The sequence below is a fragment of the Lissotriton helveticus genome, chromosome 3_1, assembly GCF_964261635.1.
Source record: "Lissotriton helveticus chromosome 3_1, aLisHel1.1, whole genome shotgun sequence".
Lineage (NCBI taxonomy): Eukaryota > Metazoa > Chordata > Amphibia > Caudata > Salamandridae > Lissotriton > Lissotriton helveticus.
This window is the reverse complement of record NC_136061.1, coordinates 676,767,585-676,839,673: the sequence shown is the minus strand read 5'-3', so window position 1 is coordinate 676,839,673 and position 72,089 is coordinate 676,767,585.

Sequence of the window (72,089 nt, the reverse complement as noted above, 5' to 3'; positions counted from 1 at the left end):
CGTTGAAAACTCAGCTTGATAATTTTGTGTTGCCTTCTGGTGCTACTCTTATACAGTATGTTGATGATCTGCTGGTCGCTGCTGATGATGAAGAGATTTGTAAAGAAACTACTCTTTCTTTGTTACGACATTTGTCCGACCTTCATCATAAAGTGTCACCTTCAAAGTTACAGTATTGCCGACAAGAAGTAACCTTTTTAGGTCATCTCTTGTCGAAGGAGGGAAGAAGGTTGACCCCAGAACGAATTCAAGTGATTGCCCAAATAACTGTACCATCCACACAGAGAGAAGTGCGTGCTTTCTTGGGTATCACCTCGTATTGTAGGCAGTGGATCCCCAACTTTTCCTTGCTAGCAAAACCTTTGTTGGCACTGACTCTTAAAGATACTCTGTATCCTCTTCCATGGTCTGATAATTGTCAGAAAAGTTTTTCTGAATTACGTGATGCATTGTGTTCTGCTCCGGTATTGGGTACCCCGGACTACAGTAAACCTTTTACATTGTATGTACACGAGAGAGAAGGTTGTGCATTGTCAGTGTTGACACAACAATTTGGAGACAAGCAGCGTCCATGTGCGTATTTTTCAGCGACGTTAGATCCAGTAGCTAGAGCGTTGCCGAGTTGTCTGAGAGCTACAGCGGCAGCGGCTGTTTCTATCCGACAGTCTGCTGGTTTGGTATTGGATAATACGTTGATTGTAATGGTCCCACATGCAGTGGATACTTTATTGAACAGAACAAAGACACAGAACCTTACTAGTGCGCGTTTGTCAGGTTAAGAGTAGACACTTTTGGCTAGCCATGTGCACATCAAAAGGTGCAATGTGTTGAATCCAGCTACGTTGTTACCGATTTCTGTAGAGACAGATGTTCAGGAAAGGCATGATTGTGTTCTCCGGACAGAGGAGGAAACAAAGGCTAGAGTGGATTTAAAAGATACTCCTCTTACGAATGTTGATGGTACCCTATGGGTAGATGGTTCATGTTTTAAGCTTTCGAATGGAGAGTCGAATGCAGCATATGCTGTCACAACTTTACATAAAACAGCACGTATAGCACAGAATTCAGCGCAAGCAGCAGAGTTAATAGCATTGACTATAGCATGTGTGTTGTCAGAAGGAAAGCGAGTGAATGTTTATACTGATAGCCAGTATGCGTTTGGTGTTGCCCATAGTTTTGGCCGTTTGTGGAGAGAAAGAGGATTTCTTACTTCTCATGGTACGAAAATTCAGCATGGGCAATTAGTGAATGAACTTCTTGAATCACTTACTCTGCCAAAACAGATTGCAATTGTGAAGTGTAGTGCGCATAAGAAAGTTGTGGATGATGTGGGCCGAGGAAATGCGTTTGCGGATGAAGTTGCGAAAGAAACGACAAAAAGACATGATGAGTCGAATGTATGTTGCGGGCACTGCTAACTGGGTTTTGGCAGGTGGAATGTGTGAAGACACAATAGAAAGTGTGAAGTTGATTCAGGCTGAAGCTACGGAAAAAGAAGTGAGTGTGTGGAGAGAAACTACGGGTATGTTGGATTCGACAGGTTGTTGGGTTGAGTTGTCGGAGCACCAGCGATGGTTGTTGCCTGATGCGTATGTGCTCCCAGTGGTTACTATGGCTCATGGAATGGCTTACATTAGTTCGAAAGGAATATGCAAGTTGTTGGCTCCAGTATGGCAGGATGCTGGAATTCCTAAATGTGCTGAGAATGTGGTGAAGCATTGTATGATTTGTCTGATGTATAATCCTGGAAAGGGAACTCCAACTCCAGCTGGTCATTTTGCTTCTCCAACTTATCCGTTTGAAGTGCTACAGCTAGATGACATTCACATGGAGAGATGCAATAACTTGAAGTATGTCCTTGTGTTTATCTGTGCCTTTTCCTGATGGATAGAGGCCTACCCCCTAAAGAATAATACTGCCTTGTCCACAGCTAAGATTTTGCTCAAAGAGTATTTCCCTAGGTATGGTTTGCCGAGAATTGTATGGAGCGAAAATGGGAGTGAATTTGTGGGTCAGATCATGAAGAAAGTGTGTGCGGGTTGGGGTATTAATCAGAAATTCCATGCTGCGAATCACCCCCAGTCCGCTGGACTTGTCGAGTGCCATAATGGCACTCTGAAATTGAAATTAGCTAAAATACAAGCGAGCACTGGTCTTACATGGCCAGAAGCCTTGCCATTGGCCTTTCTGTCAACAAGGACGACAGTACATTCTCGTGTGGGACTTAGCCCATATGAAATTGTTTTGGGTCGTCCAGCCAATGTTTGGGGTGTGTCAAGGCCTAAGAAGTATAGCGACATTGAGTACCCTATGTTGGTGGATCACTTACATGACTTGACTGCTAAATTACGTGTTCTCCACCAACAAGTCTATGACAGCTTACCGACAGCGACTGCGGATCCAGGCCACACAATTCAACCTGGTGACTTTGTTCTTACGAAGAATATCCAACGAACTAAGAACTTGGAGCCAAGGTGGACTGGACCGTATTTAGTTCTATTGTCAACTCGGACTGCAGTTAGAGTAGCTGGTAAAAAGAATTGGGTACATGGTACCCATTGTAAGAAGATTCCATTGCCCTTACCTTATGACAAGTGGGTGCGGGGAGGTGTAGCATATTCTGAATGTGAAAGAATTCCTAGATTTGTACCTTATAGCGACGCACATTTGGAATGGACTCAGTCAGAACGTGCGGACGATGATATTCTTCAAGCTTCTGTGCCTCCACATCTAAGACTGGACACAACGGATCCGGAAACACTTTTTCAAGAGCAAACTGTGCCTGGCAGAGAGCATTACAATCTGAGACCGAGAAAGGACAAACAAATGGACAAATAAAACTGGAATTTTTTTGTTGTGAGTTGCAACCTTTTTCAGACAAGAGACTATTTTTCTTTTTCGAGTCACCATCCGGACTTAGCTGCAGGGTCGCGGTACAGCCTTAAGGGGTGAGCCGCGAATTGACGAAAGGTCTGTGGTTCTTGGTCGTTAGTACGATCTTGACGCACACTTAAGTGAAGAAGGTAATAGCCGCGAGCAGCATGTTAGAGGATGGAGTCTTTTGTATCTGAGAAAAGTGTTAAGAGAATTGATTTTAAAATGAAAATGTGTACATTGGCTCGTAACAAATGTTTTTTAATTTTGTGTTTCTTGATGCTTTTGAATATTACATTGGCTTGTGTGGGTTGGATTGTCTATGTTGCACAACAGACGCCTGTACCTACGTCCCAACCTACTCTTTCTTTTCCTACTGTTCCTTCGTATGAGTTTCATACTTTGCCTGTACATGAGCAGACACGAAGATCAGAATTTGTTAACAATTCATTTATACAGTTGTTGCATCAGCATCAGCTAGTAGTAAATACCACGAACTGCTGGGTATGTGGTCTAATGCCACATACGACAGATAAGGGATTGCCATATTTGGTTTTGCCTTTTTCGCCTAATGGGTCAGTATGGGCACTCCAAGCAATGTTTATTTATGCGAATGAAGCATCTCCTTTACGTTCCGTCAAAGATAATGCGAGTAATAATGCCTTGATACAGGGAATAGTAGATATGATCAGAGATATCGATGCGTATAATGCTATCCCTAAGGATGAAGTACGAGCATATACTGGTTGGAACAAGACTGGATATAGCATTAGTCTGACAGAGAAGGAGAGACAAAAAAGGTCTCCCCCTATTTGGATTGTACCCCACCAAGGTCATTTTTGTCTGCAAGGTAATGGTCAGAATCCGAGAGCTCAGCTTGGTAAGAGTGTGTGTTAACACCTATGTCTATGCATCCCAGAGTTCTCCACCGTTTGTGCCAGCTAAAGGCACATATTTTGTTTGTCACGACAGAGCCTATACATGGTTGTTCTACACATGAGAGGGGAGAGGGCCAAAATAGTTTAAACTCCGATACCCCAGGCCCCCTAAGGTAAACCAAATGATCACACACAAGGGGTATATAGAGTACACAACTACAACAAAGGAAAATTCTCCAATTTGGAAAAACTGCCCTCACTCACATACCGAAGTATGTGACACGCTTCATCATAGGGCCTGCTACAAACGCCCTGGTATAGCCACACCCAGGGCGGAGCATTAGGGAAGGGGAAAAAATAATAAATTCCACATTACAAGACGTACAGCACAATCAGTCAATACGTACAACAAATAACATACATGAGTGATAGAACGTGTAAGTGAACACCTCGTGGATCTGCTGTTAGTGCGACAAAAAAGTGCAGAAAGGATGTGTTTAAAACTGATTAAGGGTGCCAGTAGAAAGAATTACTTTATTAAACCCAATTTTGATACCCTTATCAGGATTAAAAGAAATGAAAGAGGATGGGAAAATGTCTTATTGAGAAAATGAGGTTCCCCAAGACTTCCCTCCTACCACTGCTAAAGTCAACATGTTTCGACCGGTTCAGTTGTGCCCCAAGAGGTCACTTCGGTCTTCTTCAGGACTGTCGCAGTCAAATCCACTTGTTTCCCATGCCGTGTTTCGGTCACTAGGTTTCCTGAGTAGAGTAGGTCTCATGAATCCGTACTCTTCCGGGTCTTCCAATCATTCAGTGGCGAAAGAGACCCCAAAGTTAAGGGGAAAACATTCACGAGTTTATGAACTACACAAACTCGAACTGGTGTCCGTCAGGGGGGTCTGCCAGTGAACACAATCGATCAGTTAGGCTAGCCCTGCCCAAAAAAATCCTGTACCTTTAGGCACCTATACATGGTTGCCACCTGATTTTTCAGGCACATGTTATGTGGCATTTTTGCTTCGCCCTACATACACTGCTGTTTTCAATTACCATAAGACAAGATATGGTAGAGGTGTCATCGATGCGAAAGATACTGTCGCACAAGAAGCTGGAGACTTCTTTAAGGGTTTCGTGCCCTTTTGGGGTCCTAATGCTAATAGTAGGAATATTCGTCAGCTTACGAGAGTGGTTGAGGGCACTATAAATGAAACTGCTGGTGCCCTTAGCAATATTACAGCTGAGCTTCAAGCGGATCGTCTTATGACGTTACAAAACCGTATAGTTTTAGATATTATACTTGCAGATAGAGGTGGGGTATGTAAATTGATCGGGTCCAGTTGCTGTGTTTTCATTCCACATAATGCCCCGACAGTGTACCAAAGCCATCATGAAGTTATATAAGTCCGCTGAGTCTATACATGTAGACGAAGGGAACTGGTCATTGATAGGATGGTTTTGGGGACTGTTGTCCAGATGGGGATGGAAGATTCTGATGTTCCTTGGTATGGCTTTAGCTATCCTTTTCTCGTGTTGTTTGTACATCCAGTATGGTCCCGCCATTTGTAGTCTTTGTGCTACGATCTGTGTGAGAAGACCTGTCCCGAGAAAAGTGAAGGATAATAAAATGATGCTACAGCAACACCTTGATAACCTGATGAGAATAGACATAGACCTGGATTCAGATTGACATGAGTTTAGGTTATTGCCTACGTAATGGCAAAAGGAGGGTGCTGAGGTTCTGTGATTCTCGAACCGGACTCCATTTTGTTTGAGTTGTTCGTGACGCCATTTTGTGTTGCCCTCATGTAGGCCGTGGAGGTAACCGAACGAACAAAGTTGCATGGGCTTCGTTCTTCATGTACATATTAACTAGGCCTTTTCTAACTTGTGAGTGAACTGCAAAGACGCTGACCCCGTCACCTGAAACTGACCCTTTGTGAAGCCAATTTCTCTAGCTGATCGTTGTCTGAAATTGCCAATCAATGTTCATGAGATCGTTAACTTTAGTTTCCTTGCACATATCTTATCCTATTCAGCATCTGAACTGTTCCTTTTCTTATGAATTTTCATTACATGGGTAGTGCTTTCAATTATGGGTTTGTCCGGCTTGTGGAAATTGAATTTGGGACATTCCTAATAATAATTCTCCTTCAGGGGAGTCGACATACAATTAAACAGTATCTGAAAAGATATTATATATTTGCGTCATAGATTCAACATTCCCTACTATATTTGGCCATTTTAAGGCACGGCGATTATTACTCACTATGTTAGCATCAATAGTATAAAACAAAAAATAAAAGAATCTGGTGTTATTGACAAATGCAGGGGACGATGATCACTATCGGACCTATCATCTACTTTCATATCTAGTATGTCTGATCATAGATCAAGCGATACTAATATATAATCAATACTGCTCCTTTAATTACCTCTGCAAAAGGTTGGATTATTTGGCTTTCTAACTTGTGAGTGAACTGCAAAGACGCTGACCCCGTCACCTGAAACTGACCCTTTGTGAAGCCAATTTCTCTAGCTGATCGTTGTCTGAAATTGCCAATCAATGTTCATGAGATCGTTAACTTTAGTTTCCTTGCACATATCTTATCCTATTCAGCATCTGAACTGTTCCTTTTCTTATGAATTTTCATTACATGGGTAGTGCTTTCAATTATGGGTTTGTCCGGCTTGTGGAAATTGAATTTGGGACATTCCTAATAATAATTCTCCTTCAGGGGAGTCGACATACAATTAAACAGTATCTGAAAAGATATTATATATTTGCGTCATAGATTCAACATTCCCTACTATATTTGGCCATTTTAAGGCACGGCGATTATTACTCACTATGTTAGCATCAATAGTATAAAACAAAAAATAAAAGAATCTGGTGTTATTGACAAATGCAGGGGACGATGATCACTATCGGACCTATCATCTACTTTCATATCTAGTATGTCTGATCATAGATCAAGCGATACTAATATATAATCAATACTGCTCCTTTAATTACCTCTGCAAAAGGTTGGATTATTTGGCTTTCTAACTTGTGAGTGAACTGCAAAGACGCTGACCCCGTCACCTGAAACTGACCCTTTGTGAAGCCAATTTCTCTAGCTGATCGTTGTCTGAAATTGCCAATCAATGTTCAGGAGATCGTTAACTTTAGTTTCCTTGCACATATCTTATCCTATTCAGCATCGGAAATCTTCCTTTTCTTATGACTTTTCATTACATGGGCAGTGCTTTCAATTATGGGTTTGTCCGGCTTGTGGAAATTGAATTTGGGACATTCCTAATAATTAACTTGTGGGTTGGTACGATGTAAATTGAGCTTTTTGGAATGTGATAATGTGTGGGAAAATGTATTTCATTCGTCAGTACTTATCGCAGTGGGTGTGCATTTGTAATGAGTAAATTATGGATAAAAAGGGATGTCTTGCTCTACGAAAATTGAGCAATTTCCTGATTTGTACACCATGTTGTATTGCTGGGATTACTGTTACTGGCTGCAGCTAATAAATTTGATCTTTGACGCCATCCAGAAGTATTCCGTGTCTCTGTATACCAAGACAGGTGAACCCGAAGACTTTGGGCGTGCCCCTGGCACCGCTGGGTTCTAAAACCCGGTTCTTCAGCGTCAGGAGCTCAACAGGGACGCCTTGATGTTTCAATGCTTCCCAAAGTAAATTTCGGGGTACAAGGTGAAAAGCGGCCTTTACATCTACAAAAGCAATATACAAATGACCCTTTTTTATATTTACATATTTCCAGCATAAACACAAAGATCTAAAAAGCAGGTCGATTGTGCTTGCTTTTATTCTAAATCCCGCCTGGAATTTCGAAATCACTTTGTTTTCTTCAAGCCAATCGTTCAGTCTCATTAAAATATGCCTAGAGTATATTTTTTGTAAAATATCAATTAAACTGACTGGTCGGTAATTTACAGGATCATTACGATCAGCTTTTTAAAAAATTGTGACAATTTCCGCCCATTTCCATGTGTCCGTTATTGGCGAGCCAGCAGCAATTGCATTCCATAAGTGGTTAATATAAGGGCCCCAAACACTAATATCATGCTTCAATAAATCACCTGGTATTTTGTCGGGGCCAGGGGCTTTCCCTGGTTTGACAGCTTTTATTACCAATAAAGTTTCTTCTAAGGTGAAATGAAGATTATTGATAGTTGGATTGGGGGCCACTGATGCAAAACAAAGTGTCTCTACCACATTAACATCTGCATAAAGTTTATAAAAGTGATCCTCCCAGGTTTTTGCATCCAGAAAGAGGTCCTTAACATCACCACATTTCTTTCTACCTTTAGCTATTATGCGCCAAAAGCCTTCATGGTCTTTGGATTTAGCCGCTTCAATTAGGTCTGACCAAGTGTTATCCTCCCATATTTCTTTTGCATGGGCAAGTGTTTGCTTATATTTGGTTCTTTTCTCCCTTCTGACTGTTGCATTATTCTTTTTTATTGAGAGCATAAGGTCAGCCTTTGCCTCCCGACATTCCCTATTATACCATGGGTTGGCTCCTGGTTTTTCAGCTGTTCCTATTCTATTGTGTTCCCGTCGTAATCAACTCAGTACTGGTGCCAATGCATCCTGCAATGATTGATGTACAGTCGTTATTGATAATTCTTCTTCAGGGGAGTCTACATACAATTAAACAGTATCTGAAAAGATATTATATATTTGCGTCATAGATTCAACATTCCCTACTATATTTGGCCATTTTAAGGCACGGCGATTATTACTCACTATGTTAGCATCAATAGTATAAAACAAAAAATAAAAGAATCTGGTGTTATTGACAAATGCAGGGGACGATGATCACTAGCGGACCTATCATCTACTTTCATATCTAGTATGTCTGATCATAGATCAAGCGATACTAATATATAATCAATACTGCTCCTATAATTACCTCTGCAAAAGGTTGGATTATTTGGCTTATCCGACGGTAACCAGCCATTACAGGCTCTGAGCCCATGTCCTGTTGTTAATTTCATAATCTGTGCTACTGCTAAAGAGCAGGGCACTGTCGGACTACTTTCTAGGGCAGGAATGTTATTCATGATGTCCTCGTCTTCAAAATGATTATCAAACCCCACCACCGGTTCTAACTTACAATTAAGGTCACCCCCAATAATTATCATTGCACCTTTATCTATTGAGTTCAAAAATAAGTTGAGTTGATTTATTATGTCAGATTCCTTTGTTGTTGGACTTGGCCTATTATAGATATTAATTAGGTATAGTATTTTTTTATCCTGTATTTCTATTTTTACACCAGACAAATCCTCGGATGGTATATACAGTGCAATAGATTCTATTTCAAGGGTTATTCTATTCCATATAACAAGACCCCCCGAAGGCCTGCCTCTCGTTGATGGTGTAGCATTTACACTAAAGGTCGTATACCCTACCCTATGGGAGGATTCCAAAGCCCAAGTCTCTTGTAAAAATAGAATATCGCTTTGTTCTGTATATGCCACCCATTCCATGTCTCTAAGGTTCCTAATTAATCCTGCAATATTCCAGGATGTAAATCCTATTCCTTTCCCACTATTTGCTCCTGGACTTATTATCTTTGGCCTAATCATGACACTAACTGTATCAGGGGATGCATTTACTGTATCAGGAGTATTTGTGGGCATGAACAATGGCCTCTGTTGCACCTCTTCCCTAACGGTTATGTGTTGCTTGTATGGATTATAATGGAATGGCTCCCCGTGTCCCTCCTCTTGGTGGTATACATTTATTGGACGTATTTGTTCTCTGCTACTATTTATTGCATTTTTTACTAGAGGGGGTATTTCACCAGCTCTGAAAGTTGGTTGTCATTCAACGGCATCCAGAGCAGATAGTGCCTGGAACATATTTGTAATTAATGTTGGAGCGTTATCAATAACTAGCATCCTAGGATGTGGTTTTTAGAAATACCCCAATGTGAGAGCACTGATGCAAGTATTCTTGGTGAAGGTTTCCTCTCTAGCATTTAATAGCGATCGAACCATCTGCGGGCGGCGGAAGTTTACTATTATGCAATCACCCTCTAAATTCTTGGGGGACTCACCAACCCACCCTACTCTGCAGACCATCAGAATTTCATTAGCATTTCGTGGTCTAAAGTTTTTTGAGCTTTGTCAGCCAATCGACTGTTTTGTTTCGCAGTGTCGCCCATGATTCGCTCTGCCCATTTTTTAATGCTGGGACTCCTGTTAAAATTAGTACATAGGGGCATGAGGCAGGTGGTAGGCCCAAGATTTCAGAGCTTGGGTACGAAGATGTATCTTGTAAACGTATTGTTCTGTCCGCGCCTAGTCTTTTTTTGGATGGACTTGAGGTTTCAATATTATTGTACAGACCATGTGTTCCCCTCATTGTATCATCCCTATTCTGCGGTTTCTCCCGTAAGCCCCTTTCGCTGCTATCTCTTCGAGTTGTTTAGTTGGCCATAGTAGTATGTTCTACCCTACTGCTCATGCCAATGAGGCTCAGTGGCCGTGACTCCTCTAAATTCCTTAGATCGCCTCTCCTTTCTATGGTGCCCGAAATGATTCCCTCTATTTTGTCTTTCAAACCACCTACAACAATATTGAACTGGTCGATCTTTTGGTTCATGATACTAATTTTTTTATCTATCCGACCTCCAATCTGGGTTAGCATGGATCCAAAAGCTATTTCCAATATCCCACCAATTACACGCTCAAGAGCCTCGGGTGTTCCTTTTCTACCTCAGTAGTGGAATCAACAACTGTTTCTGTCTGTGTACTGCATGTTTTTTTCATTACTGCACTTTGTTCCTCTATTTGTTGATTTATCTGGGCATTAGAACTTGGGCCCCTTGTTTTCTTAGGTTCTAATACCCCCGTAGCGCGGTTCTGTTTTGTTCTAGGGGCTTTCCCTTTAACTTTTTCTATTTGTTTTGAGGCTTGGGATCTGGTACTTATGCTTGGACTACTATCTTCATCTATTGCTGAATTTGGGGATATCGAAATTGAATTTGGCAGGACGGGTGTTACAGGATCACTTTGAACTATTATTCTGGGTGTTAGCGGCGTGTTTGCTTCTCCATACAACGGGAACTGTATGGGATCAAGAGACAATCGCCTTTCTGTCAGTTGTATCTTGTGTGTCAGCAGCGATTCTGCTCTGATTAGGAAGGCATCTAGGGTGCCTGCTGCACCTTTACGTCTATCCATGTTCCAGGTCTATATAATTATATATGATGCAGTGGTTCTTTTAGGAAAGATGTTAAAAGCAGTGCTACGAAGTAGAGGAGAAAAAGAAAAAACTCTCAGATAGAACAAAAAAGACCAACAGCTTATTATAGCAACCAAATCCCCACCTGCACTTGTTTTTCCACCAATAAAATATTGCCTGATAATGCCTACTACATACGGGGGGGTCCAATAGCACTAGACTTTAACCTATTTTTCGCCACCCTGATATTGCTCCTGCCTTAATGTACCCCCCCACCCCTCCAATGTCTATTTAATATAGATAGCAATACAGTACAATCCAAAGTCCACAGTTCCTTTTGTCTCACGGGTCCAAGATTATGATACCTGTAATGAACCAGAGGAAAAAGAAAAAACACAGAAAGGCCCGGGGGAAGGCAATCAATGCGGAGGTTTTCAAAATGTTGGACTTGAAAGTAATAAAACCCTTCACCAGCAACTGGAATTTGTCAATTGTTTTGAGACCAAAATTTAATGGATCAATTCAATTTTGAATAGGTTTTAGAATGTCAACCAAACTTCCCAATTCAGTATGTTACCCCTCCCTAGGATGCCATGGAAGCATCCTAGGGAGCGGGTTTGTATGAGAATTTTACTGATTTCTGCAATTATTTATCTTACAATATAGTATTTAAAAGACAACACAGTGCATTTCTTATGTGAGTGCACTTGTGGCAAAAGGCTCCCACACCTAACAACAATAAATAAATAGGACTGACCACCTTGCATTGTTACACACCCTTTTCACGTTTCCTGATAAGTTGATGGAGTTGTCTGGGTCATAGCTTCCTCATTCCTTCAGCCCAGAATTAATAAGTTGGTGCGTGCCCTTACTTGTCAAAGAGCCACAAGTGATCAAATGGTTTCTGTATATATAATGCTTGGAAAAAGTGTAACAGTAAGCCCACCCCATGCCTTGCCTTGAGCATTGACACTTATACCATGTGTGTAGGCTTTCTGCGGTGTTTACCTGGTCACACATAAAAGTTATGTATACCAATTGTGTGTGTGTCAATTTAGCAACATGTTTTAGAGGTAGAACATATACAGTGAGTGGTTGGTTAGCCCCATCTACCTACCCAGAAGTCCATATATGCCACCCATCAGTCGCTTGGAACAACCAAGAAACGCACAGCCCAATAGTCAAAGGAAACTAGCTATGAAGTATGTCACAGGCTAATCCAACCTTTATCATTGATGCTTTTTTTTAATGCTTTTTATTTTTGAACTAGGTGAGGTAAGAACATCAAGTTTTGGGGGGATTTTTTAAATGCATTTGCTTTCACACACACGAGAAATCATTTCCTAATATTATTTTCTAATGTAACCTTTTTTTAGGTCTTCATAACAACACATAGAGCTGAGCCCCTACAGAGTGTAGCACAGGCTTATCTATTCCCCATCATGCTTTGTCATCCTAGGACCACAAGGGAAAAAACTGTCTAACTGGGCATCCTTAGTAGGATTTGGTAGGTTGTCTAAGACTATAAGTTGACATGTCCCCACTAGTATACATCTTCCTTACTCTCCAAACATGTCCTCTCGCTCTTAGCTCCACCAGTCCTGTCAGTTTCAAGAGGTTCTGATTTAACAGGGGCGTTGTAAAGACGCCACTTCCCTGCTAGACATTAAAAGAACCACCTCACAAGAAATTGTGATTCTTTGCCTCAGCTTCTGGTTTACTTGAGGGACCTCTTAAATCCCTGAAGCTGGAACAAAGATAATATATCTATGTAATGGGTATTATTTGGGTTTTTCATAAACGCTTCTCTTTTTCCTGATAAGAACAGCTACCTCGTGTTTGTAAGTGCATGGTCTCTGGTTTTGATATACATTCGAGGTTATTTCTTACACTGAACATATAAACAACATTCATCAGGGTTATCTAGTTAACACTGGTACCAATGAATTGCTTTCTTAAGAACATACCATAGCCTTAACTATAAACATATGCATCATGAAATATCAACATTCCTTTTAAGGGTCTTTTTGGTTCCTCGCCTAGCTTAGAAATATAACGTTTATACTCATTCAAGGTTATCTCTGAGATGATAGTATAAGCTATTCAAGTTTGTTTCCAAAATGCAACTTAATTCCATAGGACACTTTTCTGTATTCGGATCATGCTGTCAAAAAGAAAAAACAATCTCCAAGAATTTCACGAAGTATGGTAACAACGTCTGGCTGCAAGTGGACCAAGTGGAAACTTGTACTCAATGTCCTTAAGATGGTCTCTGACATTTCCATACATCATAAGAGCGTAGTCTGCCCTCCAGAGGTCTGAACAGTCGTGGCTCGCAATACTCACGGTTGGAGGGTAAGGGGGTTGCTCAGGGGTTACCGTGGGGGGGGGGTTGGGGTGTTAAAATAAAAAGAAAACTTACCTGACCAGGTCCCGCGCCGCCTCTGGAAAATAGTGGGTGAACGCTGTCCACCCGTGCCGTGTGTACCCCCCGCCTTGTGTCCTGGTTTCCGAGTATTCCTTGGTAGCTCAGGTCAGTGTTATCCAGATGGCTTGGCACCACCCTGTCCACGCTGGTGGTATACTTTCCTAGGAGATCAAACTCATTGGTCTTCATCCCGGATGCCTTCCAGCGTCTTTTGTGATTTTTTGTTCCTGCTTTCTGTTTTTTCACTCCGGTTCTAGTGTGCCTGCAGGTATCTATATATACTCTCCATTTTTGAGACCTCCATTGATATTGTTCCTCTGATGGGGAGAATCTCTTGATCCCCAAGACTTCTGAGTGATCCTGGCCCAGTTCCGATACCTACCGGATCTTTTTAGAGCTGACGTGCCTGCGTCATCTGTCCTCTTCAAGGCGGTTTGTATTTTCATCTGTCTGGCGTATCTCAAGGAATGCCCTTTTCCCCTGACCTTCGGGTCTAGCTCTCTTATGCTGGGCTGGGTCCCACGTTTTCCTGCTCCTGAAAAGAAACAGGAACAAGCATGCTCCCTCCCCTCCTGTAAGCCAATCACAACACTGCAATGGTAGCATTGTGATTGGTGCGGAGTCCCCGATAGCGCCCAGCCAGGCACCTGTAGGGAGGCCATTTTCTTTATGTAGGCTGAGAAAATGTAGTGGTTGCATGACTGCTTTGGTCGGCCCTAGGGCCGACCAAACAGTCAGGGTACTCAGAGTGGTGCTAACCACTCCTCCCCAACCCACCCATACCCACCCAGGCATACCCTCCCGCCCACCCCAACCAGGCATACCCCTGCTTTCTGCTTTCTCACAGCGCTAGAAGCAGAAACATAAAATGGGATTTAAAATACCATTTTATGTTTCTGCTTCTCGCACTGCGAGAAAGCAGTGGTGCGGCGCTTCTCCGCCCTAATGGAGGAACCACCCCTGGGTCTGAAGCATTTTGACAAGTGGCACCAATGCTCAGACTGCATCTCCAGTCCTTCTTTCTTATGAGTTCAGAATATTACGCTTGTTGGGCACACAAATGTCAGAAAGTGAGCTTTTAACACAATTCATGACAGGGATTCTTCACACCTCCCTCCCTAAAAGACCACTTTCTCTACAGTGGAGCTGCTGTTTTTCCTGGTTTTTTTGGTGATTAAATTCTTGTAACGAACTTAGAATATAAAGATTGAAAGCCAGCTCCAAAGATTGCTCTTCAAGGCAGAACCTCTTCCAATCTGCCAGATATTTAGGTGGTTTTCCAACAATCATCTCAAATCTCAAGCGTTTCATATTCTTTTTCAATATTGTCATGAATTAGCTCAGTATTTGGAACAAGACTTGTTTGTGCAGAACAGAGTTTCAACAAAGATACATGGAATACTGGATGGATTCTTATGGACTAGGAGCATTTTAGGCATACAGTAGCTGGATTCAGACTCTGTTTCTTGTTTCACGTTTTTGCGCCTATGCATAGCGCTTCCTCCAGATATGCAAAGACTTTTACCAAGCAGTGACAACATTCCAAGTGCGCCTTCCCTTGAAAGAACACAACACGTGTTAGGTTAGGGTATTATACCCTGCAAGAGTGCGAGCACGGGAAAGTGAGTATCCACCTCATATCATGGCATTGCACTGTATCACAAATAATTTGTAACTTTATGTTCGTGATACAATTGGGGCTATCAAATGTGGTTATAAAACTATTTGGCATGATGGGAGAGTGCAGAGTAGCAAATGACCCAAAAGATTATAATGAATTTTCCAGGAGAGAAAAATCAAAATGGATGAAATTAAATCTGATTGCCCAAATGTATTGTGTAAAATCAGTCTGACTTAGGCCCTCTTCCTCTAGGCTGCAAGTTGTCCTCGTTATTCATATTAAGAGGGTCTTATTTGATAAGATAAATGCATCTAGATTCCACATTCCAAAGTCTCTCACTGGATACATACTGAGAGATACTCGAATAACAGAATTGAGTAACATGCCCATTGAGATACATTTAAATTGGCCTATAATGGACAGTGGAGAGTTCTCAATTTGTTTTAATAACTTCTCTATTTCAGACTGCTTGCTTAATTTAATTAAAGCATATATTCCATCTTATCTGTCATGATCACATGCAGTTATCATTTCATTTTTGATTGTATATATCTATCTATTTGGTTTTAATTCCATGTTCCAGTTAATAATTGCAGCCTTTGTATTTTTCAGTTTTTTTAGCCACAAAAAAGCTCCATAAACCTTTCTGGGTAATGTGATGAAAGTATGATGAGGAAGAGACAGTCCAAATCAGAAGATCATCAATAAATGACTTAACTTGATGAAATAAGGGTACAAACTGAACCCACAGATCGTGGGTTTAGATTTGTCACCAAAGGCTGAATAATTAGATCAAATATTATTGGGGAAAGCGAGCAGCCCTGCAGGTACCACACTTTATTTGGAAGGGAGCACTTAACTGGTCACTGATTATTACAGAGGCATTTGAGGTATTATAGGACACTGTAATAGTGCTGATTACATGTGATAAAACAACAAGCTTCTCAAGAACATACCACAGGTAATCCCACCTGTTTAAGTGTGATGAAAAAAAAAGAATCCAGGGTCGTCGGGTCTTTGTTTACACCATGTAACATATAGACCTACATTTCTGTATTAAACGTTGTACGCCCTCAATATTTTAGGTTTCAACAGTGCACACCATTCTGTACATCTGCCTAGTGGGATGATGGCAGGGGTCCAATCCCCTCCTATGACCATGACTGGAGACATATCTGCAAATTATACCATACATCACAGTTTGGACTACACTAGCTATAGCAGATATTTGAAATCAGACTGCTAAAGTCATGGCCATCCATCTCCCCTGAGTATCAGAGCGCTTGCCTTTACTATTAGGAGGGAGGAATTCCTTGGCCAGCAAAGCTGTTCCCCAAGTAGTGGTTTTTTGTGATGTGATAGACACCACTCTTTCCTCAACATTATCTAGAAAATGGCTTTGATTTATAGGGATGAATGGCTCCTGTAACTCAAAGATATCCTCTTTGAAATCTTCGACAGCCTGAAAAACTGCTATCTTTTTTCTTGAATTATGTCAATGGTTTTAACTTTGCAACATGATATACGTAAATTACCTATGATAGCCTTATGATGAAGAGGGTGCCCTGGTGCTAGCGATGAAGGTACGAGCCACTCAAAAACCGGTGATGAATTACACTAGAAGGAAATTAGTTTTAAAACATTTACGAAACCTACCTAGGCAAAGACCAAGAAGAAGGGAATTACTGGATATGGCAGTGAAAATCGAAAAAAGTACTCGACCTCCGATCCGAGATTTTCTAAATTTCAACAATTGTAAAAGAAAAGCAGAACTGGAAGGAAGAGCTCTGGGTGGAGCATGACGAGCCCAGAGTGAACGGATTTAATACTTTTATGAAGAATGAGGAAATGTATGACAATAGCATTGGAACATTAAGAGGCAGCATTTTTGCGCAGAAAGCCAGTAAAGGTAACTGAAATGAGACAAGATTTTGGTACATTTATTTAGACGTAAGCCTGCTGAGAAGCTCAATTTTTTAATACAGAGAAGCCTAGCCATGAGGTAAGCAGGGAAAGCAGCATCAGAGAATTGCAGTAATTAAACCTTAAAATAATTCTGCTGCTGTCCATCGCCATGGCTAAAATAGTGGTGTTCCTAAAAAAATGTATTAACTCATCAATTTTCCACTCCTCCTCAAGGCCCATTCCCGCAAGTACCTCTGGTCTAATCTGCTTGCCCCGTCGTTGGAGGGGAGACAGCCCTAGGTTGCCTGAGAGGTATTGGGCCTCCCCTTTGAGCAGTGTGGTTTATGTGCCTCAGACATGGATCTTTACTACTAACGTACGCAGGCACAGTTTACATACTTCAGGCGACATTCTAATTTGGTTCAGCCTCACACAGCTCCTGAGCACGATCACAGAGCCCCCTTGGACCTTGAGCACTGCCCTTTATCTGCCCTCTGAGTGACTTCATACTGATATGATTAGCAACCACAGGGGCTGTCCAAAAAACCCCGAACCCGGGACAAGCAATCAATACACCTAACAATAGGTTCAGGGAGAAGAAACACTGAAATTAAAATACTTCCAACAATTCAAAGGAAGAGACAAATAAACAAAAAAGAAGGAGATGAAAGAAGTGGTTAAAGAGGCCCTTTAGAACAAAGTACTAGTATCAAAAATCACATATTTATTTTGTCATATATCAACATTTTTTTAAAAACAATTAGTTAAAGTACAAATGTGCTCAAGACAAAAAATGCTGGTATACAAAAAAGGGGAAACATACAAACCAGACAGGTGGCATACATAAACATTACATATCGGGATAAAGGAACAACATAAACATAGGTATTGTGTCCTTAATTCAAATTGAGCCACAAAGAAGCTTCGACAGCGTTTCGACCGATATATTATTGTACGGTCATCATCAGGACTTGGAATTATTCTTGAGCAATATTTATCTTCTGCTTAAAACAGAGGAAGACCAATCTTTAATTGAGGTCATCCAAGGATACTTTTAGTGGCACATATAGCGGATACAGACACCCTTCATTGAACTGACGTCACAATGTCAAGCTTGTAGCCACAAAATTTCACCCAACCGGTTGGGGCGGCATTTCTTGCTGTTGTTACGAACGCTGAACGAACCCTGGGCTGCCTGAATTGCGAGGATTGCCAAACAATGAGGCGAGCAGTTGGACTTGGACACTGATTGGGGCTTTATCCCGCAGTGTGGCCTAAAGTCGGGTATTCTATCTGCACAGGAATGGGTCATCTATTATAATTTCCAAGGCATCAAAAGTTGGGGGGCTTCTGGGAAGTTGGCGTGCATAGCCGGGAAAGGGGTTTTCAGCTGGTGATAAGTGAGCAAATTTAAAGATGTGTGTTGCGGGTCATCTAGCAGTCGTTGTGGGTCTAGGACGCAGCCTTCTGGGTACACGCCACTGAAGGTGTTGAGGGGTTGAATAGGGCAATTATCCATTCGAATTTCCAGTTTTCCTATCTGCCTTGAGGAAGAGGATTGAGTTGGTCATGAGCCTTCTTCCAGGAGGAAACATTTAGGTTTACTGTTAATATATATTGATTCTCATTTCAGGGAACCTTGCTGTGTACTTTCTACTCAGATTTGGGCTGAGGGGGGCGCTTATCAGATGGTCCTCCTTTGATTGGTTTCCCTGTTAATTCCACAAAACTGTCACCATGGAATCAGTTCGGGAACCATGGAAGAGTCCGTTGGTTGCCATGCAGGTGCATCTGTTCCACTCTCCCTGACTTGTTTCCATCAGTTCTTGCTAAGTAATTTCCCCTAGATGAGTTTATCTTCTCCATCTGAGGAAAATTGAATTCTGCCCTGTCATGTGTCCCTACGTATTCCCCATCGTATGTTATATGTGCATGATCGATATGCATATATTCACCCCCTTGACTGAATAAAAGACGCAATTATAGTTGTGTCCAACGTTAGTATGCCAGTTTCCAGTTCTCGTGAAAGCAACGAGTATTAGGCCTATGTTGCCAACGTTTTACATTGTGCACGTTAAATTCATCGAGTTGTCCCCGTTTCTAGGCCTCAAAGGGCCCGGACACTAGATTCAAGCTCCAGTCTCCTGAACTCACTCCGAGGAGCGATGAAGCCCCTCCCGCATCCCTGACCCTTCACTTACTCTCTTCCAAGCAGCGCGGTGACCGGCATGGCCTGCCTGCCTGTCTGCCAAGAATATGTTATGCCTCTAGTTATCAGTTCAGCTCCCCGGCTTCACATTCCTAAGCTAACGAACCGCATAAACATCTTCATCTATAGTCTAGTCTTCCTGTCTCCAGGCAAGAGAATTACTGAATTAATATCCATAGAAGATTCATAGCACACGCAGTACATGTAGAATATATGCATGCACCAGCCTTAGTGACAAGTAGCCTTTGCCCTGATGACATTTAGATTCAAGCAACATGTACTCCAAACACAAGATATTAGATATGCTATAGGCACATGTCGTCCTGACATCCCAGACTTTAGTCTCCTCTTCTAGTGTAGAAATCAGAGCCCCCAGCTCTCCCTAGTTACACGTCATGGCCTGTTTGCGCGCACCAGTAGGTTAAAGGTTCCAGCTGCCCAGGTAGCTCCCTCCATGTATCCACCCATTTATGACACTTCTGTGACGTTTTCATCACATGTCTTTGTGCACGCCCTGTGCACGCCTTCTTTGTACGCCCATATGTTCTTATCTTACGTTTGTCACTTGTTACGCCTACTGTATGCAATACAATTGTACTGTTTTACTATATATACTATGTAATGTTAATGAGACGTTGCAGCTGCCATTCCATTCCATTGCATGCCACTTCATGGTCTTTAGGCTCGAGCCATCAGATTAAAGCCATTTCTGACTCAGATACAACGGATCCTGCCTCTTATTTATTGAGCTATCTGTTTTAGTTAATGTATAGAAAAATAGTACCGGTAATTAATTATTTATTTACCACATAAAATGGCGCCCGAACAGGCACGAGCCCCTTCCCCACGCGCCGGCGATGTAACGCAGGCCCCCTGACCCTTCTACAGCCGCGACGGATCTCTACTGCGCACCTGCAGATATTTCTGCTCAAGTCTCCCTCAGGCCCACGGAGGAGACGGAGACTGCGGTCCGGCATCCAGACGAGGCGGTGAGGAAGGCGGGTCGTTCCGACCAGAGCCCAAGCCGAGAGAGCAAGGTCTGAGGTATCCGGAGGCCCACCTGTAACCGAAGCCCGAAGCCCGAAGCGCATGCGTAGTGCGTAGCAGTTACCAGACGTCGTAGCAGTCCAGTCCAGTCCGAGGCCTTCAGTTTGCTTCCCGGTGAGTACCGTTGCTGGGGGTATCTAGACGGGTGTTCATTAATTTGTGCCCGGTCCTACGGGTTTGGGTACACAGATCCGGTCCGACGTGTTCACCTAGGTGGATACGGTATGACGTGTCTCCTTAGGAGACCGGTATGTTCTGTACTGTTTTAGCAGTGCATCCAGTAATTCTAGTAAGTCCGTTCTCGAGAAATTCTAGTATTATGTTTTCAATGTATTAGGTAGTATCTGTTGGAACTGTTATTAATGTGTTCTTGATGTCGTGGTATGAATGATTGTTTTGCTATTCATTATTGTGTTCATTGTGTATTGTGTTCAAGTTCAAGTACGGTTCAAATATGCCACTGTTTCCGAAATTACGTCAGATAAAAACCAGAAAAGGGTTACTCGAAGAATCAGTTCCTGTCCCTCCACGGGACAGTCCTGGTCATTTCATGTATCACAAGCATGGCTTAGATGCCATACTGTATCTAGATTTATGGGTTGATTACACCAAGCATCTCGAAGAGAAATATAGATGGCCTGTTTCAGGTACATGGGATGCCGAGTGCATCATGAGAGTAGAAGAAGCATTATGGAAAAAGAAAGCCAGACAGTCTCAGAAAGATGCCATAGAGTTGTGGCGTAAAGAATCTCATAAAAGAACCGAGAAAGAATTCAGAAAAGCAGAATTAAGTAGGGAATCTTCCGAAAAAGCCCAAGAAAGGGAATTGCTAGAAGAAGGTGAACGAGTTAGAGCAGAACAATCAGACAGACAGAGAAATGCCCTTATTAAAGGTATGTATCCTCTTCTCGCCGAGGGTTTGCCTAAAGCAACCCCGGAAGCACTCCATAATTTACCGCCACCTTTGGTCCCGACTAAGCTACGTCATAAACCGACCGCGGCTGAAATTTTCCTTTCTTCCTATTTAGACGACACTGTCCCAGAATATGCTAATATGAATCCTACTCCGCCAGTTCAGGTCCAACACCCTGTTAATAATGTAATTACTGTACCTCCAGCCGTTGGTCCCGGGAATCCTGTCCATGTGCCTGCACCCCAGGACCAACCCACATTACGTACCCCTACTTTGCCAGTTACGTTACCAGTAGCCGCACATTCAGTATTAATTGACGATTCCAGTTCAGGAGGAGCAGGGGGAGGTATTCCTATCACCCCGCCTCAAACAAAGCGACTGACGCTGAGAGATGCAGCGTTACAACGTACGCCGAAAGTGACTACGTACGAAGCCCTCAGAAAGTATTTCAATGAGTGCGGATCTGATTGTAGATATGATCCAGTACCAGGTGAAGATAGTATGATAATATATTCCATACGCTTACGACGAGTTGCAAGCTTCTTGGTTACCATATCAAATATGAAAGAACATCTAGACAGAATATATCATTTTATCCGAACAGGGGAGAAACCAGAAAGTATTCACGAAGCTATGGTACACAGAAAAGTCGAGATTCAAGGCATGATTTTGCAATTTTTAATAAATTGTTTAATAAGAGAACAGGATCATCCTGATAAAAATCCAGAAGAGATGAGAGTCCTGACCAGATGGAGTGACAATATAGCAGAAGGAAAACACAAAACACAGAATAGTATAGAAACTATGTACAGAAAGATCCGTAAAGAAATTATAAGTATACACCAAAAGGAGGAAGCAATGAGAGTAGCCGAGAAAGAGAATGACTCCTCAGACGAAGAGGTAGACAACGAGAATCCCTCCAGAATAGCGTATGTAGGTAGAACGAGACTTTCAGATAAACATTCACGCCTAGACTACAAGAAAGCTTTTCCTCCTCCCGTGCCGGAACAGTGTTCTCTTGAACAATTATTCCAGGCTACCGATAAAGTTCTGAAACTACGAATAGGTTACAGTGAACTCGGTACCATGCATGAACAAGAATTAGCCCGATCAGCAGTCCGATGGATTAGTGATTCTGCCACGTTTCCAGACGAAGTAGTGGCTCAAATGTTTCTGAAACTGCCCCCAGCCGAGCAGCGACTGGTGGGTATGTACATGATCCAGCACCTCATTACACTGTACGAGAGTCAGCATTCTGATCCAGGTCCCTTATATACTGTATTGAACGAATTACTACTAAACAGATGGAAAGGTCTAGGTACCGATTTAATTAACGTCATTCTAGAACAGCGCCACAAATACAGAACGTTCCTGACTCCGCATTTTGTTCCTGTTTCACCTCCGTTCTACATAGACAGACAGAATCCGTTACGAGAAGTGCATCCTGTTAAGGGAACGGGGGGTAATCTCGAACGAGTATTTGTTTACATCCCTATAACGAAAATAGAACTACTAGAAATGAAAAAGTTAGTGCCCTGTCACGATAAAGATCCAGCAGGGTTCCACCGAGAATTAAAAGACATGCTCCGTATGGGAGAATACACGTATCCTGATATCATCAAAATGTTAAAGGTCCTGTTGCCTGCGGGCATATATGAAAAACTGAAAGAAAAAGAATGGGAGGTGGGAGAGAAAAAGATTGACTGGACCGCGTTAGAGACCGAAGATAACACACGAGTCCCAGGTACTGGTCTTGGGGATAAAGCCAAAGAGTTGCCCGAACTGCTAATACAAGTCTTGCCAAGATTACTAGCCACGAAAAAGGAAGACTGGGATGCCATCTCAGCCTGTAAACAGAAACAAGACGAAGACACTAGTGATTTTTATTCCAGATTCGAGAAATGTTTCATTATTAATAGCGGTCTGAAAACAAGTAGTGAGTCGTATCCACATCTTTTTGTTACTAAATTTGTTGAGAATTCCTTACCGCAAGTTAAAAATCGAGTATTGAAAGTCGAGAGTACTTGGCAAGCTAATACCCCATCTCAAATGCTCCAGATGCTACAGTATCACCAGAATAGAATCAGGGAAGAGCAAGAACACGAAAGGAGACGTATGAAAGACACGAAAATGAAAGTACTAGTTGCACAGTCCGTTCCACAAGATAGTCAGAAGAGGGGTCCGAATCAGACTAGTCATTCTGCAGCTCCTGTTAAAGGGACATGCAATTACTGTAAACAGCCAGGTCATTATATAAACGAATGTGCAGTTCTGAAACACAACATTGCTACAGGTAAGACGAAAGAGAGACCACGTCCTCCTAGACAAGAACAAGTTCCGCAGAATTCCCAGCCACCGCAGAACGCACAGCAGACCGTTACAGTACCACAGCCTATAGCTGCCACACAACACGTTACACAACAGATGTACCAGTACGCACAGTCAGATTATCCAGAATATCAGCAGTATTCATGAAACAGCCTAGAGAGGGAGGTTGGCTTGCCTCTCATCGAGATTCCTGTAGATCAAGAGGGTCCCTATGTACACAGTCAAGTATTAGGGAAAGACATAAAGTTTCTGATTGATACAGGGGCAAGTAGGACTACCATCAGTCATGACGAGGTTCCAGGGGCTCCACTCTCAGGCTCAAGAAATGTTTCCCTGGGATTTTCAGGAAAGCCTATTGTTAATGAAATATCGAAACCAGTTTCCCTAGAAGTTGGTCCATTGTCCCGAACTACAGACTTGTTACTTACGAAATCCTGTCCCGAAAATTTACTAGGTATCAAAACATTGAAAGAATTAGGAGCGGTTATATGTTGTTCCCCAGAAGGTGTGAGATTGTTTTTACGTGATTTTAAAGGTCATTACGTGTTACGTGATTTTGATCCAAGATTACTGAATGTACCACAGCATTTATGGGCGCAAGGTCCAACTGATGTAGGTTGTATGCATATTACACCATATCGTGTCACTCTGAAACAAGGTGTTGTACTACCACGAATCCAACAGTACAAGTTACCCCCTGAGGCTGTAGCAGCCTTATCGAAAATTATTGACGAGCTCATCGCTCAAGGAGTAGTTGTAGAAACTGACTCCAATGTATGTAATTCTCCTATCATTCCGATTCTTAAACGTACTGATCCAAATGCACCTCCAGTTTACCGATTAGTGATTGACCTTCGAGAACTTAATAAATGTATCATACCCCAGTACCCTGTGGTTCCAGATATCTCCTCCCTATTAACTGCCATTGATTCTGCAGCTACGTTCTTTACAGTTATTGATCTCAAGAACGCATTCTTTAGTGTCCCCATTCATCCAGACAGCCAGTTCCTTTTCGGATTCTGTTTAAATGGAAGAAGCTATAAATTCACACGTGCACCTCAAGGTTTCACAGAAAGTCCTAGTATTTACAGTCAAGCGCTTAAACGACAACTAGACAGTATACACATGCCAACTGACACTGCCCTGCTCCAGTATGTCGATGATCTATTGATCACAGCCCGTACAGAACGTGACTGTGAACGTGCGTCACTGACAGTCTTGTATTTTCTGGCAGAGATGGGGCACAAGGTGTCCCCTTCGAAACTGCAATTCTGTGTCCAGCAAGTGGTATACCTTGGACACTTACTGTCCAAGAGGGGTAGACAGTTGACACCTGACCGTATCCAGTTAATAGCACATCTTCCACAGCCCAAGACACAGAAGGAGGTACGAGCTTTTATCGTCCTCACTTCCTACTGCAGACAATGGATTCCTCAGTATGCATATCTAGCTAAATCACTGATACAGTTAACGACACAGGAGGCAGCGACATCGACTGTCCTCCCTTGGACCCAGGGACATACACTTGTTTTTAATGAGTTGAAGAAAGCTTTATGTAATGCACCTGTGTTAGCGACACCAAACTACAGTAAGCCTTTTACACTTTTTGTTACTGAACGTGATGGTACAGCATTGTCTGTTCTCACGCAAGATCAAGCAGGACAACACAAGCCCTGTGCTTATTTTTCTAGCACATTAGATCCAGTAGCCCAGGCTCTGCCTGCGTGCCTCAAGTCGGTTGCAGCCACAGCTTTAGCTATCAGACAAAGTGATTCCATAGTGTTAGGACACTCCCTGACAGTACAAGTTCCACACTCCGTGGAAGTTCTTTTAAACCGAACACAGACTCAGCACTTGACAATTGCACGATTAACAGGTTATGAACTGACACTGTTTCAGCCACACATAGAAATCAGACGCTGCAATATTTTAAATCCGGCTACACTGTTACCCTCGACTGTTCCAAACCCTGCCACACATGACTGTGTGGAAGTTATCAACACCATGACAAAGCCAAGACAAGACTTGACGGACATTGCATTACCTGATCCAGACCTGACACTTTACGTGGATGGTTCATGTATGAGAACAAGTACAGGAGAACTAGTAGCCGCGTATGCAGTGACTACTGGAACTGAAGTTATAGAAACACATCGTATTGACACCTTGTCTGCTCAAGCAGCAGAGCTCATCGCTCTGACCCAAGCCTGCATACGAGCTAAGAACCTGAAAGTAAACATATATACAGATTCACGTTATGCATTCGGAGTCGTTCACGACTTTGGAGTCCTTTGGCAAGAAAGAGGTTTCATGACCTCTCATGGAGCCAAGATTCAGCATGGCCCCCTCATTCGAGCTCTGTTAGAAGCAATACATTTACCGACAGCTATTGCCATTATGAAGTGCAAAGCACATACGAAAGCTACTGACACCATTTCCCAGGGTAACGATCTAGCAGATCGAACAGCCAAGCTTACAGCTCAGACTCCAGACACTCCAGTTAGCACGACAAAGACAGATGTCCCAGATCAGACGACTTGTATGACAGTAAAGGACCCTACACAAGACGTACTAGACATACAGTCACATGCTACCCCAGACGAAATCAAGAAATGGTCTGAACAAGGAGGGGTCCAGACAGATCAGGGATGGTTGACGAAGGGAAAAGCCACATGGTTTCTCCCCGACTCTATGGTTCAAGTCATTATTAACACAGCACATAGGCCAGCCCCTCTAGGAGAAAAAGCCATGTTAGATAGTATCCAGAACCTTTGGTTTAACAAGCATTTACGAGCAGCAGCTAAGCAGAAAGTACGTACCTGCATGATCTGTTGTCAGTTCAATCCAGGTAAAGGTGTTCCGGTGGAACAAGGTGGATTCCATCCTCCTGACCACCCTTTTGAAGTCCTCCAGATGGATTATATTCAGATGGATCGATGTCGAGGTTTCAAGTATGTCCTCGTAGTAGTATGCGCTTTGTCCAGATGGACAGAAGCATATCCAGTCCCAGATTACACTGCCGCGACCACTGCCAGGCAGTTGGTTCGTGAGTATTTCCCTCGCTATGGTTTACCTAGGGTCGTGTATTCAGATAACGGCCAGCCATTCTCATCCGAACTCATGAAACAAGTATCTCTTCTGTTAGGGTACCAGTGGAAGTTCCATTGTGTACGACACCCCGAGGCAGCTAGCCTCGTCGAGAGACATAATCAGACTCTGAAAATACGCATTGCGAAGGTCTGTGCCGAGAAAGGCGTAGATTGGATTGTAGCTCTGCCAGTCGCCCTTTTTTACATGAGAATGGTCGCTCACTCCCGTTCAGGTCTGTCACCTTTCGAAGTTGTTTTCGGTCGTCCCCCGAACATGTGGGGTACACCAATGCCACGTAAAATAACAGATGTTGACAGTAATATGCTGACAGATTACCTGGCTTTCTTGATGTCTGCACTACTCTCTTGTCGTTCACAGGTTGCTGCTGCCTTTCCAGACAACACGCAAGTGAAACCGCACGAGGTCGTTTCAGGTGATCTGGTTTTGATCCGGAATTTAGACCGTTCAAGTCCGCTGGAGCCCCGCTGGAAAGAACCGAAGCCTGTTCTGATGACCACAAGGACCGCCGTCAAAGTGGAGGGCCGCAAGGGATGGCTCCACTCCAGTCACGTGAAACGATTTTATGGACTCCGTCCAAAGACTTTTTTCAAAGACTGCCCCGTTCTCAAGGACTGCCCAGATACTGACTCTAAACTTCCCCTGTTAGAGAAAACTCCGCAGCAGGAGTATAAACTAAAACTGAGGTCTAGCAAGTCAGACAGTTTAATTGTTTAAGTCCCTCTCGGGTGAAGCGGTTAGACAGGTTCCTGACATGTATGAGATAGACCCCCATAGTGAGAGAGTTAGTCGAAACTCTAAGAAAATACGCTATTGTAAAAACTTACGCAGTCGATGCGTGATTACGTTACTGTTTATGTTATTTCTGAGTCTTATGGTTACATGCATAAGTTATGTTTTACATGTATATTTTCCTCCTATTGATTTACATGTACATTTGTCCTCTAATGATACAGTAGAGCACACCTTTAGTGAACTACCGCCTCACGAGTTATCTTACAGACTTGCTATGCGCAACAATACTTTTATCCGAATGTTACACTATTCACACCAGACTAGCAATGCAACTAATTGTTGGGTGTGTGGTCGACTCCCCCCTTTCCAGACACCGAAGGGAGTTCTGCCACTCTTTCCCTATCCGTTTTCACACAATGGTTCGTGTGGAGCATGGTTTACGATAACGTCATCCACAGGCGATAAGTCCCTTTTGAATAGAACATGTTTCCCAGACAAGGAAGGACTTTCCCATAGAACAGGGTTAGATCTAGAAAATGAAGTATATGATCTAGGTAATTATTCCTCAAATTTCATGGTTTTGAATGTTCAGTCCGAGACTACTCCAGATTTGCCTGCTATTACAGTCCTACCAGTGAAAGGCGAATTATGTATCAGAAAGAATGGTTCAGTACATCTAGGACATAGTGATTGTACTACTATGGTCGAGTATAGTGACAGTGGGAAATCTAATTTCAAAGCCTCACGTCATTCATATTTTGTGTGTGGTCAGACCGCATATGTACGTCTGCCCCTCGATTGGGATGGAACATGTTACATTGCCTTCCTACTGCCACCAGTTTTCCTAGCCCCATCCGATTATCACAGAAATACACATCTAGTACACGTCAGACATAGAAGGGAGATCGAGTCCCCAATTGTCGATCAGACTGAAACTGCTTTAGAACAGTATACAGACTTCAATAAAGGTTTCTTTTTCTTCATAGGACCTATCCAGAATAGTAAACTAATACGTAGATTAACCAGAACCCTTGAAGCAGTAGTGAATGAGACTACTTCCGCTCTAGGTAACTTAACAGAAGAGCAATCTGCTATGAGATTTGTCGTTCTTCAGAACCGCCTTGTTCTTGACGTCATACTGGCCGATAGGGGCGGAGCTTGTAGAGTCATCGGATCTAGTTGTTGCATTTTCATTCCTAATAACGCACCGTCTGTTTATTCAGCTATAACCAGACTTCATAAAATAGCCCATCAGTTGCACCAGAACCCAGGCACCTGGACATGGTCCGGTTGGCTCTGGAGTATAATATCTGCCTGGGGATGGAAAGTATTGTCATTCCTAGGAATAGTAGTAATGATCATATTCAGTTGTTGCCTATGTTTACAATGTGGCCCTGCGATTTGCGGCTTGTGTGCTACCTCTTGTATTCCGAGTCCAAAGTCCCGTTCCAAGAAGATTCGAGACGAGCAAATGATGCTGTATGAACAGATAGATGGTATCATGAATATTGATGTTTCCTGAGGGAAACGTAGGGAACAAGGAGGGAATGAGGAAAATTGAATTCTGCCTGTCATGTGTCCCTACGTATTCCCCATCGTATGTTATATGTGCATGATCGATATGCATATATTCACCCCCTTGACTGAATAAAAGACGCAATTATAGTTGTGTCCAACGTTAGTATGCCAGTTTCCAGTTCTCGTGAAAGCAACGAGTATTAGGCCTATGTTGCCAACGTTTTACATTGTGCACGTTAAATTCATCGAGTTGTCCCCGTTTCTAGGCCTCAAAGGGCCCGGACACTAGATTCAAGCTCCAGTCTCCTGAACTCACTCCGAGGAGCGATGCAGCCCCTCCCGCATCCCTGACCCTTCACTTACTCTCTGCCAAGCAGCGCGGTGACCGGCATGGCCTGCCTGCCTGTCTGCCAAGAATATGTTATGCCTCTAGTTATCAGTTCAGCTCCCCGGCTTCACATTCCTAAGCTAACGAACCGCATAAACATCTTCATCTATAGTCTAGTCTTCCTGTCTCCAGGCAAGAGAATTACTGAATTAATATCCATAGAAGATTCATAGCACACGCAGTACATGTAGAATATATGCATGCACCAGCCTTAGTGACAAGTAGCCTTTGCCCTGATGACATTTAGATTCAAGCAACATGTACTCCAAACACAAGATATCAGATATGCTATAGGCACATGTCGTCCTGACATCCCAGACTTTAGTCTCCTCTTCTAGTGTAGAAATCAGAGCCCCCAGCTCTCCCTAGTTACACGTCATGGCCCGTTTGCGCGCACCAGTAGGTTAAAGGTTCCAGCTGCCCAGGTAGCTCCCTCCATGTATCCACCCATTTATGACACTTCTGTGACGTTTTCATCACATGTCTTTGTGCACGCCCTGTGCACGCCTTCTTTGTACGCCCATATGTTCTTATCTTACGTTTGTCACTTGTTACGCCTACTGTATGCAATACAATTGTACTGTTTTACTATATATACTATGTAATGTTAATGAGACGTTGCAGCTGCCATTCCATTCCATTGCATGCCACTTCATGGTCTTTAGGCTCGAGCCATCCGATTAAAGCCATTTCTTACTCAGATACAACGGATCCTGCCTCTTATTTATTGAGCTATCTGTTTTAGTTAATGTATAGAAAAATAGTACCGGTAATTAATTATTTATTTACCACACATCTTATATCCTGATGCAATTCCCCAGTAATCTCTGTAACATTCATCACACACTGAGAACTTGATCGGAAATCAAAGAATCTAGGGAAACTTGAGCCATTCAGCAGTCTGAACCCTGCACCACTCTCAGTTTCTGGTTCCATCACCCAGAGTCATTTGTATCTCAAGCATTGGCCCCAATGAACTGTGGCTTCATCGATATCCTTGACTTAAGGAAGTGGAGTCCTATTTCGTCTCATGGTGTCATTCCTCAGGATCCAGTTCCATTAATGCTTTTAGAGAGGCTTTAGATAGAAAGGGTTCAATGGAACCAGAGCAACTCACCTTTTGTATAACTTTGACTTGATCCAACACAGGTTGCTGTTTACTCTGCCCTTGAATTCCTTCAATCACTACAGGAGCCTAATTTTGATCACTTTCCTGTGAATTTCCCTAAAGTTGCTTTAAGTTAAAGTTGTTTGTCTATAAGCAGCCATCACTGGTCACCACATTGGCGAGTGAGCATACGCCCGGAACACTTTGTTTCATCAAGAGTATTTAGTTCTTCAGTTCTCATCATTCCTTGATCCTCTGTATCATCAACATTGCTTTTTATTTCAACAAAAACACTGTCCTTCTCTCTCTATGCATTATGCCTCTCTTCTCCTGAAAAGCCTGGCTAAGGGGTGGAGTCAGGATCTAACTCCAGGTCGAGGTGTTGTGCATTCAATTAATTTGTTTCCATAAGTGGTCTGGGAAATAAGGTTAAGATGTCCACCAATGCTTCAATGGGCATTTGGGGTTTCAATGGTCGTTTTAAGGGTGGCCTGCAGAGTTTCCAGAGTTTTGTCCACTTCAATCTCCGCGCGGAGTGCAGAGTTTTGAAAAACTCTGCAAAGTGAAGCAGAGATGAGCTTTTTCTCTCGTGCAGCTCGCAGTTGGTATGTTGGCGAGTACTGGCTAGAAAAAAATCACTTGCTAGACCTCCTCCCAGTGACGTTTCTCATTGCGGGTGGTCGTGGCAGGTCGCAACCGCTCATGTTAAGAAATCTGCCACTCGTGTTGAGGAAGCTGCCACTCGTGTGGAATGCCTACTCGAGCAGCAGAAAGCAGCAGCGTTTTCTGGCGCGATGCGTTGTGCCATTCACGCTGATTTTAAAGTGCAGGTCAAACTTCCGGCGCTAAAAATCAGTGTGAGCAGCGTAACTTAACAGACCCCGCCCACTGGTGGAACTTTGTGAAGCGCGGCAGGTTTAGTACAGTTAATGGAATTTCTTCGATGCAAGGTTCTATGATGTGACCACGCAATGGTTCTCTCCATCATGGACCAAACACAATAAAGTTTCCTAGTTGGACGTATCTTGGGTGGACATCCGGGCTAACCTGAAACCTTCATCAGGCATTGCAGACTTTGTGTGGGTAGGGCCTCACTTGCAGTAGATTAGCTCACCTCAGCACTGCTAGAGTCTGAATTGTCTCTGCATCCATCTTTCATTAAAATTCATGAGTATTACATGCTTTAGACTCTCTGGTTAATGATTCATTTTGACTGTTTGCTTCCTCATCATGAGACATGAACTGGACAAGGAAGAACAAAGTGATGATGCACTCATGACTAAATGATAATATTCTTTATGATCAGTCCTGGTCGTCACGATCTTTGTCTCTACCACCCTTCTGGCGGATGTCTGTCAATTTATTCTGTTAAGAGTTGTTCTGCTTAATAAGTCTTTACAAGAATTCCAATTTTAGGATGACCTTTTATAACCGCATACCAGTGAAAGGGAGGATTAAAACATGCTTTTAGGAAGCTATTTGGGTGCTTACCTCACACAGAATATCACCCCTTTAACATAAGGACTAAGACGAAGAGTAAGAAACAGTGTGATGGAAATTACCAGTGCTGATATGGGTATTGATTTCAGCTTCCCGCACAATCTGTCTTCCTTGAACATGCCGAGATTAGAGTAAGGACTGCCCCATGTCCCCGATTATTTTCGGGGAGGAAGGGAATATTAGCTCTTGGATCAGACAATAACCCGGAAGTGGCAGACTCAAATAGCAATGCATTTTAGTATGATAAAGCTATTAGCATTTCCATATTCAGGGAAAACTCTCACTGAAACTTTAAACAAATAAAACTATTTTTAAAAGCAGTCCCGTTTGTTTTAAGGAAATAGGAATGCGGAAAACATACTTTTTTTTAAAGCAGTCTCAGGAATAGTGGTCTGCCGACAATTGCAGGCTACCATCCTTGGAATGTTGGTCCACTGGAATGATTTGCAATCTGCGACCACCCAAATTAATATTAATTTGGTAGGTCAAACTGCGACTAACGCCAATTCCCTATTGTGCAAACCGACCTATTAGTAAATAGGAGGGTTGGCAAAAAATAAATTAAAAAAATGGTAAAAAACAAAGCAAAAGGCCAGTCGCAAAATGCGACCACTTTTTCCAACCTGAAAAAAGTTAATCTTTGCCTGAATTATTGACAAAGTATAATGTTGAAATATCCGCCCTGCTCTTGAGCAGCGTGGCTCGCTACTGGACACTTCTCCTTTAATGTTAGTCATGTTAGCATGGCTGGCGCCCCCTCCACGCACTGCCGCACAGCCTTGTGAAGTGAGTGAGCCGTCCTGTAAGTTCTTTGACAGCCATGACTCAAGAGCATCCCGCGACCTGCTCTCGATACAAACGTTCTAGGCATGGGCTCTTTCAGCACAAGACAAATCGCTTGCACACCCACCGGGGACATAATCAGTTTATCACCAGGACAAAGCGCTGCGGCCTCCTCCTCGGACCAATTTGTCAGCATGAACCCTGTCATTTTTCACAGGCTCCAGTTCCGGCTTGAAGGCGCTACCTGCAGCCCAACAATTGGACGGCAGTCCCTGCTCGCCCGGACCCATCGGCTCCCCGCCATGATCTTCAGGGATGCGCACGCCACATTAAACCTGGGCCTCTCTCGGGAGGGCCGGCAGCCTGCACACCGAGGCAATGGGCCATTGGAATATTTCCTGCATGCTAAACAGAGCCCCGCGCGCCGCCTGCCGCCGCGAGATTGTTATAAATGCTGTTTATGGTGCCTGCCATGACAACTCTGAAGGACGCGGCGGAGGGTTTATCTCCGGATTACTCTTCCGCCGTCAGAATATCTAATCAGATTCCCAATGACCCCTGGCGATGATAAGACACAGCTTGTAGCAATAAGGTATTAATAAATCGCCTTTTCAATAAACCAAAATCCTAGCATCATTACACTGACATGTTTGCTTTAGTTTTGTTCTGCGGCGGGGATAGGTCAGGCGGATTATAGGCCTAACTCCGTAAAGGCCCGGAGGCAGGGGAAATGGAGTACAAATGAGATGGGGGGCAGAGGGTAATGCCGAGATTGCTATGGCTGCCGGCAGCAGGAGTGTTTTTTAAACAGACGTGAAACACATATTATTCAGACGGCAACGAGATAGGTGAAATATAGTTGTACTCAGGACTCAGGAGATGACAATGTAGATTTTCCTAGTATTTATGACGGAAAGTCTTAATTTTATTAAAGACACGGAGGCGAGTATTATGCTTTCTAATCTTGCTTTATTAGAATAGCAGCCAAGATAAGCAATAAGAACTACAGTTCCCAGAGGGCCAGGGGAACTGGGCCATGGGAACGTGAAAAAAACGCGAGAGTACAGTAGCCAATGATGTAGGACCTAACAGATAAGGACACTAACTGACTGCGCAGCTTCCTCTTTTCGCTGTGAGCAAGTCATAAAGGGTCAGAGAACAAAGGATAAATTAACAAAATCAAGGACAGAGCCAAAGTCCAGGAACATAAGTCTTGCATCAGAGGAATCCAAGGGAGAAGATCGAACAGGACACCAGGAGAAGGATCCGGAAGCACTGGAAGTGGAAGGCGTGGAGGCGATGACCTCAGCAGACGAAGAGTAGAACTCCTAGGATGAAGCCGGTGGCAAGGCTGGATTTGCTGTAGGGAGGGAGAAACACATGTCAGTAATGTTGCGGCGGGATAATACTCGCCTCCGTGTCTTTAATAAAATTAAGACTTTCCGTCATAAATACTATGAAAATCTACATTTTATGACAAGACCGGAGGCTCCTATTATGCTTGTTCAAAGCATATTAACAACATCAGAAGCCACAGTATGAATAGGTTTACAGTAGAACATGCGAAAGATACTGTCATTGGACCAGTCTGCTGATCTGAGAATGTCCTCCAACCTGGAGCCAGACCAAAAGGCTTTAGAAGCCATGGCTCCCCTGGCCGAATGAGCTCCAAAAATGGAGACATCAATTCCGGCAAGAGACATGACCCAACGAACCCAACGGGCAAGGGAAGGGGAGGAGACAGGGAGATGGGGTTTGCGAAAGGAAATGAGAAGTTGAGAATGAGAGGGCGTTCTGAGATCAGCGGTCCTTTGTTCATACACTTTTAAGCATTGTCCAACACACAGTTTGGGCTGAGCGGGGAAGTAAGGGTAAAACACTGAATCCAAATTAGTTTTAGTGCGTCTGCGTATGTGAAATATTACACCTGTAGGAGAAAATTGTCGAGCAGAAACATCTAGAGCTTTAACATCAGAAACTCTCTTAATGGAAATCAAACACAGTAACATGGTAAGTTTGGCAGATAACATTTTTAGTGAAAGAACAGAATTGTCGGGCCAAGTCGTAAACAATTTAAGAACAACTGTAACATCCCATAAAGTAGTATACTTAGCCAACGGTGGTTTTGCACATCGAACTCCTTTCAATAAACGACAAATGAGAGGGTGAGCACCGACTGGACCATCAACTTGGGAATGGTTAAGGGAAATAGCTGAACGATAGAGATTTACAGTGCGATAAGCCTTACCTGCGCTTGCCTCAGAAGCGAGGAAATTAATGACAAAATTCAGAGGGGCTGAAATGGGATTGAGGTCCCTTTCCAAACACCAGCTTGCCCAAAGAGACCAGGCGGATTTGTACGCCTTTGAGGTGCCAGGGGCCCAAGCCTGGCTGATAAAGAGTGAAGCCTCTTGTGAAATGAGGACGTGAGAAGGGGAAGGCCGGAAACTTTCCAGGCCGACAAGGTCAGAGTGTTGTCTAGAATGAGACTGTGTCGATCGCCTTGAGGATTGAGTAGGAGATCCTGGAAGGAGGGAAGAAGGACTGGGAAGTCCACTGCCATTTCTAGAAGGGACGGAAACCAAACCTGTGCCTGCCAGAAAGGAGCTACAAGAACCAGGGACGAAGACTTGCGACGAATTTGAGACAGAACCCTGTTGATCATCAGAAAGGGGGGGAAGGCGTAATGCAGATGACGAGACCAATCCTGGAGGAAAGCGTCTGTCGCCAAGGCCATAGGGTCCGGACGCCAACTGTAGAATTGGGGCAATTGGGAGGTGAGACGGGACGCGAAAAGGTCGATAGAGAAAGGGCCCCAAAGATGTGAGAGGGAGAGGAAAACGGATGGACAGAGCTTCCAGTCGCTGGAATCTCGAAGGAACCTTGAGTGCCAATCGGCCACAGAATTGAGATCCCCTGGAAGGTACTCCGCTGACAAGGAAAGGTGATGGGCGAGGCAGTATTCCCACAGGCTTTTCGCTAAGTCCGCCAGAGGCTTGGACCGGGTGCCGCCTAAATGGTTGATATAGCGGACCGCAGAAACATTGTCCATGCGTAGGAGGATAGAACATCGAATCCTGTTCTTTGAAAGGCTTTTGATCGCAAAGGAACCTGCAAGCATCTCTAAACAGTTGATGTGCAACTTGGACTCCTCGGCGGACCATGAACCTCCAGTCGAGATTGGTCCACAACGGGCGCCCCAACCCGATAGGCTTGCATCGGATTCTAAGACAAGATCTGGGGCCGTGGCGAAGATAGTCCGGCCGTTCCACGCATCTAAATGGTCTATCCACCATTGGAGCTCGGTGCGGGATTCGGGATCTAGAGAAACGAGATCTGAATAGGCAAGACCTTGTCGGAGGTGTTTTATCTTCAGACGTTGAAGAGCGCGATAATGGAGAGGACCGGGGAAAATGGCTTGAATGGAGGATGATAGGAGACCGACGATCCTTGCCAAGGACCGGAGAGATAAGAGAGAGGACTGAAGAACGGAAACAATTTCCGCTTTGATTTTGGAAACTTTGGAAAGGGGAAGGCGAAGAGACGCCGCTGCAGAGTCCACCAGGAAGCCCAAGAATTCCATGGTCTGAGATGGAATTAGAGAGGACTTGTCCGTGTTGATGAGGAAACCCAGGTCGGAAAGGAGAGTTTGTGTCAAGAGCAAATCGGAAAGAAGAAGATTCCTGTCGGAGTTCATGAGGAGGATGTCGTCCAAGTAAATTATCAATCTGATGCCAAGGGATCTCAGATAAGCGACCACGGGTTTCAGGAGTTTTGTGAAGCACCATGGCGCGGAAGATAAGCCAAAGGGAAGAGAAGTGAAGCAGTAATTGACACCTGCCCATTGGAATTGGAGAAATTTCCATTGGGATTGATGAATAGGAACCGTGAGGTAAGCGTCCTGAAGGTCCAGGCGGACCATCCAATCGTGTGGGCGAAGGGTGTCTCGAAGGTGTAAAATCGTTTCCATTTTGAAATGACGATAAACCACAAATTGGTTGAACCACTTCAGGTTGATGACAGCGCGGAGTTTCTTGTTTTTCTTTTGAACAAGAAAAATGGAGCTTAGAAAGCCGGAGGAGTCGAATGGAGAAATTTGAACTGCCTGTTTTTGAAGAAGAACCTCGATTTCTGTTGAAATCAGAGAGGCCATGAGAGTGGAAAAAACGAGGGGGGGGGGGGAAAGGAAGTTTGAACGGGGGGGGAGAGAAATTCGATCAGGTAGCCTTGTACGGTGTTTAAGACCCAGGGATCTGAACTGAGAGCACACCATTTTGGAAGAAACAGTTTTAAGCGACCCCCCACAGGAGGGGAAGAAGAAAGGCTTACCTTGTTGTCTGGGGTTGTTGTGACGATAGTTTCCTTGACCTCTGCCTCTGAAGCCACGGCCACGTTGGGGATAGAATTGTGGCTTGTAGTCTTGATTGGCATGGGACGCACCTCTGGAGCCTTGACTGTAGGGACGGCCGGAAGAGCGGCCCCTGCCTCTGCCGGCCCGTCCAAAAACCCGAGGGGCGAAAACCTTTTTGACTGTTTGTTGGGCTTTATCCAAAGAAGCGAAGGTGGAGACAAATCTGCTGAGGTCACGGACCAAGTTGTCTCCGAACAGGAGACCATTAGCTTTGGGACCAGGATCCATAGGGGCGAGGTTGGAGAGCTTAGGATCCAGTTTGATAAGGAGACCTTTGCGGCGCTCGTGGGTAATGGCGGAATTTGCATTGCCTAGGAGACAAAAGGCTCGTTGCGCCCACATGGAGATCTCTTCAGCCGAGAGTTCCGAGCCTTCCAAACGTGCGGCCTCCGCCAAATCAAAGATGCGGGCGAGAGGGCCCACGACATCCAGCAACTTGTCTTGACAAGTGGACCAGGCCTTGTCTACCCCTCTGCGAGGGTCCTTGCCAAATTTAGAAAAGAAAGTGAGAAGAGGTTGATCTATGGAAGGGACTAGGGTGATTTTGTCAGGAAGAGCTGGTTTGGGACACTCCGATTTGAGCCTGGATCTCACTGAGGTCTCCAGAGGAAGACGTAATCTGGCCGTAATGTATTCTCCAACATGATGGGAAGGGAACCATTCAGTAGAATTTGGATGACGGATAGTGGAGGGATCAAACATGGGAAAACCCTCAGAGTCAAAGACTGGTTCGAAAGAAAAAGAATCTAATTTAGCAGATTTGGAAGGAGGAGAAGAAGGATCAACTGCGTCAAATAAATCAAACAATTTATCAGCGTCATCCATACCGCCATCATCATCATCATCGTCAGTGTCCATTATGGTGGAAATAACCAGTTTTCTCTTAGGAGACTCTGCGTGTTTATCTTTTTGTTTTCGCTTGCCCTCTGAACCAACAAACCCCTCCTTGGTAGGAGGCCTGGGAGGCGCAAAGTCCTCAGTCAAAAGCGAGGAAGACTCGCCAACCAATGACGCAGATTTTGAGGCACGAGCCTTAGCAGAGTGGTCCACCTTTTTCTTTCTGCTTTCCCCCGCAGAATGGGCCAGTAATTTGGACATGACACTTAACATAGAATTTTCCATATTTTTGGACATGCGCTTCATGGATACTTCAACTGCAGACTCAACAGAATTATTAATGAATTTGTTCAAATGTTTTTTAAAATTAAGGGAGTCCTCAACAGGGACTTCCTCTGAGGAACTATCATGCTCCATGTTTATAAAGGCGAAAAAACGAGCAAAAACGAGCAGGGCAATGAGGAGATACAAAGGGAGGCAGGCGAGGGTTAATACAGCCAGCAGGGGCGTGGCCGGAGGCGGGCCGAGCAGTGAGCGTCAGCCGGGACCCAGAGCCGATGAAGGAAGAATGCCTGGAAGCACCTGGAAGTCGAGGACGGTGGAAGCCTCAGAGAAGGGTGAGAGGAGGTCGGGAGAGGGCGCGTGAAGACGCGCGAAGGAAGGGGAAGGAGCGCGAAGGTGCGCGAGCAAGGGAGCGACCAAAGGAGCTCCGAGGGGAGGGGGGGGGAAACGCTTGTGGAACGTCTGGAAACACGCAGAAAGCGTGAAAACAAGAGCGCGAAGACGCGCGAAAGGCAAATAAAGTCGAGCAAAACGGGCATATAAAGAATGTTAAATAAATGTCAACAATATTTGAATAAACAGCTGAGAGCAATGATAAAGGCACTTATCTGACTGCGAGCAGCAAGAAAAGAGGAAGCTGCGCAGTCAGTTAGTGTCCTTATCTGTTAGGTCCTACATCATTGGCTACTGTACTCTCGCGTTTTTTTCACGTTCCCATGGCCCAGTTCCCCTGGCCCTCTGGGAACTGTAGTTCTTATTGCTTATCTTGGCTGCTATTCTAATAAAGCAAGATTAGAAAGCATAATAGGAGCCTCCGGTCTTGTCATAAAATTTAGTTAACTCACAATCCTGCTCCAGCTGCACGCCATGTTATCAATGAAGGGGGTTGGGGTATCTGTGCCAGACAGTACAAACAGCCACCACCAGGGGGTGTCAGATTGTTCTGGAATAAAATTTGACCTTATTGATAGGGAAAGGGGCAAGGGAGAGAGGTCGACGACGCAACAAAACTGTCACTTAGGACGCCACAAATCCTAGCACTGGCCTATCTGAAACAAAATGGTCATGGTCTATAAACAAAGTGCCATTGTTGGAGTTTTTTGTGTTTATTTTGTTTCTACAGTTCCCACTTAAGTGAGTGTTTCTAAGCACCCAGCCACGAGCAATTAGATCCATACCTGAAAGCATATTAAAAACAGTAAAATCCATACCATTATAAAACAGTGTACAAATCTAGCAGTGACGTGCACATCACAGAAATCTGACAGCAGCAAATACACGAATATTAAAGATGCATCAGCAGCAAATAATAACATACGTCAAGCACTGGCAAATCCAATTGTTCTGGGTTTAATAGGCAAATGCAGGCAGTGGTAGCACATTAGAGCGAGACTCGTGGGCAATCAATTGCTCGATTGGACTCAACCAAGACGTGATTAGCAAAGAATCAAGTCAATGGCTGAAAGATGCTGGTTGAAGAAAGCCGATGGATGAAAGTGGGGGACCACGAGTCTACTTTGTTTATATTGCTAGCAATCGGTCAATTTACAGTTACATTTTCAAAACTCAGACGTACTACATACTTTTTTTTTACAATTTCGCCAAAAGGTATTTTTTAGATGCAGAGAAGGAAAATGTAAAGATCTCTGGCTGGGTTCTAAGTGTCCTTGCATTTGATGTGTCTGTAAATGGTCAGGTGAATGGTGAGAAAAACTGAGGTTTAGTTGATTGGGCGGGAGTGAGCTTTCCAGACCAGGTTGCATTAAGAACGCAAGCAGGGGGTGTGGACACAAGTGCAACCTGACAACCACCTGCCCCCCCCCTTCCTCTCAGTTATCCAATATGGCACAGAGGGAGCACTGAAGGCTTCTCTCTGCCTGTCACCGGCCTCCACTGCCTGGAGGCCCTTCACAACTCTCTCATGCCACAGTGATCCCCATGCTCCCATTTACCACCTCTTCAAAGTGGGTGGTAAATGGCAAAGGAAAATATCTCTATATGAGAGGGAACTGTACCCTACACATTACAGTAGTAGTCTTTGGAGGGCCTTACCACTATTTGTTGATGTATATAAAACATTCCACACCTGAGCATTTCTGACTGAGGACTGGGCTCTAACTCTCTGTAGTGTGCTTCTGTTAAAAACACCTATCATCGCACTATCAAACTAAAAAATAGTAATGGACCTCAGTATGCCATTTGTCGTTCATTTCAGAAATGTTAGTGCATCTGCAAGGAAATATAATAATATATGGTAAGATATTAAAACTCCTGACTACTGCATCTCCCAACCACAGACGGACCACCCTCCCTTCTGCAACAGATGACCTTTTCAGTGCGTTGTTTTCAAATCTCCCTTAACATAACATGATACATTACAACATAAATATGACTCATTAACAGTACTGGGTTTTGAAGGCAAGAATTGTTATAATGAAACCAGTGCAACAAGAAAACGACCTGTAACTCCCAAAGGAGAATCATGAAACAGTTGGACATGCATCTAAGTTCACTCTTGCTCAGTGGTGTTTGGAACCGATATTGATGGAGCATGCTGAGTAGCAATAAATCAGCTCTGAGTAGAACAATCATTGGCAAAGCCAATATGTATCACCTGTGTGAAATGTATAGGCTTTGCTGGAGTGGAATGGTGTGGAGTGAAGTGGCATTGTATTGTGTGGAGTGAAGTGGCATTGTGTGGCGTTGTGTAGCACTGGGTTGCAGGGAGTGGTTTGGAGTGACACTGTGTGATGTGGAGTCGTATTGTGTGGCTTGGAGTGGCTTTGTGTAGTCTGGAGTGGAATTGTGGGTTGTGGAGTGGAGTGGCATTGTGTGACGTGCAGTGACATTGCGTGAGGTGGAGTGGTACCAAGTGGAGTAGCAGTGAGTGGAGTGGCATTGTCTGGCGTGAATTGGAGTAGAGTGGCATTGAGTGGAGTGGCATGCCGCAAAGCACTTTAATGCCTTGTCTTGGGTAATAAGTGCTATATAAATGCAAATACAATTGAGTGGAGTGGCATTGTGTGGTGTGGAGTGGCACTGTGAGGTGTTGTGCAGTGGCATTGTGTGTAGTGTAGTGGCGTTGAATGGAGTGGCGTTGTGTGGTATGAAGTAGACTCGAGTGGCATTGTGTGGCGTGGAGTGGCATTGTGTGGCAGGAAAAGGATGTAGTGTAGTAAAGCAGAGTGGCAGCATTTGGTGTGGGGTGGCACTGAGTGGCATGTCATTATGTGGTGTGGAGTGGCATTGTGTGGTGTGGCATTGAATGGAGTGACATTATGTGGAGTGAAGTGGCATTGTGTAGTGTGGAGTGAAATTGTGTGCAATGGAGTGGAGTTGCATGGTGTGAAGTGGACTGGGATTGTGTGGCGTGTGGTGGCATTGTGTGGATTGGCATTGTGTGGCAAGGAGTAGAATTGAGTGTAGTGTAGTGGCATTGTGTGGCCTGGAAAGGAGCAGAGTGGCACTGTGTGGCTTGGAATAAAATGCCATGGAGTGGTGTCGCATTGAGTGAAATAGAGAGGCATTGTGTCATGTGATGGGAATTGTGTAGGGTTAAATGGAGTGCCATTGTGTGGCGTGGCATTGAATGGAGTGACGTTGTGTGGCATCAAGTGGCATTGAGTGGAGTGAAGTGGCATTGTGTTTTGTGGAGTGGCATTGTGTGCAATGGAGTGGAGTGGCATGGTGTGAAGTGGAATGGCATTGTGTGGCGTGGAGTGGTATTGTGTGATGAGGAGTGGTATTTTGTGAAGTTCTGTGGAGTGATAGTAAGTTGAATGGCATTGTGTCCAGCTGCGGCCGCTACAGGTAAGAGCAGTGGGGCTGTGAAGACAGATGGGGGGGGGATTTTGAGAGTCGACCATGAGGGAAAATTAACTATTTATTTAATTTACCCTTGTGGTTGTCTCTCAAATCCCCCCTCAGCCGGCCTCCCCACTCTTACCTGCAGCGGTCGTGGCTGACTGTGTTGCATGGAATGGCATTGTGTGGCAAAGAGTGGCATTGTGGCTCGTGTAGTGGCATTGTGTGCCCTGGAAAGGAGTAGAGTGGCATTGTGTGGCTTGGAGTGAAGTGCCATGGAGTGGTGTTGCATTGATGGAGTGGATTGGCATTGAGTGGAGTGGCATTGAGAGGAGTGCAGTGGCATTGTGTGGTGTGGAGTAGAGTAGCATTGTGTGGCATGGAGTGATATTCTATGGAGTGGAATGTAATGGCATTGAGTGGAGTGGTAATGGGTGGCATGGAGTGGAGCAGCATTGTGTGGAGTGTAATGACATTGTGTGGTGTGGAGTGGCACTGTGTGGCGTGGGGTGGCATTGTCCGGTATGGAGTGAAGTGGCATTACGGAGTATGGAACATTGCCCAAAGTTGCCACTGAATTGCCCTATAGCGCTTCAAAGTCTTGTGCTATATAAAGCCAATTACAATAAAAACATGTTACCAATTATCTCAAATTAAGATCTATGTAAACAACTGGAGCCTATGATGCGATGCAGGAGCTTGTTAGTATGTGCACTGCTTTTGCGAGAACTGGTTTGTTTCCAAATAAATATGTTTTATACCGGGAGGGAATGGTGGGCGAGGGAGCAACATATATTGTACCAGTTGGGGATAAAGGAGATGTAGCCAGGTGGAGCAGTGTGGTGGAACTACCAGATGTTAAATGCCTTTTATTAACTGGAGGTGGGATCAGTACTCAATCAAGATAGAGAATGATAGTTAATAACAAGCACCTGTTGTGAGAAGAGGCAAACAGAATAGACTGTTGGAGGTTTAAACAAAAGATATTCCAGAGTTGAAAAGCAGGGATCTCTATGACTACTCTCTCAGATGTTGGGATGGGAGGGGAAGAAGCAACACAGAAAAGGGGTTGGTGGGTGGGAGGGGTAAGAAGCACCAAGGACAAAGGTCTGGGAGGGGAAGAAGAAATTGTACCTCAATCACAGCGTGAGTGGTGGACCGACATTAATTAAGATGAACTAATCTGTGCTTGTCCATACTCCATAGTCAGAAAAGGAAGTGGCACCTGGCACCCGCTGGCCAATTAGGAGGCAGCAAAGAAGAGTGGCAATGATGCCAATGAATGGTAAGCAGGCGGACTCGAAGTCCTTTATAGTAAAAAAATACCCTTTGCAGGGACATCGCATGCGCTTTCAGCAAGCGAGACCTAAAAATAAAGAACCTGTGGTAATCTACTCCTGATGATAAGCAAGACATTTGAAGAATTACTCTGTGGTATTAACACACGTAGTCTGGTGACCAGACTTTCAGAATTAAAAACCGGTAAAGCTACATATGTAGGAATAGGACTAAATGTTGGCCCCATAATGGTAGAGCTGAAGGGCTACATTGAATACATTTTTCACCTAAATTAATATCACTTTTGAATATGCACATGTATGTGTATATATATATATATATATATATATATATATATATATATATATATGTGTGTGAGTGTGTGTGTGTGTGTATGTATATATATATATATATATATATATATATATATATTCAAAGGTAACGTTAAAGTTAGGTGACATTTTTAGTTAACTTATAGTATTTAAAACTCAAAAACTCACGGAGATTCAACAGTTACACTCAAATAACTATAATTTGTGCCCATGACATGCACAGTGAGATCATCAATGATTCATAGAACATGTCATGAGTGATGTAATATGTGAGATCACAAGCAGTGCATGGCAATGGTGCAAGTTATAGTTACTTGAGTTAACTGTAACTGGTGAATTTCACAGTTTTTTGAGTTGTTTAAAATGATATTTTCACCTAACTATAACATCACTTCAACCTTTGTTTTTTATCAGTGAATTTATCGCCTTTTTAAATGTAAAGTAAGATTTTATTATCATATCTAGCTTTGCCAGCACCCGCTGTGCACTGTCTTTAGCCATGCAGAGCGGGGGATTGGCGGCAACACCTGGCCTGGTGTTCAGGTCCTTCGCCCAATCCCCCAGGGCCAGCCAACCCTCTCCGTTCCACCTCAACAGACACCAACCGGGTTCCGCCCAACCAATCAAAGCACGAGCGCCCTCAGCCTTTTTTTCCCATCGGAGCCTGGTGAAGAGGGAGAAAAAATAGCCCTCTCAGCCAATCAGGTCACTCTTTTGTATTACGTTGCATGCCGCAGGAGTCCTGTGTACCCAATCATGCACTTATCTATACAATTTTGAAACGTAATATCTCAAAAACTACTGATCAAATAACACCAAATTACTAAAAGCATGCTTTTTGGACTAAGTTCCAGCTTTATGCCAAATTTGATGTAATTCAGTTTGTCACTGTATCACTGTTCAATTTTCCAAGAAGGAGCTAAAGTGGATTAGACTTTTTTTTAGAAAGGTTTATGAAGATCACCAAAGTTATTGGCAAACCAAAAAAAATGGGTTGCTATGGCAATTAGGTCCTAAGCATAACTACACATCGAAGTATCCTTCTCCTAATAATTGAGCAGTCCTCCCCCATGCTATTAGGAGTTCCAGGGACAGGCTTCTGGTAATCCTGGCCTTAACACCTTCTATGCTACAGTAATTCTCGCCCGGTGCTGGTGCCCCTAGTATCCCATTGTTCATGACGAGCTCCGCTCGTCCTGAGCACACGAGCAGTGTACTGCATGACGAGCTGAGCTCGTCATGAGCATGGAAGGGGTTAAGTGGTGAGCTCCCCAGATGCCAATTCACTCATTAACTTCTACTGTGCTGCATGATTAAAACTGGCAGAAAAGCAGGTAACTGTACAGATCCACCAAGATATTGCGGCGTGGATTAGCAAATTTAGCGGCACAAATGGTATACAACCTTTACCACGCATTTTTTACCACGTAATACCATTACAACGCTGGTATTACAACGCAAACCATTACAACGCATTTCGCTGGGGTGCGCTCTAGGATAAGGAATACGTTTAATTTTCTATCCAACACCTTCCCTAGTGTCCACGGGGACTGGAGTTGGAATAGAAAATTATACTTACCACTATCCAGCACCTCTAAGCGCTATGCGTTGTAAAGGTATGCGTGGTAAAAACCGCGTTGTAAAAGTATGCGTGGTAAAAGTATGCGTTGTAACGTCATACATCCGGCACAAATATGGAAATTTAGTGGCACAAATATTGAAATTTAGCGGCATTTATGTGGCACTTTATTTTACACATAATCATTCATTTTCTGCCTGAACTCAATGGAAACTGTTTTAGCAGAGTATTCCACTTTGAGATAGGCATGTTTAAAGTGTCTGCAGCTCTACGGAAGCACAGCTCCAGTCCTAAACTCGTGGGAGGGAGCTGTATTTCTCCCTGGGATGTTCTAGTGCCCGTGTATTCACCCCTGCAGGGGTAACAAGCGCTATATAAAGGCAAAACTGTTTCACTCTTCTATCCCTCCGCAATCCTTCTGAATCCAAATAACTGACTAACCTATCCACCACTCAAATTACTTTCATATTTCACTATACTAATTCAACACTAATCCTTCTTGGGTTCTGGAGTAGCGTGCTACTCACCAAAAAAGCACTTTTGACGCCTCGTCAGGGGCAGTAAGCGATATATAAAAGCAATTACCTACAATACAATACATTAGGTAGGCCCTCTTTCTCCAGTGTTATTTGCAATGGTGATTTAAACTTTCCCCAGTGTGATAAGAACTGAGGGCCAGGGAATAGGAATCCCCTGCTGGACAGGGATCATGGCATCTAGCTTTATGCCGATGACATGCTTCTGAATCTCTGAGATGCAAACACAGGGATTTCTTGGTGCATCAGACTTTTGGAGGAGCTGGGAATGGCGTCTGGATGATGTAAGAACTGGGAGAAAATCTGCGCATTCCTGACATTCCCTGAATTACAACAGGCCCCAATTGCAGTGACGAGGTTGGACATTAGATGGTAGGCACACATGCTCAAATACTTGTGAGTTAAACGCCACTATAATGACACAGACAACTAGATAGAGGAATCTGGGAGGTACATTGTGGACTCTATCGGGAGGCGTTGCTTTTTGGCGTTCACTCAAACTACCCAGATCACGTTATCCAAAATGGCATTGCTCCCGTGCGTACTTTACTTTTTTGCTATCCTTCTGACATGGATGCCTCAAAGTTGGTTTGGAGACTTAAATGTACTCCTTAGGAATTGATATGGGATAGATTTCGACATAGACAGGTACATGCATCATTGTTGCCGTTTGCGATTCCTAATTGCGAAAATTAAGGAATCCCAATTAAGGAATCGCAAACGGCAATGCATCAAAAAATCGCTATTTTAATAGCGATTCCTTATTTTTCCTTAATTGCGATTCACAGATTGCGAATCGCAATTAAGGAATCTCTTCCCATTGATTCCTATGGGCCAAAAGGCCCATAGGAATGAATGGGAAGACAATCTCAATTTGCGATTCGCTATTAGCGATTCGCAAATTGAGATTGCGATTTCAAGGGTGCAGGGGTGTCCAAAGGACACTAAGCATGGGCGTAAAATCCGTTCCGCTCGCGGATTTTGTGGATTTTCGGCAAATCCGCAATCCGCGAACTCTCGCGAACTTGCCGAAAATTCGTAAAATAAAATCCGTGCGAAGCGGATTTTTTGCTTGGTCGCACTTGCCAACTAGAATACTATACAATTTCGCTGGAGTAAACACTTGCGAACACGTAGATGCGGCGGGCAGCGACAATCTCGCAATTGCGAGATTGCAAAATTTGCAATTTCGCACAAGAAATCCACCAGCAGGCAGCATAAACCTTGAAAATTATGATTTTTATCAGAATAACTCCTCAGGTTGACATTTGCCTGCACTTTTTCTTTGCAAGGAGTCCATTTTGGGGGGGGGGTGGGAGGAAGGATGTGCCCCACAGTCTCCAACTTCCTGTTCCTGCCCAGCAGGCTCCTCCCAGTGCTTTCTTCATGTGCTGGTCACTTTGATTTGGATCTTGACCTGGAAGGGTTACTTTTTGTGGATGCTGCTGGATATTTGGATTTTTGCAAAACTGAAAGCACTCAGCAGGTGCAAAAGTTCAATCTTATCATTAGTAACCTTTCCCTGTAGTGCTTCCTGAGGGGCCCCTTCAGAGTTCATTTGCCTACTTGCAACTTATCTATGACCCTGCTCTGACCCTCACAGCAGGCTCAGAAAATAGCTACAAGTATACAACAAAGGTACTGTTAAAAAAATTACACTGCAACAGAAAGCAATTACAGACACAACTGAAAGCACTCAGCAGGTGCAAAAGTTCAATCTTATCATTAGTAACCATTCCCTGTAGTGCTTCCTGAGGGGCCCCTTCAGAGTTCAGTTGCCTACTTGCAACTATTCTATGACCCTGCTCTGACCCTCACAGCAGGCTCAGAGAATAGCTACAAGTAGGCCACAAAGGTCCTGTGAAAAAAAATTGCACTGCAACAGAAAGCAAATTACAGATAAGGAAGCAGGTGCCAGCCAGACTGGAAGTTTAAATTCAGTGACATATTAATCAACCCCAAATTAATTCATGTCAGTTGAAGCAGGGCAGGTGTGCTTGCTTTTTTTCACCCCCATAATCTACAGTGATAAACCAACCAGAGGGTGGCAGTGATGTACCAGAGGGTGGCATGGGTGTACCAGAGGGTGGCAGTGGTGAAACAGAGGGTGCTGTGAACCTGTGATGATGAACCAAACGTAGAAACAACATAGTCGCGGCCGTTGCGAGCCGACAAGTAAGTTCGCAATTGCGAACTGGTACACAACCCTCGCGAACTGGCAGAAACCCTTGCGAACACAAAAAAAAAAATCCACAAATTCGCGAGAGTTCGCGGATTTTGCGGATTGCGAATCCGTAAATATGCAAGTTCGCGGATTGCCAATTCGCAAAATCCGCCCATGCTTAAAGGACACCCTGTTGCACCCCTGAAATCAATCTATGCACATATGTTGTGCAAACACATTCCCTAAGGGCATGTGTGTGCACAACATGACAGTTAGAAAAAAGCAATAAAATGCATTTTTTAGTATTTTCGCAAATTACCATGAGGTCCTACCTCATGGTAATTTTTTCCCTCCTAATTGCGAATTCGCAATTGTTAAAGGTGTCATGCATTGCATTTAAGGAATCGCAAATTGCGATTACTTAAATGCAATCGCATTTTTAGAAATCGCTAATAATAGCGATTTCTTGTATTTTTGTTTGATGCATCCCAAATAGTGATTTAGGAATCGCAAACGGACGATTTTAGCGATTCGCACCGTTTGCGATTCCTAAATCGCTTGATGCATGTGGCTGAGAGTGTCTCTGCATCTACTACAACGCCTGATACAAGCTAGGGGATAATGGCCCTGGATATAAAAACTTACTACTTAGCTGCTCAGGTGCAGTGGCTGGCCATGTGGCTTGCGAAATTGAATGTCACAGAAATAGGGGGAAATGGAGAAAAGGCTCAGATAGAGACGTTGATGTCACTACTGTTGGGCATATGCATACAGACACACCACCAACCAAGGCTAATCAAAAATTGCAATGCACTGCTGGAAATGCAGTCAACAAAACCTGCAGCAGCCCTTATTTGCCCAACATTGCCCCTAGTTGTACTAAGTAAACAGCGAAACACTCACCAAGCCTATACAAATAATTCTACAGGCCGATGAGTTGTGTGCTGCCATGCTATCTATCAATTGACTCACTGGAGGCCGGAGTCATCTCACAGAAAGGATGAAGACTTGCTTGGGGTCACATGAAATCATTGGCTACTTTTCAGGGTTTGGATCAACACATCTGTGTTCCAAGAGCATTATTAGAGATTTAATGCAGCAGGAGTGGAAAATCTGACACTGTGGTTGTCAGGTGCGTGATCTCTCTGGGCATCACTGGAGGCTGATGGGTACTGAAAAAAATAGAATCCCAAGAAATAGGCACAAATTCATCTCGTGACTTTTTAAGAGGAGAAAAACAACTATATTTAAAAAGAAGTGTAAACACGTGTGTATTGATTGCTCCTGCTTTTTCAATTATAAGTGCATCTGATTTTGTAAGCACCATCGTTAGCAATATATTTTTGATAAGATAACTAAAATACAAAACATTTGATAATCCAGAAGTGAAATTTGCATCCTTATTCATGAAATATGTGTTAAATTATACATCCTCTAAATTTTCCAAATTTCACGGGCAATTTTGTAAAAATCGCAGCATTTTTACAAAACTGCTGATTTCGTGTTTTCTTTTGCAAATCGCGAAATCCTGGAGGGTCTGACTAAATGAGTGAACTTCTGTCCTCATCCTGATGAGAAGGCCAGTGTAACGATGAGACTGCACACCACTGTGATTCATGTGCTCACTTATCCGACCTACTCTCAAAAGTGGGCCACATATTTATTTTAACAAAAAGTTTCAGGATGCTGGGACTGTCCTTTAAAAAACTGGACTGTCTGGGCAAATCCAGGAGGTCTGGTCGCCCTTACATGGAGATGACTGCCAGAGTTTGTTCAAGCATGACAAGGAGGCCCACTATTCAGCCATGTTACACAGATACCTTGCTTGCGTATGTCATGAGGAATACAAACGTACCAAGCCCACCATTTATAAAGCAGACTTGAAACATCTCCTGCTGTGGCACACCTTTCACAATACTCCCATGGAATTGCTTGACTTCTCAATAATTCAACTAGTCTGCCGTGTACTGATGGTGTAGTTTTTATTGTTAAATGGGGATAACAAACATTTCCACACCCAACAACTGTTTTGCTTGTATTGTATTATAGCAAATGTATAGCACATATCACCCCTATGTGGGGCAGTGAATCCTTTACCCACATGGGTAGCAACCTACACTGTGTGGGCGTGGGCTTGGAGATATGTTGTCTTTGCTTTGAGATTATATGAAGTGTTGCCATGTCATATGTTATGACCACTCATATGCGATTATCGTGTTGTGGGACAAGTCGCTTAGTAGTGTGATGGATGAGGAAGTGTTTGAGATAGACACAGATTCTTAGAATGTGTGCAATGTTGTTGGTTCGGATTAATTGTTGTGCTGGCAGTTTATCTTTTTTGCTATCATTCTGATTTCCTGTGCTAGCTGTGGCAGGAGGCTGTTCACTGTGTGATCTCATGGATCCAGGAGAGAAAACAGGTGTAGGTAAAGTGTGAATGGGTTGATCAGAGATCTGTTCGGATGGGCTGCCTTACAGTCATTCTTCATATGATTACCATTACGAGATGTCAAGTAAAGATGAGACTTACTGCCTTCTCTCATGTGGTTAAATGTAGGAAGTAGGCTAGACACTAATTACCAAGTCTGTGAAGTGTAGGAGGGACTACAGATATAGTCTTAAATGTCAATGGGCAGGTTGCAGGTTTTCATATGCAGAGAGGCTGCAGATACCTCTAGTATTGATTGGAGGGGCATACGTTATGGTTTGGATAGCCTAGTTATTATATTTTATCAGAATGTAAGGTCATTATGAGATTGTTAGGAATAGCTCTCCAGTTTGGCTCGTGGGATGGTGTTCTGGTTGCACTGTTCCATTGCTCTGAACAATGCTTATACTGGTGGGAGGGGTTTCCTTCTGGTTTTGTCACAGATGCAGCGATTAATGTAATTATCCTGGGAAGAAATAGGTTTTCACATGCTTTGTGAACTTTTTATGTTCCTGGATGCCAGCAATCTTGACTGGCAATGAGTTCCACACTTGGCTCCTTGTACTGAGAAAGCAGAGCCTCCTATGGAGTTCTGACTTGGAGGCAGTATGATGGTTTATCGTGCTAGCTGCGAGCACACGGTCCTATTTTGTTTATGTTATTATTAGTGGTCCTTTTTAGGTCTCGGTACTATCCGGTTCGTGAGAACCGGAAGTAGAGAGATCTTATGTTTCTTAGAGGGGCTCTTGATCCCGCCTCTAATTTCGGCTCTCTCCCATTGGCTTGCTTCCTAAAAGGAGGCCAGCCATTGGAGGAGAGAGCCGTCACTCCGATTTAGCCCCGTCTTTCTCGGATTTGGGGGCGTCATTTTTGCTGTTCTTTAGACAGTGACGTCATCCGTCACTCAGAACAGCAAAACCACGCCCCCAAATCCGAGAAAGACTGAAGCAGGCGGGCGCCATTTTTTTTTCCTTCGACGAGCTGCAGGACTCCCTTCCTCCTCGCCTGTGCTGCCGGGCTCTATTCCGCCTTGTACCCGTGTTCCCACGTTGCTCTCTCCCTCCTGGACTCCCCCTTTGTTGTCGCATAATTGAAGGCAAATGGCTGATTTTCCTCTTACCGCGCACGATTCTGGGACCGCCCGTGCTTGGGACACGGACACCTCTACCACAATGTAGTGTTTGCATCTCCGTAAACAAGTGTGAACCATGCTGCCCCCCGCAGGCTATGCGCAGTCAGTCAATAGAGACGAGACCCGCCAGCCCACCGTGCGCGTGCCCCTCTCCACCCATCCGACCCCAGACGTGACGCCTGGAGGGTGCTCAGACATTTAATGCCTTGCTGCTTCCAGCTGAAGTGACGAGGCTTGCGAATGCACTGCCTCATCCACCTCGAGGTAAGACCCCCTTCTAGTGCCCTGCGCCCTTCCCTAGAGGTGCTTGTGCACTTGCATACGAGCAGCTTCCACCCAGAGACGCTCCGGCCCCTTTAATGAGGGGCACTCAGACCCTAGCAGTGTACTCTGCAATCTGGCAAACACTAGGCTAGCATAGTTGCGATGTCTGCATCTGGACTGGAGGCATCGGGAGTGCTGTAGGCTGCAGTGTAGCGCCATGGTGTGGCGAGTGTCCCAGAGTGCTGTAGAGTAGTGCTGTACATTCAAATGGTGCGGCAGTGCCGAGTAGGGTGCTGCGGAGAAGAGCGCAGGGGCGTGCATTGGTCCGGTGTAGAGCACAGCGTAGGGGTGTGTCAGGGAAAAGCTACATTGACCGGGTTACAGAAGAAGGCCCACAAATAGACCACCAAAACGGGAGCAGAGCAGGGAACGCTCCACGGGAGCACAAGGGACCGCGCTCGGTTATGGTGGGAAATGAGGGCGGCTCTGAAGCGGACCAATGGGGAGCTGAGCAGGGTTGGAGGCTCCCTCCGCCAGCCCGCAGCTCTCAGTCCCGCTCCCCCCTCCCTCCGCCCGCCCGCAGCTCTCAGTCCCGCTCCCTCCGCCCGCCCGCAGCTCTCAGTCCCGCTCCCTCCTCCCCCCGCCCGCCCGCAGCTCTCAGTCCCGCTCCCTCCGCCCGCCCGCAGCTCTCAGTCCCGCTCCCCCCTCCCTCCGCCCGCCCACAGCTCTCAGTCCCGCTCCCTCCGCCCGCCCGCAGCTCTCAGTCCCGCTCCCCCCTCCCACCCGCAGCTCTCAGTCCCGCTCCCGCCTCCCTCCAATTTATATTCCACAGCAGACTCGCACTTGCGCGTATCATTGATTCACTCTTTTCTGGCCTGGCCCCCAGTAGATACTGCATGCTCTGCTGAGCAACACTGCTCTACATTTAGTTTCAAAACTGCATTTTCAGTGCCACATTCTGTATTCTCTTCCAAAATGTTATGTTTCAACAAGAACAAACGCTGCAAAATCATTCCTTGAATAATTAACTTACTTTCATGGTTTGCAATAGTGACCCATTCACAAACGTGCTTGGTACAAACACACACAATATGTACCATGTGCAAGGTGTTCCTGTGACTCGTGAAACAGGTGAAATAAGCTGAAGTCTTTGATACAAGAGCACCTTACTATTGTCACATCTGGCACTTGCTCAGGATGTTGTAGGTCGGAACATTGTCTTTGTATTTTTATGTATAACCTGTTATTTCCTTCACCTGTAAGTACTGTACATACTTAATAAAGTGGTAGACAGTTTGAGACGTGATCTGATGTATGAATCTGGTAATTGTAGTACATCACGAGGGCATGTAAGACAAAGGGCTCTATGTGAATGACTGTATGGGTGGCTGTGTGTGTGTGTGGCTCTGTGTGTGCGCGTGGCTCTGTCTGTGTGTGCGCATGTGAAGTAAGGATGCGTGAGACACGAAGGTAAATTATTAATCTTCTTTATTATATTTATATATCAGAGACACCCACAGGTTGACAGCTCTTCTGCTCTAGGACTCCGGGCAACTGACAAACGTTATCCAGAACGCCAGAACAGAACAAGGGGAAAAGAATGTACTCTCGTGCTGATACGCCAGAACAGAACGAGGGGAGAAGAATGCATTCTCGTGCTGGTAGCAGCACGAGAATGCATAACAGTATACCACAACTTCTCCCTCTTCACAATGAAGGATATAAAAACATACATTAAAAAAAAAACTATAAAGCAGTTTCCACAAACTAAATGGCAATTTCTAATCCAGAATATAATCATTAAACCTGACTGGTAACCTCCTACACCTGAAATGAAAATTGTGTATTTCGATGTAAAGTCCATCACAAGACCTTTATAATGGTTTTTTTCTTCTTTCTAAGCAGTTTTATATAGCGCAGACTCAACCGGAAGGTATTGGAGCACTTTATTTGGAGCACTTTACATGAGCACCAGTTGCATTACACAAAGATACATCCATTTTTTTTTAGGCATAAGGAGATCACTTAATTAGGGATCCCAGAGTCACAGGATATTGATCTGACGCCAAGACTCAAAGTTGGTTCCCCAACGCCACATCCTCCCCCATGGTTTGTATCTTAAATATAGCAGTCAGCAAGCTAATCCACCCAACACACTGACTTAAAGTATGTGTCTTGTGATACAGCAAGGCAATGTAAAAAGTCCACAAAAGTTCATAAGTCCAACATTTTAATACTATGCCAGAAATGTATAAATCAAGTGTGCAGAATTAAAGCGAGCTACAGGAACCCTTTCACTTTCACACTTGTTTCCCCTTTTTCTTGTTCCAAAGCATACACTGCCGACCTTTTGCCCCAACAGCATTGGCCCTGCCACATCAATGGAGTTTTAAAGCATAGAATAGTCATTAGACTGTTAACGATTTGCGTTTGGGAGATTGAGGGGCAGTTACAAACCACTGACCATCTTATAAAGTGTGAAAAATGGGCCAAGAAAGTGCAGCCCACCTGTCACCCCATGCCACCGGGCATTGTCCCGATGGCTGAATTGCCTGCAGGACCACATGCTTTCCTCGTGCTCTCTGGTCGGTTTTGGAGCTGTGCAGCCAGATCCACCAGCCTACTCTCTGTCATTGAGACATCCTTCCTCGTCACACCTCCTCTGCCCCACAGCCCAGCAACTCAGAAAAAAAGCACCGGAAAACATCCAGGACATCAAACTGGAGAACATACAAACCTCCTCGTCCCCCCTACAAACCAAAAGCAATTGTCATAGCACCAGGCAGAATAGGTTCCAGGGTAAGGGCCTGCGGGTCAACCCCCAAAAGGGCTTGCTTCCTTACCCATCCCTCAAGCATCATTGTCCCAGTTCCCGGCTGACAAGGCAACAAATTGCCCATAAAGGCCATACCAGAAAGCTTCCTGCAATTGTGAAATCCAAGATAAAGTGAATCACATCCTCCTTCCTATGCCAACCTGCCCCCTGTACTGTGCCCCTGATGCCAGAACATATGACCATGCCTGTCGATAAGCTCTCCTTGTCGATTCAGCTAGGGACACTCCCACCAATTGCACCATCCTGTGTTGCCTACTGACCACAACTCCACTGGTATTGACATCTTGCATTTGTCTGTTTCATTGGCCAGACCACAGAATCTCTCCCACTTAAAATAAGACAAGCCTTCGGCAATGCAATTGTCTACTCCCGCCTTGAAAGAGATATGATGCTGCAGGCAACCCAGCACAAAAACATGCAACAATTTCAGCACTGTGATACAAAACGGGGGATTTTACCTATGCCTCTGATACTAATTGAAACAATTAATGCATGAAGAAGGATAAACCAACTTTATTAGTTTATCCCGACACTTAATTTAGGTCATTTTCTTTTTGATAAATTATAAAATTTGTGACATTTTGAGCCAGAGAACGAACATCATCAACTTCACATTGAACCATACACCATTGTTGAAACAAGAAAAATTATTGGCAATTACTGTGTGAGAATAAACATACAATATAAATGTGCTCTCAACTTACAAAACAATCAGTATAAACAATTCATTGAACAGTTGCCAAAGGATAGTACAACAAAAACTGCGGTTGACAAATGAATTAGATTCCAAGGGGGTAAAAGACTATTTGATACCACCCACGACCCTGTTAAATTAATACTGTCTTTAAATCTGGTTTTGAAACAGGGAAAAAAAACAAATGCCGACGGCAAGATTCCTTTAATGAATAAATGGATGCCGACGTGTTTCGAGTCTCACTGTATCAATCACAGGACTCTCATCAGGGCAGGATGAGTCATATCCATGGGAACTGTTTAAAAAAAGGAAAGGGGAGAATACTTTTAGGGAATGGACCTCTATCCAATATTAATTGCTTCAAAAAGACGCATCAAAAGATGCAGCATACCTTAAAAGACCAAGAACTAGCTGGTCTTGTGTAAATGTCGTCAAAATACCGTGGGTATCAACCTGCAACAGAGTGAAATGCAATTAAGAATGTTGTGTCAAGAGTGTGGGCTACACTCCGAATTGCAAGCAAGGAGGGAATCTGTAAATGTTACCTTTATCCTTCAGGTCTAGAAATGCATCGAAAAAAACAGGTCGGTTTTGTTCCCAATGTCGGGTATTGTTTAAATATCTGAAAAGCAATGCGGAACGACATGTAAATGAATCGGCCAAGGAAGGGCCTGTTTCAAATACCCCTTGTGCGCGACGAGGGACCAGATCAAGAAAAACGTACTTGTGGAAGACGTCAAAGGAGCGGAAAATGAATGCCGCTATCGGTTGAGTTGCCAATGCGTGTGTCCTATGGAAAAAAACGAGGAGGGGTAACTAACTCGACTCATTGTTGTTACGACAACCTGAATTTTTCTTGCAGGGTTCGAGTCACAAGTCTCACCGTCAATTGTACAGCTTAGCGCGATGTCAATTTCTCCCGCCTGCGACTTTGGGCAAACAGTGCAAACCGTGTGAGCGCGGTTGTAGTTCCGAAAACAAAGTCCCGGTCACATGATGTGGTGTAGCCAATCAGGCATATCGGGGACATAAATGAAGATTGCATTGTATTTTGGGAGTAGTAGTCTTTAAATATATGAATAAGAAAAAGAAAAAACCGACATTGGAGTTTTTCGTAAGTGTGAAGTGTGGACCGGTATTAGATCCTATTCACTTCACTCAAGCAATTCAGTCCTTTGTTCACACTATCAAATCTCATGATAAGATATGCCTCTTTGTGCAATAGTGCAGCCTCAACACTTGGCGATTGATGTTTAGGATCGACCCATGTTAGTACTGTCCACTTGAAATCATTTTCACCATGGTTGTTGCTCAAAAAATGTTCAACCATAGGTGCAGATGTTACTTTTTTCTTAATTCTCGAACGATGTTGTGTGATTCGTACATTTATGGGTTGGCAAGTTTTGCCAATGTACACTCTGTTGCAGGGACACACCACGGCATAGACCACATTTTTAGTCTTGCAATTCGTGAACATCTCATGTTTCCATTTGACCCCGTCATGGTCAAACACGTTGCCTTCCAGTGTCGTTGAGCATGATACACAATTGCCAAATTTGTGATGCCCGCATATAGGTTTTAACTTCCATTGTGCTATCAGGTCACTCTTCTGTTTAGGGATGTAACTGTCCGCTTTAATCAATTGTTGGCCTATGCTTGTATTTTTTCGCATAGCGAAAATGGGTTTCTGTAAAGGGTATTCCAAAGTTTTCAATAGATGCCAATTGTTCAGAATGATGCGTTTAAATTGGTTTGTGTGCGACCCAAAGGTTGTTACACAAACCAATTTATCTAGCTCACCTTTTTCTTTTTTCTGAAGAAGATTTTCTCTTGGGGTAAATCTGGCCCGTTTTTTTGGAATGCTTTAAAAGTTTTTTGGGGTAACCCCTTATCGCCATTTCGGCACAAAACAATGTCGCAAGATACTCAAAATCTTAACCATTGATTTATATGGCCAGAGAATGGGTTGTTATTATATATGAATCTTTCTTCATACTGTGCCATATATAGTACCGCCATCTCAGGTGCGTAGGGACAGCCCATGGCAATGCCTTTGATTTGGACAAAAAACGCATTTTTAAACTTAAAATAGTTGCTGTGTAAAGTGATTTCCGCCAGTGATAGAATGAATGAGGTAGGTACCTTGTGAGGTCTTCATAACAAAAGAGAGAGAGAGGGAAATTAATTACAGGCACTATGTGAGGTGGGAACTCCTGGTCCCCCAACTAATTTACAAAAACAATGGAGGAGTAACCCTTCGTAGGCAGAGAGAGGTATCTCTCTGACAATGAGCTTGAGTGCTCTGGTCAGCACATTTTGCCCCAACCTGTTACTGGATAATGCATATCCTTGTAGAAGACCCCTCACTCACCAACCTAGTTGGTGACATGCTTCATCATCGGGGTCCCACCCCATAGGCCGAGTGCCTATAGGGTGTGCTGCGACTCCTGATTACAGTGGAGCGGGTTTTTTTCTTTTATGTGTTCAAGACTATCAACAATTCTGTATTAAAAAGGGCCAACACTACTCACTGCAAGTATTTTATTCTTGAGTGCTTGAACCCTTGTTAAAATTAAAGTGTGGCACCTTTGCCTAATTAGGTAGGCTTTGGTGTCATAAGTAGTATTAAAATATATAAAAATAGCTAAAGTGTGCTATGTGAATGTGAATTTATACAAACTATTGTTTAAGGAGGTCTACATGTTTCAACCCAAACATAAATTCAAGGGTTTTCGTCAGGACCGTGGTGATTTGAACTGGGTGGTCCGCCCACGCTAAGGAGCGTCCTGCCCTAGTTCAAGTAGGAGGCCGCAAATTGCGATCTCGTGAAAAAAGTGCGTTTTTCTCTTTTGCAAAAACCTGTGAAAAGACAGGAAGACAAAGAACAGGAAGGGGTCACATACTGGGGTAGACAAAATGACTTATACCACATTTAACACATGCGTTAGTGGTCAACACCACAATCGTACCAACCGGGTGTTGAGTCATGCCAGCATATCAATATTGAGTGTAAATTCTCTCTATAGCGTTCTTTCAATGGTACTACAGTGATAAGTCGCCGAGCAGTGCCTTTTCACTCAAAAGACCGGCGCCAAAATGAGAGGTGTCGAGATGGTTTTGGCGTCATGGATATGTGGAAAAAACAGGGATCGGTAAAAATGGGAGAGTGACCTTATAGCGTGTTGCGATGTGAACGGCTGCCAAACGTAGTGAACAGTCGTGTAATAACTGCCATAATTTTTGGAGTCGGCTAGTTAATGGTAGATGCTTACGCTTGGAAGCGGAACTATCGCTTCATGGGCAGCGGCGTTACCAAGATGACAAGATTCCGTCTCCTGTAGGTAGAGAAAACATATATCGAGTGTCAACTCTGTGGTCGCTGAGTAATGACACACGAGTGTTGCCTTTAGGAAAAGTGCGGTCCAGCGTTACCGCACGTTGATCTGACCGAGTGTACTTACTTGTGCCTTCTGATCGTCAGACCGAAAACCTACTTGGTTCTTGTCCGGCGTGCCCCGTGGAGTGTCTCGGGTGCCTGAGTGCTGCCGGTAAAGTGACCGGTAAACCTTGTGAGGTCTGTCACGTGGGTCTAGGTATAATTCTAACACCTGTAGAGCCTCATCTTGAGGGATTTGGGTGTAGAGCGAGGCGACATCAAGTGTCACCATCATTTGTGTTGCCTGATTAAATGACTGTCCTTCTATTTTGGTGATGAAATCAGTAGTTTCCCTGAGGTATGACTTGACCTGCGGTAAGAACGATTTTAAGAAAAAAATCAATGTATTTAGAGACAGGCTCTAGCCTGATACTATCGGTCGACCCGGTGGTGTTTGGTCATTTTTGTGAATTTTTGGCAGGAAATACAGAACTGGCGTTCTTGGTGATTTTTGTTCAAATATTCAAATTCCTTAGGGCCTAAGAAGCCCTCATCCAGACCTGCCTTAGTGATGTTTGCAATCTTGTCTTGGATTGCAAAAATGGGGTCCTCCTTAATTGGTCTGTACCAATCTCGATTATTAACACGTGTTGTGCCTTCTTCAAGATACATGGTGCGGGGCCATATCACTACTGCCCCGCCCTTATCAGCTTGTTTTATTAAGATAGATGTATCTGCTTTGAGATCCCGAATGGCAGATGTTAGGCCTTTATTGATGTTATTCTGTACAAAACTTTTTTTCTTTTCAAGTTTGGTAAGGGATGATAGGACCGCTTGCTCAAAGGCAATCACTTGTTTAGGGATATTTTGAGTCGGAGTGAACCTTGATTTGACCCTTAGTCCTGTAGTTTCCTGACTTGACATCACATCGGCGCCCGCGAAGAAAACCGTCAACCTTATCTTACGACAAAAATCTAATGCCTCTAATTTGAGTTTAGTGAAATCCGTTTTTTTGTTAGGAACGAACTTGAGGCCCAGGGTTAGGAGTGTTTCCTCATCTTTCGTAAGTTGTCTTTTAGAAAGGTTGACTATAGTTGACTTGTCTAATTCTTGTAGGATTTGTTGCGAGTTCGCATCTCCCATGGCTGCTTGAAGCAAACTCTCGACTGTCCGCCCCTGCCTAAAAAAGGAGATGCTGCTGGAGCCCCTCGTCTTTCAGAGTTGTCCTGTCTAGAGTCCGAAGAAGAGTCAGAAGAGGTTGTGTCCGAGAATGTGAGGAACCTATTCCTCGATCTACCTTGGAATGATGTTAATGCCCCCCTCGATTCCCCTGAAGTGTAAAAATCTTCCTTAAGGAAGGGATAAACCTGTTCCAATTTAAACGATTTGGAATCTCTCTCAAACTGTGCTGCTTTTACATTAAGTGTATTATCTTTGAAAAGCTGAATTTCTTTTTCAATCTTATCTAGGAGAATCTTAGCTTCCGTTACAGTTTGATTATCTTTGATGGTCATGATAAGTTCTTCGATTTCTTTCTCTTCTTGACTGCAAATACATTGGGCTGTCTCTATGGTATGCACCATAAGGTCCCTACTGCATTTGGTGTTTATTTGACTGAAACCTTTCTTGTATTCCGCGTCTTCAATAAAGATGACCGGTATGTTTTTTACCTGGAGGCCCCAGGGGATCGTTCCTGCCTTTAGATGTTTAAATAAAAAATGGCCGTGTAACTCAGTTCTTATATGTTTTTTTTGGAGACGGGTTAGTTTGTCTGCCTCATTTTGCTGTTTCGCTGAGGTGCTCAATGTTATGGTGGAGAATGGAGAGGATTCGATTAAACTCTGAATATGGCTTTCCGTGAAGGACGGCGTATCTATCTCTGCCATGCTAGACAGGAGACCAGTCCCCTGCTGTAGAACTAATCTGTTTTGACCTGATAAGGAAGACACCTTGTGTCAATCCCTACCCACTCTGGCCATTCTCTGGCCATATAAATCAATGGTTAAGATACATCGATGACGTCTGGCTCCTGTGGCAGGGGAGCCAGACCGAATTCGACCACTTTTTTGAGTGGCTAAATTCGAGGCACATTGACATTAAGTTTTCAATGGAATCTAGCCGAAGCAGAATGACCTTCCTTGACATCACAGTAGGCACCCACGAGGATATTCTGACAACCAATTTACACAAAAAAGAAACTGACTGAAACACCATTCTTCACTTCAAAAGCTCGCACCCACAGTGCTTGAAAGAAAATCTCCCTTTCGGGCAACTGTTAAGAATAAGACGTAACTGCACGGATTTGGCAGATTTTGAGTATCATGCGACATTGTTTTGTGCCGAAATGGCGAAAAGGGGTTACCCAAAAAAACTTTTAAAGCATTCCAAAAAACGGGCCAGATTTACCCCAAGAGAAAATCTTCTTCAGAAAAAAGAAAAAGGTGAGCTAGATAAATTGGTTTGTGTAACAACCTTTGGGTCGCACACGAACCAATTTAAACGCATCATTCTGAACAATTGGCACCTATTGAAAACTTTGGAATACCCTTTACAGAAACCCATTTTCGCTATGCGAAAAAATACAAGCATAGGCCAACAATTGATTAAAGCGGACAGTTACATCCCTAAACAGAAGAGTGACCTGATAGCACAATGGAAGTTAAAACCTATATGCGGGCATCACAAATGTGGCAATTGTGTATCATGCTCAACGACACTAGAAGGCAACGTGTTTGACCATGACGGGGTCAAATGGAAACATGAGATGTTCACGAATTGCAAGACTAAAAATGTGGTCTATGCCGAGGTGTGTCCCTGCAACAGAGTGTACATTGGCAAAACTTGCCAACCCATAAATGTACGAATCACACAACATCGTTCGAGAATTAAGAAAAAAGTAACATCTGCACCTATGGTTGAACATTTTTTGAGCAACAACCATGGTGAAAATGATTTCAAGTGGACAGTACTAACATGGGTCGATCCTAAACATCAATCGCCAAGTGTTGAGGCTGCACTATTGCGCAAAGAGGCGTATCTTATCATGAGATTTGATAGTGTGAACAAAGGACTGAATTGCTTGAGTGAAGTGAATAGGATCTAATACCGGTCCACACTTCACATTTACGAAAAACTCCAATGTCGGTTTTTTCTTTTTCTTTTTCCTATTCATATATTTAAAGACTACTACTCCCACAATACAATGCAATCTTCATTTATGTCCCCGATATGCCTGATTGGCTACACCACATCATGTGACCGGGACTTTGTTTTCGGAACTACAACCGCGCACACACGGTTTGCACTGTTTGCCCAAAGTCGCAGGCGGGAAAATTGACATCGCGCTAAGCTGTACAATTGACGGTGAGACTTGTGACTCGAACCTTGCAAGAAAAATTCAGGTTGTCCTAACAACAATGAGTCGAGTTAGTTAACCCTCCTCGTTTTTTTCCATAGGACACACGCATTGGCAACTCAACCGATAGCGGCATTCATTTTCCGCTCCTTTGACGTCTTCCACAAGTACGTTTTTCTTTATCTGGTCCCTCGTCGCGCACAAGGGGTATTTGAAACAGGCCCTTCCTTGGCCGATTCATTTACATGTCGTTCCGCATTGCTTTTCAGATATTTAAACAATACCCGACATTGGGAACAAAACCGACCTGTTTTTTTCGATGCATTTCTAGACCTGAAGGATAAAGGTAAAATTTACAGATTCCCTCCTTGCTTGCAATTCGGAGTGTAGCCCACACTCTTGACACAACATTCTTAATTGCATTTCACTCTGTTGCAGGTTGATACCCACGGTATTTTGACGACATTTACACAAGACCAGCTAGTTCTTGGTCTTTTAATGTATGCTGCATGTTTTGATGCGTTTTTTTGAAGCAATTGTTATTGGATAGAAGTCCATTCCCTAAAAGTATTCTCCCCATTCCTTTTTTTAAACAGTTCCCATGAATATGACTCATCCTGCCCTGATGAGAGTCCTGTGATTGAGACAGTGAGACTCGAAACGCGTCGGCATCCATTTATTCATTAAAGGAATCTTGCCATCGGCATTTGTTTTTTTCCCTGTTTCAAAACCAGATTCAAAGACAGTATTAATTTAACAGGGTCGTGGGTGGTATCAAATAGTCTTTTACCCCCTTGGAATCTAATTCATTTGTCAACCGCAGTTTTTGTTGTACTATCCTTTGGCAACTGTTCAATGAATTGTTTATACTGATTGTTTTGTAAGTTGAGAACACATTTATATTGTATGTTTATTCTCACACAGTAATTGTCAATAATTTATCTTGTTTCAACAATGGTGTATGGTTCAATGTGAAGTTGATGATGTTCGTTCTCTGGCTCAAAATTTTACAAATTTTATAATTTATCAAAAAGAAAATGACATAAATTAAGTGTCGGGATAAACTAATAAAGTTGGTTTATCCTTCTTCATGCATTAATTGTTTCAATTAGTATCGAAGGCATAGGTAAAATCCCCCGTTTTGTATCACTTTGAGGCCCAACCTACCCTCTTTCCCATAGGGCCGAACCCCCCTTTTTTTCTCTATTCAAGTGCGGACAGTTACCCGAGTGCGTAGGGATTGACACAAGATGTCTTCCTTATCAGGTCAAAACAGATTAGTTCTACAGCAGGGGACTGGTCTCCTGTCTAGCATGGCGGAGAAAGATACGCTGTCCTTCACGGAAAGCCATATTCAGAGTTTAATCGAATCCTCTCCATTCTCCACCATAACATTGAGCACCTCAGCGAAACAGCAAAATGAGGCAGACAAACTAACCCGTCTCCAAAAAAAACATATACGAACTGAGTTACACGGCCATTTTATATTTAAACATCTAAAGGCAGGAACGATCCCCTGGGGCCTACAGGTAAAAAACATATCGGTCATCTTTATTGAAGACGCGGAATACAAGAAAGGTTTCAGTCAAATAAACACCAAATGCAGTAGGGACCTTATGGTGCATACCATAGAGACAGCCCAACGTATTTGCAGTCAAGAAGAGAAAGAAATCAAAGAACTTATCAAGACCATCAAAGATAATCAAACTGTAACGGAAGCTAAGATTCTCCTAGATAAGATTGAAAAAGAAATTCAGCTTTTCAAAGATAATACACTTAATAATAATAATAGGGGGTTTTGTAAAGCGCTTGGTGACGCCCAGCGGCGTGTCCCCGCGCTGTGGAGCGAGTGCTTGCAGGAAAACTACAGGGGGGCAGAACCTGTTACCGGGTGAATAATATTGTTTTAACTTGGCTCTAAAGATTGACTTAATGTAAAAGCAGCACAGTTTGAGAGAGATTCCAAATCGTTTAAATTGGAACAGGTTTATCCCTTCCTTAAGGAAGATTTTTACACTTCAGGGGAATCGAGGGGGCATTAACATCATTCCAAGGTAGATCGAGGAATAGGTTCCTCACATTCTCGGACACAACCTCTTCTGACTCTTCTTCGGACTCTAGACAGGACAACTCTAAAAGACGAGGGGCTCCAGCAGCATCTCCTTTTTTAGGCAGGGGCGGACAGTCGAGAGTCCGCTTCAAGCAGCCATGGGAGATGCGAACTCGCAACAAATCCTACAAGAATTAGACAAGTCAACTATAGTCAACGTTTCTAATAGACAACTTATGAAAGATGAGGAAACACTCCTAACCCTGGGCCTCAAGTTCGTTCCTAACAAAAAAACGGATTTCACTAAACTCAAATTAGAGGCATTAGATTTTTGTCGTAAGATAAGGTTGAAGGTTTTCTTTGCGGGCGCCGATGTGATGTCAAGTCAGGAAACTACAGGACTAAGGGTCAAATCAAGGTTCACTCCGACTCAAAATATCCCTAAACAAGTGATTGCCTTTGAGCAAGTGGTCCTATCATCCCTTACCAAACTTGAAAAGAAAAAAAGTTTTGTACAGAATAACATCAATAAAGGCCTAACATCTGCCATTCGGGATCTCAAAGCAGATACATCTATCTTAATAAAACAAGCTGATAAAGGCGGGGCAGTAGTGATATGGCCCCGCACCATGTATCTTGAAGAAGGCACAACACATGTTAATAATCGAGATTGGTACAGACCAGTTAAGGAGGACCCCATTTTTGCAATCCAAGACAAGATTGCAAATATCACTAAGGCAGGTCTGGATGAGGGCTTCTTAGGCCCTAAGGAATTTGATTATTTGAACAAAAAATCACCAAGAACGCCAGTTCTGTATTTCCTGCCAAAAATTCACAAAAATGACCAAACACCACCGGGTCGACAAATAGTATCGGGCTGTGACTCTGCACTAGAGCCTGTCTCTAAATACATTGATTTTTTCTTAAAATCGTTCTTACCGCAGGTCAAGTCATACCTCAGGGATACTACTGATTTCATCACCAAAATAGAAGGACAGTCATTTAATGAGGCAACACAAATCATGGTGACACTTGATGTCGCCTCGCTCTACACCCAAATCCCTCAAGATGAGGCTCTACAGGTGTTAGAATTATACCTAGACCAATGTGACAGACCTCACAAGGTACCTACCTCATTCATTCTATCACTGGCGAAAATCACTTTACGCAGCAACTATTTTAAGTTTGAAAATGCGTTTTTTTTCCAAATCAAAGGCATTGCCATGGGCTGTCCCTACGCACCTGAGATGGCGGTACTATATATGGCACAGTATGAAGAAAGATTCATATATAATAACAACCCATTCTCTGGCCATATAAATCAATGGTTAAGATACATCGATGACGTCTGGCTCCTGTGGCAGGGGAGCCAGACCGAGCTCGACCACTTTTTTGAGTGGCTAATTTCGAGGCACATTGACATTACATTTTCAATGGAATCTAGCCGAAGCAGAATGACCTTCCTTGACATCACAGTAGGCACCCACGAGGATATTCTGACAACCACTTTACACAAAAAAGAAACTGACAGAAACACCATTCTTCACTTCAAAAGCTCGCACCCACAGTGCTTGAAAGAAAATCTCCCTTTCGGGTAACTGTTAAGAATAAGACGTAACTGCACGGATTTGGCAGATTTTGAGTATCATGCGACATTGTTTTGTGCCGAAATTGCGAAAAGGGGTTACCCAAAAAAACTTTTAAAGCATTCCAAAAAACGGGCCAGATTTACCCCAAGAGAAAATCTTCTTCAGAAAAAAGAAAAAGGTGAGCTAGATAAATTGGTTTGTGTAACAACCTTTGGGTCGCACACAAACCAATTTAAACGCATCATTCTGAACAATTGGCACCTATTGGAAACTTTGGAATACCCTTTACAGAAACCCATTTTCGCTATGCGAAAAAATACAAGCATAGGCCAACAATTGATTAAAGCGGACAGTTACATCCCTAAACAGAAGAGTGACCTGATAGCACAATGGAAGTTAAAACCTATATGCGGGCATCACAAATGTGGCAATTGTGTATCATGCTCAACGACACTGGAAGGCAACGTGTTTGACCATGACGGGGTCAAATGGAAACATGAGATGTTCACGAATTGCAAGACTAAAAATGTGGTCTATGCCGTGGTGTGTCCCTGCAACAGAGTGTACATTGGCAAAACTTGCCAACCCATAAATGTACGAATCACACAACATCGTTCAAGAATTAAGAAAAAAGTAATATCTGCACCTATGGTTGAATATTTTTTGAGCAACAACCATGGTGAAAATGATTTCAAGTGGACAGTACTAACATGGGTCGATCCTAAACATCAATCGACAAGTGTTGAGGCTGCACTATTGCGCAAAGAGGCGTATCTTATCATGAGATTTGATAGTGTGAACAAAGGACTGAATTGCTTGAGTGAAGTGAATAGGATCTAATACCGGTCCACACTTCACACTTACGAAAAACTCCAATGTTGTTTTTTTCTTTTTCTTTTTCTTATTCATATATTTAAAGACTACTACTCCTACAATACAATGCAATCTTCATTTATGTCCCCGATATGCCTGATTGGCTACACCACATCATGTGACCGGGACTTTGTTTTCGGAACTACAACCGCGCTCACACGGTTTGCACTGTTTGCCCAAAGTCGCAGGCGGGAGAAATTGACATCGCGCTAAGCTGTACAATTGACGGTGAGACTTGTGACTCGAACCCTGCAAGAAAAATTCAGGTTGTCCTAACAACAATGAGTCGAGTTAGTTACCCCTCCTCGTCTTTTTCCATAGGACACACGCATTGGCAACTCAACCGATAGCGGCATTCATTTTCCGCTCCTTTGACGTCTTCCACAAGTAAGTTTTTCTTTATCTGGTCCCTCGTTGCGCACAAGGGGTATTTGAAACAGGCCCTTCCTTGGCCGATTCATTTACATGTTGTTCCGCATTGCTTTTCAGATATTTAAACAATACCCGACATTGGGAACAAAACCGACCTGTTTTTTTCGATGCATTTCTAGACCTGAAGGATAAAGGTAAAATTTACAGATTCCCTCCTTGCTTGCAATTCGGAGTTTAGCCCACACTCTTGACACAACATTCTTAATTGCATTTCACTCTGAAGCAGGTTGATACCCACGGTATTTTGACGACATTTACACAAGACCAGCTAGTTCTTGGTCTTTTAAGGTATGCTGCATCTTTTGATGCGTTTTTTTGAAGCAATTGTTATTGGATAGAGGTCCATTCCCTAAAAGTATTCTCCCCTTTCCTTTTTTTAAACAGTTCCCATGGATATGACTCATCCTGCCCTGATGAGAGTCCTGTGATTGATACAGTGAGACTCGAAACGCGTCGGCATCCATTTATTCATTAAAGGAATCTTGCCATCGGCATTTGTTTTTTTCCCTGTTTCAAAACCAGATTCAAAGACAGTATTAATTTAACAGGGTCGTGGGTGGTATCAAATAGTCTTTTACCCCCTTGGAATCTAATTCATTTGTCAACCGCAGTGTTTGTTGTACTACCCTTTGGCAACTGTTCAATGAATTGTTTATACTGATTGTTTTGTAAGTTGAGAGCACATTTATATTGTATGTTTATTCTCACACAGGAATTGTCAATAATTTTTCTTGTTTCAACAATGGTGTATGGTTCAATGTGAAGTTGATGATGTTCGTTCTCTGGCTCAAAATGTTACAAATTTTATAATTTATCAAAAAGAAAATGACATAAATTAAGTGTAGGGATGAACTAATAAAGTTGGTTTATCCTTCTTCATGCATTAATTGTTTCAATTAGTATCAGAGGCATAGGTATAATCCCCCGTTTTGTATAACTTTGAGGCCCAACCTACCCTCTTTCCCATAGGGCCAAACCCCCCCTTTTTTTCTCCACAATTTCAGCACTGGCACGTCTCTTGCTGACTGTTTACCACCTGTACGACAGCCATGTTGTCCACCTGGAACTGCACCCTCAGGTGTGCCAACTCTGCTCCCCACAAAGTAATCACAACAACTGATGGGAAGAGTTCAAGGAACGCAGTGCTTCTTCCTCCTGCCTTCTACTGTGCTGGCCACTCCTCCGCATACCAGCAACCCTGCCAGATAAAACCAAAGCCCAGACCACCGGCAGCATCAGAGAATATTTTCAAAACCCAATCAATGTCCTCATGATAGGCCAATAAAATTCCATTGAAGTAATTCAAGAAGAACTTCCAGATTCTGAGATCCTCTTTGACCCCAGCCGATATGAGCACATGATGATGGGGCATAGATCTCCCTGCAAGGGCCAAGCCCAGCCTTCTACAGAATGTCCTTTCTGCCCTTACCACCCTATATGCAAAATTGAGGTGACCCAATAGGACATGCACTTCCTTCACCATCTCTTTTTCCTTGGCCAGCAAGTTCGCTAACAAAGTCTGCCCTGTCTCTCTTTTGTCCCACAGTAGCCTCGCTTCCATTTTGTCCGCATCAAGGTCAATCCTAAAAAGGACAATAAAGTGCTGAGCCCACTGTTTTTTCAGAGGCCAGTGGAATGCCCAGGTCACCAATGAGCTCCTGGAATCTGGCCAACGCTAGCTGGCAGTCTGCCGAGCCAGGTGCCCCCACAAAGAAGTCATCCAGGTAATGAGTCATCAACCTATGGCCCAAATGGCAAGTCAAGAGCAGCTGCAAAAATGAACTGAAGCACTAGAAAAGTGCACACGAGATAGAGCATTCCATCGGTAAAGCCTTGTCAACATACCAGTTACCTTCGAAGTGCATGGCCAACAAATGAAAGTCATCTGGGTGAACCGGAGGAAGTCAAAAATCTGACTTCACATCACATTTAGCCATCTGTGCCAAAGTAAGTTGGGCCTTGCGTATTACACCCATATATTTGAAGAGTGTAAAGCACCATTCGGGGAACTTCTTACAGTAGATACTGGCATAGATTAAAACTGCTGCAGTCTAATTCTCTAATTTCAGGGGAACCTGCAGCCTTATGGCCAGTTGGCACTCCTCCTCTATAGACTCCTCTTTGGAGTGCAGTTCTCTATGAAGGAGCTTAAACATCTCCACATACTCCCCCATCCAAATTTTTTCCTTCGTTGCCAGCATTAAATGAGCCCCAAATGACATTGTCATCCCTTTATAAGGCAGCTGTTTGACCTTCAGCTCTTTGCTGTCTGGGCCATCTTTCTTGCCACCTGCGTCCCCCAAACCTGTCGCACTTGAGCCCGGTGCCCTCTACCCACCTTTTGTTGCGCTGTCCTCCTGTCCCTTTACTCCCACTCCCAATTCTTTCGCAGAACTGCCAGCTGTTCTGTCTGTACCTACCACAACATCAGCAACGTGGTTACCTCTGCTCAGTCCCCTCCCCCTGTTACCACACCCTGCATCCACACCTATAGATACCAGTATTGGGCCTGTGCCCACCTCATCAATCAATCAATCAATCAATCAATCATGGGTTTGTTGAGCGCGACTACTGACCTGTAAGGGTCTCAAGGCACTGGGGGGGGGGGGCACAGGGTCCTGTCCATCAAGGAGAAGGACTATCGAAGAGCCATGTCTTGAGGTCCCTCGTGAATTTGGGGAGTGATGTCGTCTGTCTGAGGTGGAGCTGGAGGGCATTCCAGGCTCTGGCCATGAGGAAGGAGAAGGAGTGGCCTCCCGATCTGACTTCCTGGTGCAAGGGACCATAGCATGGGAAAGCTGGGCTGATCGTAGGGTCCTTTGGGGTGCTTGGAATGTGAGATGGCTATTCAGGTATGCTGGTCTGGTGTTGTGGAGGGCTTTGTGTGCGTGGGTGAGAATCTTGAAGGTGATTCTTGCCTCGAGGGGGAGCCAGTGTAGTGTGCGCAGGTGCTGGGTGATGTGGCAGTGTCGTGGCAGGTTGAGAATTAGTTTGGCGGTGGCATTTTGGATGTTTGAAGTTTGCAGGTGAGGTTTTTGTTGATTCCGGCGTAGAGTGCGTTGCAGTAGTCAAGTCTGCTAGTGACGAGGGCATGTGTGATGGTCTTTCTGTGTTCGAGGGGGATCAATTTGAAGGTCTTGCGTAGGATGCGGAGGGTGTGGAATCAGGAGGGTGCGACGGAGTTGATCTGGTGGTCCATTTTGAGTTCGGAGTCCAGGATGATTCCGAGGTTGCATGCGTGGTCCGTGGGGGTGGTTGGTGAGGGTTTCTGTGTGTTGGCTGTCGAAATTGTTGTAAATGTTCTTCATTTTGTGGTGGATGAAGGTGCTGAGTTTGTCGCAGAGGTCTTGTGAGGGAGGGATGTCTGTAGACTCGCTGATAGGTTGGGCGAACTCCTTGATGATGCTGAAAAGCTGTTGTGCGTGTTTGTAGAGATTCTGTCTTGGATTGCTTTCTTTCTTGTATTTCTGATGAGTTGGTGGTGGGCGTTGGTGGCGGGCGTTGGTGGCGGCTCTGAAGTTGTTGTGGACTTTTGCAGATTTGGAGTTCCTCCAGGCCTTTTCGAGCCGGCGACATGTGTGTCTGGACTCTCGGAGTTCGGTGGTGAACCAGCTGGCTTTCCTGGCGTGTGTGTTGTTGTTCTTCTTGAGGGGAGCTATGGTATTGGCGCAGTTGGAGATCCATCTTTGCAAGGTTCGGGCTGCGGTGTTGGGGTCGTCGTTGTTCGTGATGGTTGGAGTGGAGTTGCCAAGTGAAGTGATGAGTTGGTCATTGGTGATTTTAGTCCAATTTCTGCGTTGGAGCAGGTGCTGGGTTCTATGGAGGGTGGATAATCTGAAGATGAAATGGATGCAGCGATGGTCTGTCCACGGGAGTTCGGTGGTGTGGCTGAAAGTGATGGAGTTTCCTGTGGTGAAGATGGGGTCGAGGGTGTGTCCTGCTGAGTGCATTGGCTCTGTCATGATCTCGATCACGATGGCGGAGTCCTATGTTGTGGAGGTTGTCCAGGAGGGATGTGGTGTTGGGGTCTTGTTGGTTGTCAAGGTGGAAGTTGAGGAACAAAGGAGGGGTTGGCTTAAGCGCAGTAAGGCTACGCCTCAATCAGAAGTAACAACATATTTGCCAGTACTGCTCAATCGTTTTAACCAAGAAACAAACAGGTGGGTTCTGCGTTCTCACCTGGAGAGACCAAACGTTCAGTCTAGAAATATATCACAAATTCTTTATTTTTCATTTCTATTCAACTTATTGATTTTTTGAATTTTCTATTTTGTCTAAATATTTACCAGCCTCTATGTAATTGCTGTAAAGCACTACGATACCCCGTGGGTCTGCTTTGCCCTGTATAAAACCACAAATAAATAAATAATGTATATCCCCAGGAATGAAGGAAGATGCTAATGTAATTGGAGAGAATGCTTTTGTCTACTTGTGCATGAGTACAGAGTGGAGGCTGGCATGTAAGGAGGGTGGGAGGGTGGGAGGGAAAAAAATAAAAGTTATACATAAATAAATACAAAAAATTACACTTACCTTTAGTCCTGGCGTGACGTTCTCCTCGTTATGGGTTGTCTGTACTTCAGGCAAGCTCCAAAACGGGACCAGGAAGCCTCAGTAACCAATCCTGGTGTTGCTTTCAGTCAGCGTGAATGCAGCGCCAGGATTGGAGGGTGCAGCTTCTCTCGCCGCTCTAGAGGGCCCTGTAACACATTGCTGTCTCTAACTCAGCTGTCCAACACAGCTGAGTTAGAGAGGTTAAAACTGGGCATGTTTGGCTGGCCGTCGCAGGACAGCCGGACAAAAAGACATGTACACTTTAAACCTAAGTGCCCTGCCTGGCCATCACTGCTCTCTGCTGCTGCCTGACTGGCAGCAACAGAAAGCCCCGCCACCTGTCCTGATGCTTGGCTCATGTTGGGGTTTTGAAAAATAAAATGGTAATTTATTGACATTTTATTTTTCTATCCCTGGGGCATTTTTTTGTAGGGCGACGCTCCTCTGCCTTAATGGAGGAGCCGCCCCTACATGTGTACATGAGCGGAAATTTCTTGGAGTTATCATATTTGGATAAAATCTAGTCTCTGGGACTAGTAAAGCCCTGATGACAGGTGCTGCCCACTGACTAGCCCAGTCGAACCTTTGCCTTGCCAAGCCTGGCTTGGCCGACAAGGACCTGTTATCTTTCCTGGGTGAAGGGAACAATGTTAGCTTAGGGCCATAAGTATGACAGGAAGGTCCAGAGCGAACACTGGGACTGGGCATCCATTCACTAGGCCTAGT